At 44.2% G+C, this 72089-nt stretch overlaps 1 long non-coding RNA gene across 1 annotated transcript; it reads right to left on the reverse strand.

The window, feature by feature from the left end:
* Window positions 1-22805: 22805 nt before the first annotated feature.
* On the reverse strand, window positions 22806-48697 carry LOC140492411 (uncharacterized). The gene is made up of 3 exons (XR_011963568.1): window positions 48597-48697; window positions 46079-46178; window positions 22806-22898 (listed from the first exon to the last, which is right to left on the reverse strand). It is a non-coding gene; the product is annotated as an uncharacterized lncRNA (long non-coding RNA).
* Between the last annotated feature and the right edge of the window lie 23392 nt (window positions 48698-72089).

Here is a 72089-nt window from a genome sequence, read left to right on the forward strand (position 1 = left end):
ACCTTAGATGACGAGTCTACAAATATCTTTTCTGCAACCCTAACAATGTCCTTGATTAACAGTGCCACACCACCCGCCTCTTTTACTATCTTCACTGTTCTTACTGAAACATCTAAATCCTGAAACCTGCAGCATATATTCATGTCTCTGCTCTATCCCTGTCTCCGAAATAGCCACAGAATCTAAATCCCAGGTACCGACTCATGCTGCAAGTTCAACCACCTTATTCTGGATGCTGAAATAGACACACTTCAAAACAAACTTTTGCTTGTTGGTGCCGTCTTGTGACGCAGAAACCTCATTTCAGATCTCCCTACTTTCAACTTCCTCTATACTCGAACTACAGTTTGGGTTCCAAACCACTTGCTCAATTAATTTAAGGGAGAGGATGGAGTCAGAGGTGAGGGAGTGCAGTTTCACACCCATTCTGGATTGACATTGAACATGGTCTAATTAAATTATAATTGAAGTCACCCTTTTACAGGCTGGAGCAGACTTGGCAGCAGAACTGAGTGTGAACTAACTCTCATCTTTATTGAGACAAAGTGGAGAAGTTTACCTGTTATGAAACACTCTACACAGAAACCTTAGAGAGCTATTTACAGCTCAATGCAAGTTATACTGCTCATTGTTAATAACTACAAATTACAAAGTAAACCGTGAAGGATTCTGAGTAATCAAAGATGGAGGATCGGAAAAAAAACAATGGCTGTAACAGGCTGCTTCTTTTTTGAGGTATTTGAGGTGCAGAGGGTGATCTCCTCCAATTCCAGGAGTAGCAATGGCTGTTTTATAAGCTGTTGCATTGTCTTGGATCTTGAGGAAAAATACGTCAAACAACAGCACTTTTAAAAGGGAAACGAACAGACAACGGCAGCACATGGTGAGGTCAGTGTTGGAGAGAGAGAAAGAAAGAAATCCACACAGCTAACTGCCACAGCAGTGTATCTGCGCAGTTACTGCCTTTGCTGTTTGAATTCATGTATCACTGGACATCGGAGTGCATCTGCAAAAATTAACAAACACTGAAATTCACAACTGATCTTGGAGAAACCTATTTTGGAGAGGTCACAACACAGTGACAGAAAAGTGAATAGATTAAAGTGTGGCCTTCGGGCCTCACTGTTAGTTTGCAATAGTGAATAGAGTTGATTCTTTCTTGATTTTGTCAGCTATGTCTCCTGATTAAACTAAAAAAAAAATAAGCTATAAGTATCAAGATAGCCTGGAGCAGTGTTTTGTAGAGGAATAAGATGGTGCTACTTTCTGGGCCTTCGGATTGGAAGAAGTAAAAATGACCCTCAGTAGACTGACCTGCTCTTTCTGTCGGATGTGGGAGCTAAGAGAAAGTTTACATGTTAGTGAGGGTTATAGCTGCAATAAATGCTGTTGGTTGTGAATTCTATCAGATCGAATTGAATGGTTGGAGCGACGGTTCGAGGCAATGAGAAATTTACAAAACAAAAGCGATGTGATGGCTGGAAGTGAAAGGAAGGGAGAAAAGTCCCAGATAAAGTCACATAAATGGGTTAATTCTCGGAAAAGAAAGAGGTAGACAAATAGTGCCAGAGTCTACTTTGGCTATACCATTTCATACAGGTATGCTGTTTTGGAAAATGTAAGGAGTGATAGATTCTCAGGGGAACGTGGCACAAACAGCCAAGTTTCTGGTATTGCGTCTGGCTCTAATTCAATAATGGTACATCGGGTTCCAATAATCGATTGTTTTAGGGCTCTCTCTCGTCCGAAGTGCAGACAGAGGTTCTTGTGGCCAGCAGCAAAAAATCAGAATGGTGTGTTGTATCCCTGGTGCCAGGATCAATGATGCCTCAGAGAGGATGCAGAATGTTCTCACGGGGGAGAGGCGCCAGCGAGAAGTCATTGTACACATTGGAACCAACAGCAAAGCAGGGAAAATTTGGAGATTCTGAAGGGAGATTACAAAGTTAGGCAGGAATTTATAAAGTAGGTACGATAGAGCAGTAATATCTGGATTGCTCCATGTGTGACAAGCTACTGAGGGCAGGAAGAGGAGGAGAGAGCATATGAATGCATGGCTAATGAGCTGGTGTGTGGGAGAAGAATTCACATTTTTGGATCATTGGAATCTCTTTTGTGGTAGAATTGACCTGAACAAGAAGAACGGATTGCACCGAAACTGAAAGGGGACTAATATACTGACAGGGAAATTTGCTAGAGCTGCTCAGGAGGATTTAATTTAGTAAGATGGGTCGATGGGACCCAGGGAGTTAGTGAGAAAAGATCTGAGGCTGGTACAGTTGAGTTAAGAAGCGAGTCAAACAATCAGGGCAAGCGTGAAAAAGCAGAGAACAAGGTAGGACTGATGAATTAAATTGCATTTATTTCAATGCAAGAGGGCCTAACAGGGAAGGTAGATTAACTCAGGCCATCGTTAGAACTGGGATATCATATGTATGACAGAAACATGGCTCAGAGATAGCCAGGACTGGCAGCTTAAAGTTCCAGGTTACAAATTCAAAAGGAAGGATAGAAAAGAAGGCAAGAAAGGAGGGGTTGTGGCTTTTTGTGATAAGAAATAGCATTGCAGTTGTACTGAGGAAGGATAGTCCCGGAAATACATTTAGGGAAGTTATTTGGGTGGAACTGGGAAATAAGAAAAGGATGGTAACCTTGTGGGATTGTATTATGAACCCCTAATAGTCAGAGGGAAATTGAAAAAAAAACAAATTTGTTTTGATTGTTTGATTGTCACATGGATGTAAATACAGTGGAAATGTTTGTTTGTGATTAGTAAAGGCAGATTATAGTATTTAAGGATATGCAGATCACAGCGGGAGAAAATCAAAATTTGAGAGACTCGGGAATTCAGGTTACTCCGTACAGGACGTCCGCTCATCAACATCGGCATTGGCAGGATCAGCATTGCTTCCAGTTCGATAATCCATTTCTCAGAGCATTAACGGCCTATAAAAAGCTGCACTTGAACTTGCTGGTGTGTGGTTTCAAGCTTTGGGATCTTGCTCTGACCTTGATCTCACCAAAATCATACCTTCTCAGTCAAAAATGAGGCAGAGCAAAATTGCAGTGCTCATCCGGGAAGTGAACCCGAGACCTCTCGTACGTAAATCACCCACTTGAGGCGTTATCACAACCGAGACAAATGAGCCAGGACGGCGCCAGACGTGTGAACCAAAAATCCGGTGACTTTTCTTGCAAGCTAAGGCTATTTCCGCTGTTTCAGAGTGAAACCAGCACAGAGTTTTAATAACAGCTCCTTTTCATTCTGACTCGCTTCTCCCAGGAGGCTGTGCTAGCTGCTTTTCCCGGAACCGGGGGCTCTCCTTTGATGACTGGATGAACTCATCTTCCATTGTCAGGCAGTGGACAGTAGCATGAACGCGCTCTTCAGCTCCCTATCAAACATGGGTTTGTGGAGCGAGGGATGGTTCTGGTGGTTGGGGGGGGGGGGGGGGGGAGCTATGGAAATTCTGAAAAGGTGTTGAAAAGGGAGATCGGGCATGCACAGGAATTCATCTTCTTTTGTGAACCTTGTCCAAATAATGCCATCTGAATCAGATAGAAATGTGCAGAACTGCTTGGAAAGAGAGAATCTCTCCCAGTCAACGGGAACAGTGTCTGTGTCCTTATCGCAGTCACGGGAGGTCTCTGCTGTCTGAATCAGCATGGGATGTTACTGCAGTGAATCCTCTCACTCACACACACTCCACTTGATGTGTATACATTTTAGCACGTTTCCCCTCACTCAGAGAGTAGATTTGACAGCTCAGATCATCCCAGAGTGACAGGGAACAGAAGGAAGCGTTTCAGACCATCATCTTAACATATCCTGGAGAGAAAGTGGATGTGGGAGGGCGGACTGTCTCGACTGATTCCAGCATTTACAATCTTGGTCCGTGTGACATCAAAAGTAGGTACCAGGAACTGTTTATCTTGCTTCTTATAACAGGTGAGTAAATTTTGAAGAGCTTAGATATTTCTTCCTGGTGTTCAGGAAATGATGAAGAGCAGAGTACAGTTCCCTGATTATGGTCTGACTTCTGGGTAATGGGCTCAGGGCACTCCCATTCTGATAGTATGTTCATATGGTCTGAACACGGACAAAGAAATGACTCAGTGACAAGCTCTGCTGAATCGGATTCCGTGAAGAACAGAAGCCGATGGAATGAAAAGAGGCATGAGAGTGGGAATGTAACATTATCTGTGAGGAAATTGTTTTCCTGACTCGAGGAGAGTGCACAGTGCTGTTTCCAGTGGTCAATATCTGGATAGGTTGACTGGATCAGCGTTGGGTGTTATTGTCCTGTTGTACAATGGTGCAAAAGCACGGACCTTTTGTATAGAGGGGACAACTTCAAAATCCACAATGACACAAAACGCACAAACGAGGTAACAAACAAAGCAACCACACAAACTGGTGTAACGTCATGGGGTAAACCCTATCCCCCGCTCAAATGTATCGCTCTCTGTCAAATGTCTGAGTCTGAGATTCGAACAGTGAATGGTATATGTTATTAAAAACTGCTCTGATCTCACAACCTATGTACACATGGCTGAAAATAGTAATTGGTCGGTCACTGTGTTACTTCAGCACACGAAGAGAAGAAATAAATATAAGAACAACAGCCACTGAAGTGATTGGGATTTGACCCAATGCTGCTGTAGCCAATCCATTCAGCTGTAATTGAAATTGCTTCCACCTTTCCTGTGTCGGTAATATGATTGCATAGCTTTGTGGTGAGTTTTCATGCTTTGAATTGGACCCAGCATCCTTTCTCGGGTTGAAACTTACTGGGATAAAAAGACATGATGAAAGACACGTTTACTGGAATATAAAGACGTTAGGAATGATTTGGCCAGATTTCACTTGATACAAAATCGATAGAAGCGATGGAAATGAGTTTTACTGGGAGATAATACCACTAGAAAAGAAAAGAGGGGGGTTAACGGGAAGCTGGCATAGATATAGAATCATGCGGGAGAAATCGGGAAAGAATTAGTTGTGTCCGAAGGGAGGTTATCCAGCTGACGTGAAGTTTGTAAGAGTAAATTTGAGGGACATTCCCTGGTTTAGGTGAATGGAAACTAGAGTTAGAACTGCAAAGCCATTGGGAACGATAAAGAAGTTTGCAGCAATCATTTTTTATTCTGTGAGTTATTGAAATCGGAGATGAATTTTCAAAAATAAAAACATTTCAGGAGCTGATTCCAGAATATTTGAAAAGTGTGAGCAGACAAAGAGGAAGTGAAGTTAACAGCGACAGGGAGTCTGGGCTGCCTGGATGGCGAGGCAAAAGGGACATACTCTCGAATTAGTTAACATTAATCAGAAAGAAATTTCATAACACCTGCAACTGAAAATGTTAAGTATAAAAAGAGCTGCTGGCGTTGAAAGGTGCAGCTGCTCATTCCACCTGAAATATTATAGATTGTAAATGCACTGAGCTGTTTGTTTGAGCTCTACATTGAATGTAAGTCTGTTAGCTCAATCCGCTGCCTAACTGGTTTATGAGAAAAGTGAGACCAACAGCGTGGGATTATTTCTCTCACTGTCTCAGGTATCCATAAGGTGCATCATCTCCCCCGCTCAACTGATCTGTAATACTATGGTGCCTCTAGTGAGCAAGATTTGGCTCGGCGATGTAAAACTTCATTATCATTGCCATCTGTTGCCTTGAACATTTGGTGACAATCACCGAAAAGGGGGGTGAGTCCATTTAATACTCACTAACCTCTGCTTGAAAAATCCTGCGACAAAACTCGACTTCATTCCAGTTTGAACCCTCTGTTCCTCCCAACAGCAAAACTACTTGTTATGCCTTTACCAGGCTTACTGACAACAATCAAACTCCCCAAAGAGATAGATCTAATACTTTCGATTGGTTAAATGAGCTGTGCGAGTTTGCAGGAAATGGAATGATATGATACGTGATAAACAGACTTTCCCAGAATGGAAACCAGTGCAGGGTCAGCGATTTGAGAAAGGTCATTAAGCTAAACCTTCACCTCTAGATTAGATTACTTACAGTGTGGAAACAGGCCCTTCGGCCCAACAAGTCCACACAGACGCGCCGAAGCGCACCCATCCAGACCCATTCCCCTACATTTATCCCTGCACCTAACACTACGGGCAATTTAGCGTGGCCAATTCACCTAACCTGCACATTTTTGGACTGTGGGAGGAAACCGGAGCACTCGGAGGAAACCCACGCAGACAATGTGCAAACTCCACACAGTCATTCGCCTGGTTCGGAAATTGAACCCGGGTCGACTGGCTCTGTAAGGCAGCAGTGCTAACCACTGTGCCACCGTGCCGCACACAGCACAGTTTCTCTATCCACAGATGGATATTCACCTGGGAAATATTTGTGGCTTTTCAGTTAAAAATTGCCACGTTTCCCAAAGACAGAGCATCTCCCCAAATCAGAAACTGGAGTTTTCAAATAAATGCTACTTTACTCAACATTGTTTTCAACTGCATTGCAGTCTGATGCTCCAATATTCCCTGGTCAATGACAGTAACAGTATCTTCAGATAAACATTGAACTTACAACCTTGGCATTTTACGCACCTTTAAGTAACAGGCGCTGACAAATTGCGCTCCTTGATCCGCAGACAGCAAAGCTGTCATGTGGCCTACTCATACCTTGGCAACTTTAATTCAACTACGTTACTTTTGCTGTGATGATTAAAATCCCATGTGTGTGGAAACAGGCCCTTCGGCCCCCACAAGTCCACCCTGATTAATTTGGACTGTGGGAGGAAACCCACGCAGACAGGGGGAAGAATGTGCAATTCCACACTGCTAATAGAGGGTAGAATAGAACCGCAGACACAGCTGCCGTGAGGCATCACTGCTAACTACTGAGCCACCATGACATCCCTGAATCATGCGGTTCTGAAATTAAAGCTGACACAGACGAGGTGAAACTGACAAGAACCTGTGATTATTGAAACATCAGGTTCAGGAAAGGGACACAAAAAATGTGCAAAATTGAATTCATTGAAATATGGGTTTCTGTTGGTTGCTGCGTTGTTTACAGCTAATGTTACAATGCCGCTGTCGCAGGGCTTTTCCTTCGATCGGTTTCAATTCGGCACAGAATACAAACCAATCAAAGTTCACCAACTTCCATCTGAAAGTTTATACAGGTAACACGAATCATACTGCATTCATCAATAATCTTCACCATTCCGACATCCAAGAACATGTTGCATGGTTTCTATGAGTATTGAAGGTACAAGAATATTATGCATGATTAAATTCACTTACAGTTTAAGTAAAAAGAATGCACAGAAAGACTCAGCATGTCAGAATTTCATGTGACCAGAACTGCAGCCAACAGAGGGGAAATCTGTCCATGAATCCCAATATCCACACGTTTGCTTGCTCCATGTACCCAGTTGGAAACCTGCTTGAAGGAGCCTGCAGTCTGACAGAGCTCCTGAAGAATATGATCTAAAGCTGCAAGAGGAGCTGTATATTCTGGCTGTGAGAGTGGTGGTGTAAGAAGGGGGGTGGCGGGGGGGGGGGGGTACTATGCTATTCCGTGGTATAGATTCACATTGCCCTCATCATGTTATGGTTGAAAACCCTCTGTAAGAAACAACACAGAAATAGAGGGACAGGAGGAGGCTATTCCAAACACCCATCCTACCCGCCGTTTGATATCATCACGGCTGACCAAACACGTCAACGTCTTTCCCCAGCTCATCCACAACAACTGTCGCACAACGGGATAAAGACATTGAAGCAATCGAAAATCTCTGTGCAACTTTGGGAGCGAAATGTGTGTAGAGACAGTGGGTTTCCCCAGGAAATTTGCAGATTTTGCGGGTGAGCATCTGACTCTGGTCTGATCATGTTTCAAATGATATGATTCCGTCAAAACTCACAACCAAGAAGGTAAGGAACTTCCTTTGGTCAGTAGCTGGGACGAGAACTCCAGCCGATAGGAATTGACGATGAATCAGCAGAACACGCAATGATTCAGCTGAAAACTGAACTAAACTCCAATTCTGGTGCAGTTCAAACCCGCAAACTTTGAATAACAATGTTACCAAAGTTGTAGAAATCGAGTGCACTTTTCATTGCGCCACAGAGCTGCGCTCGACACAATTTTACTGGACCCAAAGTTGTGATTGTCGTGAAGATGCGGAGAGTTTTTCAAGGAGTAAGTCTTCTATGTGCAAACAAAAACCGTGACATTCAGAAAGCAAATTCTTCAATGCCTCCAAACCTCAGGGTGCGTGGCACTTTATACCTTTTCTTTAATTATGTATTGTTAACTTATCAGAATGCCCAACTGTGTTGGTTAGAATTGCCTCACTCCAGCTATACAGTAAACCAATGGTGTCAGTTCCCATTATCGTTCTACTTCTGCCACTATGTTTTTTCCTAATTCTATTTAATATTATTCTCCTGCCACCTGTGCGACAATAATCTTCCAACCCAGACTAACATGTCATTAGATATTCAGCTACCCCATCTATCACAATATTTTCCAATCCCAAGCTGACTCTATTAAATACTGATTAGATATTTAATGTCATATCCTGCGACAAGCTACTCAAGCAGACTGACTCGACTACCAATTAATTATTTAAAGTCATGTCCTAAGTATTTAATGTCACGACTTGTCCCAACCTGCCATGATGATATTTAGTAGGCGAGGCTGACTTTACTAATTGTTATTATCTCAGACTGCCATAATAACCTTTCAGCCCAGTCTGACTCTGCTAATTGGTGTAGGAGCATTCCACAATTCTTATTTTATCCTGCCACACTGGCCCCATGTTGCCACAGTGACCACTTGACGAGTGTAGCATTCTGCACACACCTTGTAACAGATGGCACGATGTTTCCATGCCTTTACCCTTCCCATGCTTTCATGCTCTGTATTTTCTGTACAGTGTTTGGATATTTCATCAGACATCTATTTATCTTCACCCACTTTCCATGTGTTCTCTAGCTTCTCAAGTATTCGGCTAAAAACTCCTGAAATATTCTGATGACTCATAGCTTGACCACACGTTCAAACAGTGAGTTCCAATTATACAATACTCTCAGAGTGAAAACGTTCTTCCTATATCTCCTCTGAACATCCTCTCCCTGGTTTTTAACTCTTCCCATAGAAGTTTGTTCCTATCACACATACCGATCCCCTTAATATGCACCGTAATCACTTCCTCACTCAGCCTTCTCTTCTCTCAGATAAAAAGCCTGAGCTGAGCTCATCTATCTTTGCCATGGCGAGAGTGTCGTGCTGGAAAAGTATAGCAGGTCAGTCACATCCGAGGAGCGAGAGAATCGAAATTTCTGTCAAAAGCCTTTCATCAGAAATGAATGAAGTGGGTGGGGGCTGAGAGATAAATGGGAGGGGGTTGGGACTGGGTGCAAGATAGCAGGGAAAGCGAATAGTGGATGGAGGCGAGGGAGGATGTGATAATTCCGAGGGGGAGAGATGAATGGGTCCGGAGGGTGGTGCCGGGTTGGATGCTTCCGACCGTGATAATGTGGGGGGGAATGAAGAAGCTGTGGAAATCCAGTTTTATCCCGTAAGGTTGCAGGGACCCAGGGCAGGATATAAGGCGTTCATCTTCCAGGCATCTAGTAAAATAATTCCACTCAATCAATATTCCTCAGAAAATATTTGAGAATGTTTCAGTCATGAAGCTGAAATATACGAAGTCATGATAGTTATTAATTTTCTCTTGTTCTGTAGATCTAGTTAAAACAACACATAGAATTTTATGTTCCAGTGCTATAAATATGAGAAAAGATCAGTTACTTCTTCAGTAAAATAAACAAATGCCACTTGCTATTATTTATCAATTTTTAATTACTGGTAAGTTTACGAATTGTGTGAGATTTGTTTTTAGCTTTCCAGTCACCTATTTATATTGAATGCGACATTGAAATGGCGTGAAAATGTCAGGGTGTGTTCATTTGAAATTTCAATGTGCATTTCTCTCACTTATCCCATTGATTGCCTGAAGGTTTAAGAACATTCCACTCAGAAATCCTCGTAAACATCAAAAACTGGCTGATTTTAAACCAGATCATTCACAACCAATTATCGATCTATGCGTAATTCATGTAAATATCTCAATTTTATCGAAACAATGTTCACACTAAACAATACACATAAAGCAACACAAAGACTTTCATCACCATCTGATTATTGTTCAGTAGAATAACATGAGTAAGTAATTTATTGCTCCTGAAACCAATGACAGCAGTAAGCATTTGTTTACTATTCCATGCAACAACTTCAATTCATATCTTCTATTTCAGTTCAGTAGTTAAAGATGATTTATGTTGCTGAAAACAATGCTTCTACTTTATCACGGATATTGACTGTAATCCAATCATGCAAACAACAAACGTTTTGTCATTCTAAATATCTTTAAAGTTAGTTGTTTTAAATTTGTGTGCAAGGGATATTTGAAATTACAACCATTTTTGTTGTATAATTCAGCAGACCTAAATTTTGCATTTGCGAAAGTATCAATTTTTGCAAAATGGAAGTAGTCTTCAGTTTATATAACACATTAAATGACTGTTTTTTTTTTCAAATCAAGTGCTCTGCGAAATGATTATTGGTTTCCTTTAATTGTAAGAGAAGAACCGCTTTGAACATGTTGATTCTTTTTGTCTTTTCTACTCCAATATTATTTATCACTGTACAATAATGACACAATTATTATAATACCTTTATGTACCAAATGTCATTGACTGCATCATTTGTTCACTTTCATGCTCACTTTCATTATCTATTAACTTTCTTCCAAATTTTGACAAATATGTCTGAACTCTGATCATAATATTAATCATCTAAATTAAAATAACATGTCTCTATGAGGAAACCATTTCTTGTGTTACCTGCATTTTTTAGGAAAGAAAAAAAAATGTTCTATAATTCCTGATTGGCGCACTTTTTCTTCAATTGATAAAGCTAGTTACTATATTTTATTCCACAATTTACCGATTACACTGCAATATGAAACTTTATTTTCAGGTCACGTTTCTCATAATGGATCCAAGGACTTCCCATCCAACATTAATTATGAATGTCTAATGTTTGCTTATTTGAATGATCTCTGCAATCACAGACTTGAAATTCACAGACCTGCAATTACCTTTCATTGCAATAATTCCTGTTTGTGTGTACATATTCCTCAGTCACATAGCAAAACGAGATTTCTTATTATTTCTAAATTCATTGATCGAATTTTATATTCAGTTGTTGCTCATACCTAATAATTATTCAATCCAGTATTTGACGTAAATGTGGAATTACAGCTCTTTACATGAATAACTAAATATATTGCAGTGTACAATCTCTCAATCATTGTTAACATTAATTCTTATTTTACCCACGGAAACATAGTTGAATTCATTTAAATATATTTCACTTTGATGCGTACATTTATTGTATTTTTAATCACAATAAGATTTAAGTATTTTTCCTGCAAAAAAAATGTACAATTCGTGCATTTTGTTAAGTCAAATGAAAAATAATTAACAGCTTGTGTTGTCTCATTAAACAATGACAATGCAGTATGAATTTTTCGAAATTGAGCATTTTTGCAAAGAAGGGATGTTGTCTTCAGCTGAATAATCGCATTGAATGACGAACTCAGAGAATCTGCTGTTTATTCTGTTCGAGTTCCCAAGAAACGAAACTAACTAATTCTGCTGGTTCTAAATTCCTGGAAATTAATTGAGAATGTTTGAGTCTTAAGGATGAAGAAGTCGATGTGATTGTACTGATTTTTTTCATTGGAAAGAGCTTAATTCAAACATTTCAGGCACATAAATCGCTATTCTGCGGTATTGCAAAGATGAAAAGCAAGTCAATTTCTTCATCAGTGAAATAAACAAATGCCACTTCCCATTATTCATTAGTTAGCTCATTCCCAAATTTGTTACTAACCAATGCAATTCACCTGAATATTTTAGATTAGATTAGATTACTTACAGTATGGAAACAGGCCCTTCGGCCCAACAAGTCCACACCGCCCCGCCGAAGCATAACCCACCCATACCCCTACATTTACCCCTTACCTAACACTACGGGCAATTTAGCATGGCCAATTCACCTGACCTGCACATCTTTGGACTGTGGGAGGAAACCGGAGCACCCGGAGGAAACCCACGCAGACACGGGGAGAATGTGCAAACTCCACACAGTCAGTCGCCTGAGGCGGGAAATGAACCCGGGTCTCTGGCGCTGTGAGGCAGCAGTGCTAACCACTCTGCCACCGTGCCGAATATTGTTGTCTCCTTTGATCATATTAATTTTCTAATTATTGTTCATTCGTGATAAGTTAGGGATTTTTACTTTTTGTTTTGCACGTCTCTCACTTATTTCACTTCTTGCATGGGGGATGGGCATTGAGAACAGAGGATCAATGGTTAGCACTTGCGTCTGGCCGTGTTATGCACTTGGGTTTCATTCCATCCTCGGCACATGTTTGTGTGGAATTTGCATGTTCTGGTTTTCTCCCACAATTCAAAAATGTGCAGGTTAGTTAAATTGGTCATGCTAAGCTCCACGTTCTGTTCAGGGATATGTAGGTTAGGTGCATTAGTCAGGAGTAAATGTGCAGTAATCTGAGAGCAGAATGGTGCTGAGTGGATTATGCTTTGGAAAGTCAGTGCAGACTCGTTGGTCAAATGGCCTGTTTCCACACAGTAGGGATTCGATATAATTAGAATTGTGTTTCACTAAACAAAACTGACATTTTTTAAAATGTTGCCTTTAAAACTTACCTTTAACTGTCAATTGTCAATCTTGTAAAATATCTCAAAATTACTGAAATCAATGTTCAAACAAAACACTGCACATAAAGCCACACAAAGATCTTCATGACCATCTAATTACTGTTCAATGGAATAATCACAGTAAATATCTTATTGTTCCTGAGATCAATCACCATTATCACGGTAAGGATCTCTTTATCATTCCCTCCAATAAATGCAATCGTGGTCCCTCTGGCATTTCAATTCTGTCGTTATACACCATATTGGTTGCTCAAAGGATGGTTATTCTTTATTTTGAATGGCCAAGGGTTCGATCGGCAAGAGATGTTGTTCTCAAACAGGTTTTCTCTATAAATATTGCAAAAAAGTGTTAATTTCGTTTTGTTCAACGACTGATGCTAACCTTTTCAGTTCTCGTTCATGAAACGTATTTGGAGAAAGTGAGGAAATCTGAAGCTGAAGATCAGAGCCAAGAGTGTGGCATTGGAAAAGGGCAGGCACATCCAAAGAGCAGGAGTATCGACCTTTCGGACATTAGGCCGTCATCAGAAAAGCTTCCTGATGAAGGGCTCATGCCCAAAACGTCGATTCTGCTTCTTCTCGAATGCTGCCTGACCTGCTGTGCTTTTCCGGCTCCATGCTCTTTTGACATTAGAAAAATTTGACTGAATATTCAGAGATAATACTAAAGGTTGCCTCTGTCAATTTAATTTACTGTGCTTTCTATTCACTAAAGTTTTCATGTTAATTGCTCCTCTTTTTCTTCTTAAATATGATACAAATTTCATAATACAGAACACATAAAAACTTACATGAATTATAAATTTAATTTCTCGACAAGAAAACCCATGGAAGGCGATATAGAATTCTTGAACAGCCTACACATTTGAATGAAAAAGCAAGTCCTTCCAAAAAATGTTTGCACGTCTGTATTTTTCTTTTCATTCAATAATCCTGCAAATAGTTTATAAGTGCCAGGTGATCTCTCTGAATGTGTCGCGAATCAATGTCAATGTAACCAGCTGAAACATTAACAACAGTTTGATAACTGGGTGTTAAAGATCTTATTTGGAGTGAACAAATGTTTGGAATTTACTTGAATTCCACCAGTAAACATTCTTGAACATCAATACAAGAAATGAGATATGTGAGAGATGTGCAAACCTTATTTTTAAATGAAAAAATTCCAATATTTTCAAAGCATTTCAACCATACGGTCAAAATGAACAGGTGAATGGAAAAATAAAAACAAGTTTTTGACAATTCATAAACTGAACAACAATTACAAATTCACTTTGATCAAAGGACAGAGTAATATTTAGATGAATCACAACATTTAGTTACAAAGTAGGTAATTAGCTGACTGACAAATAATAGGTGGTAGCATTTGTTAATTTACTGAAGTAGGTATCAACTTTATTTTCAATTTTTAGCACGAGAGAAAAATGTTGAATGTGTTTCAATTGTTTGGACTTGCCGCTTTGCAACATAAAAAAGATCAATCTCATTACTTAGACATCGTAATCTTTAATTCTGCAACATTTTCAAATATTCTCCAGGAACTTATAAGCGAACGAATTAGATACAGGTCTCCCCATTATCCGAAAGTAAAGCGATATTATGAAACGCTACATAAGCTGAAAAGGCGTTAGTCGAAGAAGCATTAATTTATATGGGAAACATCTCCACTTTTTTCGTAAAAGTGAAAATCCTCTTCAGATTTCTTTCAGTTAGAGAAAACAGGTGTAAGTCTTTTGCAAAAGCAAAGTGGCTAAAGCGAATTATCCAACACATATTTCTTGGTAACCTGACTCAAATAAGTATCAGATTTTGTGATTATTGATATAATACATAAAAGCAGATCTAATGTTGGATTGAAAAGCAACTCAGTCTGTGCTTAGGTACTCTCTAATCAACATTCAGAGCAGCTCTTGATATATTTCTGTTGAAGGTATGATTTGAAATCTTCGCTCTCATCTAGTAATCGAGACACTGCCACAGCTGCACAAGCTCCTTTCATAATGTTCCCACTCAGGACGGCAGGACTGCAATGTTGTGTTTCATGTGGTTTCTCAAATGAAAACTAATCAGCTGTTTATTGTTGTAATTTGAATGGGAATTAATTAGGTAGTTTCTGTGTGTAATGGACTGGAAATTAAACAATATTTTACAATAACGATATAATAAATGAATGATACTCTTAAATAAACAGGAATCTCATGACAATTCTTTGAAAGACAAATTGACAAAACTGCGCGATCATTGTACTTTGATTTTAAAAATGCATCAGCCATTCAATGTGAATATTCAGCTGAAGACAATTTCCCTTCCTTTCAACAATGTACAACTTCCACAAATTCAAAATGAACAGGCATTGATAAAGGAAGGAACAAGCAGATGGCAATTCTATTTTCTTAACATAAACGTGTGATGAATTTTAAGTCAGTTTCATATATGTTAAAAGGAAACTTATTGTAGTTCGAAATACAATAAACGTTAGCATGAAGTGAAATGTAATTAAATCAATTCAACTGTGTTTACTCAGTTAAAATCCAGTTCAATATTCAAAGTAATCGAGTGATTGTACTCTGCAATATCTTCACATTAATTCAGTGCTGAGATATAATTGCACATTTATACCCCTCATAGTGAAGCAAACTTGTGCAAGGAGTTAGAGGAGGCAGGGGAGGTTCTTAATGAGTACTTTGCTTCAGTATTCCCGAGTGAGTGGGACCTTGTCCTTTGTGAAGACAGCGTGAAACAGGCTGATCTGGTCGAACAGGTAGATGTTAACTCTGAGAATGTGCTGAAAATATTGAAAAATCACGGATTTAGATAAGTCTCCTGGGCCAGAAAGGATATAACTTAGGTAGTGATGGGAAGGGAGGCAAGGGTTTACTATGTGTTGGCAATGATCTTTGTAGCCTCACTGTCCACTGGAGTCATACCAAATGATTGGAGGGTGGCAAACGTTATTCCCTTATTCAAGAAAGGCTATTGAGATAACCCTGGGAATAATCGATGAGTCAGTCTTACATCAGATGTGGGCAAATATTTGGAAAGGATTCTGAGAGACGGGATTGATGATTATTTGGAAAAGTATAGATTGATTAGAGATGGTCAGCATGGCTTTGTGAGCGGCAGGTTATGCCTCACAAGCTTCATTGAATTATTTGAGGATATTTCAAACACATTGGTGAGGACAGAGTAGTGGATGCGCTGTATATGGATTTTAGCAAGGTGTTTGATAAGGTTCCCCATGGTAGGCTCATGTGGAAAGTAATGAGGCATGGGATACAGGAAAACATGCCTGGTTAAATAATACATTTGCTGGCCCATAGAAGACAGGGTGAGATTACATAGACAGTTTTCAGCTTGGAGCATGGTGACCAATGGTATTCTGAGGGGATTAGTTCTGGAACCTCTGCTCTTTGTGGTTTTTGCAAATGACTTGGATGAGGAAGTGGAAGGGTGGGTTAGGACGTTTGCCAATGACACGAGGGTTGGTGGAGTTGTAGATACTGTGGAGGGTTTTGTAGGTTGCTAGAGGACATTGACAGGATGCAGAGCTGGGCTGAGAAATAGCAGATGGAGTTCAACCTGGGAAAATGTGAAGTTATTCATTTTGGAATTTCAAATTTGAATGCATATTTTCAGATTAAATGCAGGATTCTTGAAAATGTGGATGAACAGAGGGATCGTGGGGTGCACGTCCATACATCCCTCATGCTGACATCCAAGGTGATAGGGTTATTAAGGTGGTGAAGGTGTGTTGGCTTTCATGAGCAGGGACATTGAGTTTAAGAGCCACGGGGTTATGCGGCAGCTCTATGGATCCCTGGTGAAACTACACTTACAATATTGTGTTTGGTTCTGATCACCTCATTATACCTATGATGCAGAAGCTTTAGAAAAGGTGCAGGTGAGATTTACCAATATGCTACCTTATGAAGAAAGGTTGAGGGCTTTGGTCATTGCAGTGAAAGAGGATGAGAGTTTACTTGATAGCTTTGTATAAGATGATGAGAGGCATTGAGTGGACAATGAAAGACATTTCCCAACAAAGTGGCATAATTTTAAGTTGAATGGGGGAAGTTGTGGTGCGATGTGAGAGATAGTTACTTTATAGATAGTAGTGGGTGTGTGGAATGCACTGCCAGTGGTGGTAGTAGATTCAGATCCATTAGGGACATCTAAGTGACTCTTGGATAGGCACATCAATGATAGTAAATGAAGGTCATGTTGGTTAGTTTAATCATAGAGTATGATAAAAGGTCGGAACAACATCGTGGCCAAAAGGCCCTGTACTATACTGTACTGTTCTATATTCTATGGATGGAAATGAACGAATAATGATAAATTTCATCGTGCTATTTGACTGTGCTATCTGCAAAAATGACCAGGAATTGTTGCAGGGAAAAGTAATTAGGTTTTTCTAACTTTATAAGGCTGGGATTACACAGATCATTCAAATGAGCTAAAGTCATATTTTTAACAATGCGTGTTGCATTAGAAATAATGGATTCTTTTGTAGGTGTGTTGATTGGAAATAAAATGGATTTTATATTACTGTTATAGGTACTCGGGAAGATTGGATTAAATTCAAATATAAACTTCACTGCAGTTGTTAGCAAGACTAAACCAAAGCACATAATAATTATTGTCATGCAAATTCCTTAATAATTACTGTGAGAATCCTGAAAAAGGATATACTGTACCATTTTTCAAACAGTCAATAAATTAAATTGTGAACCTCAGTATACTTGTTACCCAGACCAATTATTATGCAATTATTGTAATGGTAATGACTTAATAACTAATGCTAAAACCTAAACAGATAAATTGGTTCAATACTTTGTAAGCATGTTGCTCTGAAATTGATTGGATATTTATTAAGATCGGTAAACTGAGAGATCAAATATAAGAGCTCGCTTGATAGAATTGAAGGAAAAAATGAGACAGTGTTTATTGAACAGGATTGTTTTTGTTTAAAAATGTAGTTGATTCAAGAAATTATATTTTTTCCTCCATTGGTTTTCTTGTACAGACATTTTTTAAAAGAAATTGTCATGATTCAATGTTGAGACACTTGTGTCAGAGTCTGCAAAGGGGAGAGTGAGAGAGAAGGATTTTTTAAAAAAGCAGATATGAAAGGAACTGGCGAGCAGAGGAGCTCCAACTGCAGTGTCTCACCCTGCCAACATCTTATTGGGTGAGCTGGAACGCAGACTAGTCAAGCAACAAACTAATACAGTCATACGCACAGAATCATAGCTTACAATGTCCTAGACACCATCGTCACCATCCCTATAAGCCCTGTCCCACCGGCAGGACATGGATGTAACTGAAATGCTGGAACATGCAGGGTTATGGACTAAGATCTGCAGAATGTGATCAATGTGATTTATTTGACACTTCTCCAGAATATTAAACTCCAGTCAAATTCGAAAAGTTACTAGCGACATCAGACTTTAACTACAAACGTCAGATAAACAATTATCAGAAAGTTACAGCACAGATCGAGGCCACTTGGCCAATCCTGGGTACGTGTTGGCTGTAATAGAACTCCCCAGGCTTTACCGCTTTTTGTACTCACCATTGAGAGCAACAATTTTAGACTGTCACTCTATGCTTTTGTAATCTGTTTTAAACATATTTCTTTTTCAGCTGCACACCTTGTTTCCTTGTTTCTTTCCCAGCCCTAACTCTATTCCCCGTGGCCTTGCAGGAGGAACATTTCTGCTAATTAATTTCTCCTGCATTCCCCCATGTGACAGACTGTCTTTATGTCTTTGTTTCACCCCCACTTTACTCACAACCTGTTACATTTCTGATGGTTCCCAGACCTCTGTAACTTTCACTGCGTCCCCCGGGTCAATGGCGCGAATTTTGAATTCTCTTCCTCATGAGATAATCAGAAATCTTTCCGGTTGCAGTTTCCCCCTATTTTATTTTGAAAAGCAGAGCATTTGTGTCAGAGTCAAGTATTTGTGAGCCTTCATCCACTGTTCCGAGCATTTGGATGTAATTTATGACCCTCCCACAGATGTGTAACGTTACTGGATTGGCCATGCTAACATGCCAGTGTGCAATTTAGGTGGGTTGGGCTAGCCATGGTTAATGTGGGGTTATGGGGGTAGGGTGGGTGAGCAGGTCATTGCAGGCTGGATGGGCCGAATAGACTCTTTCTGCACCCACTGGATTCTGTGATTCTCACTAGTTGTGATTGTTGTCCAATTTTCCCCATGCCAGGTTCAATCAACTCAGACACATATGATTCTGTGGGTGCTCACTCACTCCTTCGCTTCAGTTTAAAATCAATTTCGCACTGTATGTGAGGGTGGGAATGGATTTGTAAATATAAATACTCCAACCGAAACCCGCACAGGTCAGGAACTGTTTCTGCTACTTTCATCACTCACAAAGAAGAGGAAAATAAAGGTTCAGTCACAAATCTTACAGGAACAGCGCAGTTATAATCATCAAGAAACGGTGAACAGCTCAAAATGCTTTTCTCAAGAAAAGAGGAGGCTCAGAGACAGCCTGGTGCAAGTAGAAAGTAATGTGTCTGTGTGTTCAGAGATTTGTGGTTGAAATCATTGGGGTGGAAGCATGTTTCATTGCCCCAGATCATCAAAGGTGCTATCTAAATGTGCATCTTTCTTTCTATCTGTCTGAGTTAACAATCAGATGAACAGGTCAATGTCTGACTGTCTTACCAAATCCCTGATTGAATCGTCTCCCCTCACAAACTCAGGTGCCTCACCACTCATTGGGTCATGGAGAAACTCTGCCGTTACAATGAGAACTGTCTTTGCTGTCACCGCTCCTTGTGCTTCCACCTAATCCCCACTTCCCTTCATTAAATGCCAGCAGCCTCTAGTCCACCCACATGGACATGTTAAAGAGCATGACAGGAGATTGGATTGAAACCGAGAGTTCAATAGCCCGAATGAAATAGGAAGAAGGAAATAAACGGTGATTGTGGATCCCAGGGGATACAGACACCAGGATTAGTCCTTGTGGGCATTCCCGCAGTAATACAAGACAGCATTCCAGATGAGAGTTAAACCCGGGTGGTAGGAGAGGGAGCCACTGAACATTAGCAGGTTTAGTTCAAACACAGGAGGTTTGTTCAGTCAGTAACAGTGTGTTCGACATGGAGGTGAAGTGAGCAGTGAGGGGAAATGTTACCACAAGCTGATGATAGGTAACTTTCATTGGAACAGGAGGAGGCCAACCAGCCCCTCGACTTTACTCTGCCATTCATGATGATCATAGCTGATGTGTGACCTAACGTACAATTTTCAAAACCCTCTAATTTCATCAATAAACTCCTCTGCAACAGACAAGATGAGTATTGGAAAACTAAACATCTGCAAATGCTGGGAAATCATAAAAAAAACAGAAATTGCTGTAAATATTCAGCAGATCTGGCAGCATCTGTGGAGAGTGAACCTTTCAGGACCAGTGACCGGTCAGGTGGCCAGCTGCAGCTGAACATTCTGCCTGTTCTGGAACACTCTCTGGAACAGGTTCTGGTGTGAGATTGTAAATAATAACCGAGAGAAACAAGAGGACAGGCTCAATCAGAATAAGGAATTCACTTAGCCCTCCCAGTGGGACACTCACCGACACAGTCACACTGCGGAGAGGCTGTTCACCTGCCCCACGTATGGGAAGGGATTTACTCAATCTTACAATCTGCTGAGGCACCAGAGATAGCACAGTGGATTTAGACCCTTCACCTGCTCCATGTGTGAGAAAGGATTCATTCAAAACTCTCACCTGCGGAGACATTACTGCATTCCCACCGGAGAGAAGCCATTTACCTGCTCAGTGTATGGGAAAGCGTTCACTCAGTCCTCTGACCTGCTTAAACACCAGCAAGCTCACTCTGGAGAAAGGTCATTCACTTGTTCCCATTGTGGGGGGAGATTCACTCAAATGCAACACCTGCAGAATCCCCAGTGAGCCCACACAGGGGGGAGAGGCCATTCAGATGTTCAGTGTGTGAGCGGGGATTGAGTGATTCATTCCGCCCACGAGACCCCAGCGTGTTCACACTGGTAGGAGCTGTTCACCCCTCTGTGTGACAAGGGATTTGCTGCGTCTTCAACACGATTGAGAGACCAGTGAGTGCTCACAGGGATGTGTTCATCCCCATGCTTCATGTAGACTGCAGGACTCTGATTCTGATGTTACTGTCCATCAGAGTCAGGAGTGGACCTTGTACATGATGACACTGCTGGAATATTGATGTTGTTGTTGTGAACCACATTAACTGGGCTGGAGGTGACTGAACTTACATTGCCACTTTCTGTACCTCAGGATTTCTCTCTGGGCAGTAATTTTCCACAAACGGCAATGTGACAATGAGCAGGGATCATCTGTTTTGATTTAAATTGTGATTGCAGCACGGCTGCTCCACAGCATCAGGTACAAGGTTGGAGTCCAGCCTTGTCCAACGGCCTGTGTGGAGTTCCCACATTCTCCCCATGATAGTGTGGGTCCCCTCCAGGTGCTCTGTTTTACTCCCACAGTCCAAAGATTTGCAGGTTAGTGGATCAGTCGTGCTAAATTGTCCACAGTATCCAGGATTGTGCAGACTAGGTGGATCAGCCATGGGAAATGCAGTGTTACAGTGTTAGAGTGCTCTGGGCGTGATGTTCTTCAGATGGTCGGTGGGGTTTGATGGGCCGATGCTTTCCTTCCACACTGTAGGGATTTTATTCTATGATTGAGGATAAAGGCTACACAGCAGGGTGTCCTTGGAGAAGGAGCATGTGGTGTGGATCAATGCTCTGGATGGCGTTTAGATAGGGGTGGGTACCGTCGGGGATATAGTGCTTTATCTCCACTACACCCCCCTCCGCACAACTCTACTTTGATTTAGTCCCTTCTCACTCTGTCCCTTGTAATGGTTTGCTTGGCCCATAATGGGCTTTGTTTACAAATACTCAATTGGTTACACAAATGGTTTACTGCTGGCGATTATATGTCTCGATTAGAGTGGCGCTAGAAAAGCACAGCAGGTCAGGCAGGATCCGAGGAGCTGGAAAATCATCGTTTTGGCAAAAGCCCTTTTCCAGCATCCCTCTAATCTAGGCTCCGGTTTCCAGCATCATCGGTCCTCACTTTTGCACTGCTGGTGATTATATGTTAACCAAAAGCAAAATGGCATAATGATGATTTTGATGGTGGGAAGGTTGCTGTGATCACATTTCTTGGTCTGAGAAATGGTGAAAAAGAACCCTTCCCACCTCACAGAACGAGAACTGAAAAACAGTTAAATCAAGCAAAAGGTTCAGACAGGGAGGAAATATTTCCCTGGAGTTTGAGTAGCCGGAAGGTTTACATTATTTTCTTTAATTTTATTTGCTGTGCAAAAACTTTTACAACATTTTAAAATCAAAATTTACAAACCTTGTGTTAAAGATAAATGTTAAATAAAATCCATTAAACCATCCCTCACTGAAAACTGATGTGGAGGTGCAATCTCCTGGAGAATCCCTGCCCACTTCTTCCTACCCTTGCTCCATGGCTAAAAACAGATCTGGGAGATAGCAGCAGCAGGAGACCAGTTGGCCTTTCAATCCTGCTCCACCATTCAATGGGAAACAGCTGACCATCCAGCTGAGTCTCCTGTTCCTGCTGTGTTCCAATCCCTTTTCATGACTTTACCTCGAAGAACTATATCTAAGCCCTCCTTTGGCTTCACTGCCTTTTGTTCCAGTGATCTTGCTGTGTTACTGTGTGGGTGTAGGCAGGGGTAATGTGATGGTGCTGCCTCCTGGAGGATGCACTCAGCGTCCCTCTTCATCCTGCAGTTACATCAATTGGGTTTCAGCAACTAGAGATAGAACCCTCTTCCAGGATATGGGCATCACTGGCTCAGCGTGCATTGATTGCCCATCTCTAGTTACCCTTGAGAAGATGGTATCAAGCTGCTGTCTTGTACAATTCACAGTCCATTTGGCGCAGAGAGACCGACAATGCTGTGAGGAGAGTGTTGCAGGACTTTGGCCGAGTGATTCTCTATCTTTGGTTCTTCAAATGCTGGTTAACTTAATCACAATCTGCATGTGATTTTGAGATTTCAGTCTGCAAATCTTCAACATCTAGCACCCTGTATAAAGGAATGTGTACAGGTTAGAAGTTCAGAACAGACTATTCTAGTTTCTCTGGAATATCTTTTTCCCTTTCTTCCCTCAAAGCTGTAACCCTCCAGCCCACTTACCCTCTCCCACCGTTCTGACTCTGCTACCCGCTAATGTACACCCTCCACATTCTCATGGAGTAACTGATAAACAGATCCATGCCACCACTTCCCGTCCCTGGTTAGACTCTGCACCCTTTCTGGGTTCACCTCTTTACCTTTCAGTTGCTGCAAGTCAATAATGTAACACAAGAATGAAGCATAAGGAAACAGAAAGGAAGGTGGCAGATCCTGGACAGAAGAGGAACCTTCAGTCTGGGAGAATGGGTCAGATCCTTCTTAGTTCCCCATTAGTTGATTCCTACCATTACAATGAATTGGGGATGGAGAGTGGTCCTACATGGGTGTAGTGACACTTTGACCCGCCTCCCCTAACAGACCAATACTATGAGCAGATACAGCCAATCACAGTGTGAAAAACTTTCTGCAAAGTGTATTTACCCAAAGTACATGCTCCACAACCCGCCCACATTCTGTACATGTACAGTGCCAGGTTTCCCACACACATGTGGTCCCTGCTTCAGGGATTGTGGGAGTTGTAGTCCCCATGAAGCCACTGGAGCCCTGTCTCTGGAAAATCAATGAAAAGTGTGGAGTGGAGGGTGTTGTGTATCGGATCCCCATTCAGACACACAGAACGTATGCACTGTCACTGGGTTTTACTGAGACACCTGCTTCCACAACCTGATTTTCTGATGTAAAGAATATAGATTCAGCCAACTGGGGCGTGGGGTGGTTCATAGGAGGAGCAGATTTTAAGCAGAGGTGGCTCAATGGTTAGCATTGCTGACTCACAGCATCAGGGACCTGGATTTGATTCAGCCTTAGGTGACTGTGTGGAGTTTACACGTTCTCCCCGTGTCTGTGTGGATTTCCTCTGGGTGCTCCAGTTTCATCCCACAGTCCAAAGATGTGCAGGTTAAGTGGATTGGTTATGCGAAATTCCCAGTGTCCATGCATGTGCAGGTTAAACCATTAACCATGAGAAATACAGGGAATGCATGAATCTGAATGGGATGCTCATCAAAGAGTTCGTGTGGACTCCATGGACGATGACCCTGTTTCTACACTGTAGGGATTCTATTCCATTCTCATGAAGAAGAATGTACCTGTCTCAATGTGCTGTGAATCTGTGGAATTCCCTATTCAAAATGCAGTGGATGCCAGGACAATGAGCAAATTTACTGAAGAGATACAGATGTTGAATTTGCAATGAGATGAAGGGTGAGAGAGAGCAGGCAGGAAAATCCAGCTGACACCGAGGTGAGCTCAATCATCACCGTATTAAATGGTGGAGCTGGTTCGAAGGGCTGCATTGCATCTCCTGTGCCCAGGGCTTATCTTCTTACGGTAATAACTGGAAAGCTGAATCCAAAACTCACCACATTCACCAAAGTAGATTTTCAGAAAATGCAGGATAGTCAGGTGGATTAGGATTTCAAACTTAGATAGTGAGGAAGCGTGTGGGAGATAATAATATTACAATTTTAAACTGAGGTGAGTTAAAAATCACACAACAACAGGTTATAGTCCAACAGGTTAAATTGGATCATGATGAAGGAGCAACGCTCTGAAAGCTAGTGTGTTTCCAATTAACCCTGAGGGACTATAACCTGGTGTTGTGAGATTTTTAACTTTGTACACCCAGTCCAACACCGGAATCTCCAAATCATGTGAACTAAGGGGAGACACTGATTTATGGTTTTAGATTGTGTCGTACATTCACACTGTCCAGAATACTCTGTTGTGAATATGTATCCTGTACTTTATTACAAAGCCAAGGTCTCTGACAATGAAAACCAAAACACCCAGGAAACATTGCCTCACCTCGTAATCTGATAAAAGACTTGTGTTAAGTCTGTTTGAATTTAGAATACAGTTGGGAAGAAGGAAGATTAAATCCAATCCCAAGATCCTGTGCTTAAACAAAGGAGACTACAATAGGATGAGGCAGGAGTTGGCTAATGTAGACTGGAAGCAAAGACTTTAAGGTGGGACAGTTGACAGACAGTGGAAGAATATCAATGAATTTTTCAAACTGCTCAGCAAACGTATATATCAGTGAAAAGGAAGGACTGTAGGAAAAGGAGTTATCTACCATGGGTGGCTAAGGAAATAAGGGAGTTTATCAAATTGAAATAGAAAACATACAAATTGGCAAAGACCAAGGAGAAACTAGGAGATTAGAAAAACTTTAAAGATCAACAGAAAGCGAGATGGGATTGCGGGAGAAAAGTGATGAGTAGCTATCCCCAGGGCCAGAATAACAGTTTACACTGCTAGAGGGGAACCTATTGTGTGGGGAACATATGGCCTCTGTAATTGTTGAAGCACTTAACTGTTACCATAGAGATAATCCTGATCAAGTTCAAAATCACAGCACACTCCAAAAGCTTGTACTTCCAAATAAACATGTTGGACTATAACTTGGTGATGTGCGGCTTTTAACTTTGCCCACCCCGCTCCAACACCAGCTCTTCCACATCCGAATCCTGACAGACAGCCCCACTGAAACTGAAGGGCCTGTCAGATACCTGACTGAACCACAGGGGTGTGGGGGGAGGGGTATGTGGTTTAACGACAAAGTGCTGAGCTGAACTCTACTTTTTAACTGTCATTGCCATAATATTGAGACAGCGTCCATTCAAAACCACAAACCACAAAGGTATAAGAATGGGAGCCATACATCGGACAGGCAGGGAGTTACCTGATACTGCCTGGAGGTGTTCTGCATGTACACTATCCAGGTAACTGCCAAGTCTCATCAATAAAAGACTCAAAGAAGACCTCTCAAAGGAACAACCATTATCACGAAAGTGTTAGAGCTGGGTAAGCTAATGGAGCTAAAGGTAGACAAGTCTCTTTGCCCTGATGGAATACATCCCAGGGTACTACCAGATGTGGTGGGAGAAATAGTAAATATATTTGGAGTCAGAGTCCTACAGCAGAGACAGGCCCTTTGGCCCAAACTGGTCCATGCCAGCCAATATGTCCATCCACGCGAACCCCATTTCCCTGCACACTTGGCCCATATGCTTCTGACCCTTTGCTATCCATGTATTTGTCCAAATTCCTTTTAGATGTCGTTAATGTACCCAACTCAACCAATTCCACTGGCAGCTCAGTCCATATACATACCACCCTCTGTGTAAAACAGTTGCCCCTCAGGTTCCCTTTCAGAATTTCTCCTCTAACCTTAAACTGATGCCCTCCACTCCTTGATTTCCTGGGAAAAAGACTGAGTGCATTCACCTTACCCAAGCCTGTCACGATTTTATACAAAGGCAGAAATAGATCTACCCTCTGTTTCCTCTGCTCTAAACAAAAACAAAACCTCGCTTGTCCAACCTCTCCCTCTAACTCAGAACCGAGCCCACTTCTTCTGCACCTTATCCAGTTTAATGACTGAAACCTACATTACATTCATCACATTTCCAGTGTCTCCCCACGGCGCTGGAACCGACGTGACAACGCCAATGGATTACAAGCCATGATCGATAATTAACCCATTTACAACAATCCCGTTTTCAAAGTATTTTCCATGGTGCAGGGATCCTTGTGTCTTTCTGGTTGCATGATTAATTAAAAACTTGTCCTCATACAAAACAAATCTGTAACTTAATTATTCCTGAGAAATGTGCCATGATTTTTCAGACTTTTAAAAACAAATGAAATCTCTCCCCAGAGTCACCACACTAACATGGACTTGGTAGTGTCTCAGTAATGTTTCCAGACACACTGACATTTGAAATATTCGCCCACGGACAGAATACACACCTTTCCTTCCACATGAAAAGGCCAATGATATTCAGATTGGCACGGATCAAGTAACCATCAAAACTGAACAGGAAGTTCAGTTTGAATTTCTCATCCACAAATCCGCCCTTTCAGTACTCTACAACAGAGAATACAAGTCGCTGAATTCAGCTTCCTAGCTCCTGCTGCAGACTAAGGACCAAAACAAAGGTGTGGCACGATGGCGCAGCTGCCCCACAGCACTAGGGTCCCAGGTTCGATTCCAACCTTGGGGGCTATGTGTGGAATTTGCATGTTCTCCCCGTCTCTGCGTGGGTTTCCTCCGGGTGCTCCGGTTTCCTCCCACAATCCAAAGATGCGTAGGTCAGGTGAATCAGTCATGCTAAATTGCCCATAGTGTTAGGTGCATTAGTCAGAGGGAAATGGGTCTGGGTGGGCTACACTTCCGAGGGTCGGTGTGGACTGGCTGGGCCGAAGGGCCTGCTTCCACACTGTAGGAAATCTAATCAAATCAAATCAATGAATCTGACTCGGAGCCTCCTGGGTGTTGGTGAATCCTCCCCCCACCTTCCAGGGTTTCCTTCCTGGTCAGACCCACATTATTTTTTTTTCCAATCTGGAACCTCTTATTTATTTCCCCTACACCGACCCTCTGATGAGAACCATCCTGCACACACTGGACAAATCATAACTGGTTGAACTAAAATGAACCAAATTAGAACTTTAATTGCAGGCCCACCTTTGTTCCTTTCCATAACATTCCTGAATCTTCACCCGAGTTCTGATAACTTTCTGCAAAATGCTCCCCCCACTGATACGCTGACCACTTGTCACGATACCAGGGCAGGGACCATTCCCCTTGGTCCTATTCTCAGAGGGAGGAAGGGAGGGAGCTGACAATGACAGATTAATCCCACACATCCACAGACTCTCTCCCTGGCATTGACCCATACTGCACATACGCCAACAATTGCCCAGCACTGCGTCCGAGCACCGGTTCCCCCCTCCTAAAGAGCATGCTCCAGATCACACAGGTGCCTGGGTGATTGACAGCAGCTGTGCCCAATAGAGTGGAGGGGGCGGGGCTGGAGAAGTGGGACAATGGGATTGTAAACAACGAATGAATGTGGAGGACACTGGGGGATGGACAGGTCAGTGAGAGACAGGATCAGTGCAGCAGCAGGTGGGGATCCAAGACAAACTGAGCAATGGGAGAGTCTGACAGGAGAGAAACTGTTTGGAGGCTCAGGCAGGGACAGCTGGGACACAGTATGGCCTGGAGGCTTGGGCATGTTTTCCAATGAGCCTCTTCAAAGCGGCTGTTACGAAACTCTGAACCCGATTCTCTTGGTCCAGAGGTAAGGACACTACCACCATTTCTTGGTGGGCTAGTGGAAAGAAGGGAAGATTTTCTCAATCTCACTCACATGGAAACTCCATGAGCTCCTCCCACTTACTCTCTACGGTAGGGATGGAGGAGACTTAGCAGATGGGACGGGGTTTAGGGATATAGGGACTGCCTTTCAAATGGAACTCATCTGTGTTATTAACAAGACTCAATACACAGCCAATAACACAAAGCTGGTGTACGTGAACTTTATCCAGAATATTAACACCCATAACTGGGTGACGCAGACCCCAATGTACAAAGTTAAGTCCTGGATATTAATAAATGCTTTGTGTGAGAGAAATCACGTCTCATGAACTTGTGTCAATTGTTTTGAAGTAACAACAAAGAGGATTGATGAGGACAAAGCGGTGGAAATGATCTACACGGACTTCAGTAAGGTTCCCCATGGGAGACTGGTTAGCAAGGTTAGATCTCATGGAATACAGAGAGAACTAGCCATTTGGATACAAAACTGGCTCAAAGGGAGAAGACAGAGGGTAGTGGTGGAAGTTTGCTTTTCAGATTGGAGACCTGTGACCAGTGGGGTGTCACAAAGGATCGGTGCTGGATCCACTAATTTTCATAATTTATATAAGTGATTTGGATGTGAATATAGGAAGTAATGTTAGTAAGATGACACCAAAATTGGAGGTGTAGTGGACAGTGAAGAGGATTACCTCAGATTACAATGGGATCTTGATCAGATGTTTGAATGTGCTGAGGACTGGCGGATGGAGTTTAATTTAGATAAATGTGAGGTGTTGCATTTTGGAAAAGCAAATATTAGCACGGTGTATACACTTAATGGTAGTGTCCTCGGGAGTGCTGCTGAACGAAGAGACCTTGGAATGCAGGTTCATAGCTCCTTGAAAGCAGAATCACAGGAAGATAGGATAGTGAAGGTGGTGTTTAGTATGCTTTCCTTTATTGGTCAGAGCACTGAGTATAGGAGTTGTGAAGTCGTATTGCGGCTGTACAGGACATTGCTTAGGCCACGCTTGGAATATTGCGTGCAATTCTGGTCTCCTTCCTATCAAAACAATATTGTGAAACTTGAAAGGGGTCAGCAAAGTATTACAAGCATGTTGCCAGGGTTGGAGGATTTGAGCTACAGGCTGAATACATTGTTTTCCCTGGAGCGTCAGAGGCTGATGGGTGACCTGAGAGAGGTTTATAAAATCTGTAAGGGCATGGATCGGGTAAATTCACAAGGTCTTTTCCCTGTGGTGGGGAGGAGGCATGATGGGGGGTGGGAGACAGAGAGGAGAGACCGAGAGGGGAGGGTGATGGTTATTTTGTAGATCTACAACACAACCATGTTCCTGTTTTCTCCCCATCCCCTTCAATCCCTCTGAAGGGCTCAGAACAAGTGTACAGTCCCTGGAAAGTAGAGTGTGAGGGTGATCAAGTGCTGAAGGTTGCATTTGGGACGCTGACCTTTATTGGTCAGTGCATATATCAATAAATGGACCTGGGTTCAATTCCACTGTCCTGGATTCATGTCTGTGGCCACAGACGCGCCTGTCTCTGACCCTGACTACTGGATGCCCTGTTACGATAGCTGTGCCATTCTCCTTCGTCCCGTTCTGTGCAGCGGAGCTTTCTGTGGTGCACTGAACCTGGCTGTTGCTGATTTCCCCTGAGAATCTACTCCACCTGCTCCCCCCTTATAGAATCCCAAGCGGTGCACAATATTTGTTTGAGAAGCGGAACGATCAGTGAGGAGTTCTGCACTTCCTTCCTGAGCCTTTTACTTGATCTGATGATCACCCATTCCCTTTCTGCCTGTGTAACCCTCACCTGCAGTGTGACTAACTCACTAACCGTGCTGTCCATAACATTCTCAGTATTGCTCCACAGTGAGTTCACTCTCAGCTCCAGGTCTGAAAAACAGTTTCCCAGTAGCTGCAGATGGGCACTCTTCTTGCACACATCGCCGTCACGGACACTGGAAGTGTCCCGTATTTCGCACATTGAGCAAGAGGAGCACATCACTGGTCTAAGGTCTCCTGTCACAATGTCTCTCTAGTTTCAGTTAGTTACTCCCATTAGGAGAATCTAAATGCGCTAGCAACCTTCCTTCTCTTCAGACATTTCCATTATAATCAAAAGCCCCGATCTTTACTTAAGCTGACATTTTATACTTTAAAAACTGTTAAAAAAAACTCAGCAGGTTTCACTTACAACTTGGCTGTTCCCATTGGGACCATGTGAATTTCTGAATGGCCTGAACTAAAACTGAAGCTGTGGTTCACCCTCTCCCTGTCTCCCCTCGCTCTGTTTACACCCAACTCCAAAACACTCTCATTGAGCCAGGCAGCACCCTCAGTGCAGCCCTGTCATTTTCATTGTCTGCTCACACCTACACTGCCCTCAGCCTCCTGCACTGTTCCAATGCATCTCAATGGGAGCTCAGGAACAGCACCTCATCTTTCAGCTCAGCCCTTTGTAACCCCAGAGTCAACATGGACTTCAGCAGTTTCTGGATGAACAGACAGTTGTCAGAACCTTGAACATTCCACCTGAAATGGTGCTGGAATTTCAGTCCATAAGGAATTTTAATGAGAAGTTTGCAGGGAATTGAAAATGAGGAGTTTACAGGTTAACATCATGAAGTGGGTGATTGGGTCTAAATCTGGCAGTTCCTATAAAAAGACGAGGTGTAATTTGGATAAGTCTACACTCTCTCTCACGCCAATAATACCTTCCACAGCTGCAGGGCCAAGAATTGAACACAAATCCAAAGGGTGATCCAACCACAGTTTGAACATATTTCTGCTTTTTGCTTGAAAAAAAAACCAGATAATTTCCCACAGACAGAACAGACACACCTTTCTCCTTCCACTGTTAAATGTCAATGGCATTCAGATCTTGATGACCCTGCTGACGATAGAAAATTGCTTCGGAGATCCCTGTCTCAATTATTCTCAATTAATATCCTATAAAATGAATTCACAAAACAAAACTCACAGTCAGTGCAGACTGAACAGTAAAGTCAAAAATTTCTCTTTGTATGTTTTTGATGTGTAAATGCTCCGCTTTCAATCACCCCTTCCCCACCCAGGAAGAGGATATGTCCATGTGCCTCGCTGTACCTTGCCCCAAATAAAGATGGTGGCCTAACCCAGGACCTATCACCGCCTGAGTGCCACAACTATTTTCCCATGTGCTGCAAAAGTGGGACCAAGAGTTTCTAATTCAGGTCCATCAACACGTACAGGGTGTAATTAAACCCTCCCAGTCTCAACTGGATCCAACTCCCTTTTCCCGTTTCCTCCTCCTGCACACACCAAGGGTCATTCTAGGTCCAGTGACCCTTCCGCAGAACGACAGCAGCTGGGAAAATTAGAATCCCTACAGTGTGGAAACAGGCCATTCGGCCCAACAAGTCCACACTCACCCTCTGAAGATTTTCTCAACCAAACCCATTCCCCGACCCTATTACTCTACATTTCCCCTGACTAACGCACCTAACCTATACATCCCTGAATACTACGGGAAATTTAGCTGGGCCAATTCACCTAACCTGCATATCTTTGGACTGCAGGAAATAGGGGTATAAAGAGTAGATAATATGTGAGAACAGTGCCCAAAATAAACTGTAACATTTGGAAAGACAAAGGAGTGAATAACAATCTGGCTGGGAGGGTGCATAGCTGTTAATGGAGGGCACAGGATCCTGTGTCTGGCACCATCTCAGTAGAGGTGGTGGAAACGGCAGCTGATGATCTACGTTCTGCGACAAAAAAGACCCTGAACTTCCAGCTGCCTGCTACTTTAACACACGAGTCTGTTCCCTGGCCAACATCTGTCTCATGCTTACTGCAGTGTTCCAGTGAAGCTTGATGCAAGCTGGCAGAACACTCCAGAACATACCAAAACGCCCCCGTATTTCAAGGACTGCAATTTCCCCTCCCATGTGGTCAACAATACTCTCCAGTGTATCTCCACCACTTCCCATACCTCTGCCATTGAACGACACCTCTCCAACTGCAACAAGGATACCACCCCCTAGTCCTCACCTTCCACCCAGATACAACGCATCAGCCTCCGCCATTTCCACCACCTACAATCAGATCCCACCAGATATATTTCCCTCTACATTCCTTTCATCATTCGACAGAGACGATTCCCTGAGAATTCCTTGTCAGATCCATCCACCCTCCACTCCCAGCACCTTCACTTGCCAATGCAAGAGGTGTAAAACCTGTGCCCACACCTCCCCCTCACCCATAATGGATCCTTCCACATCCAGCAGAGAATTTCCAGCACATCCAAACACCTCACCTATTATGGCCTTTGATTTTGATGTCGTCTCCTCTCCACTGGGGAGTCAGGACGCCAACTTGCGGAATGTTTCAGGGAACATTTCTGGGACACATGCACCAGCCAACCCCACCATCCTGTGGCCGACCACTTCAACTTCCCCACCCACTCCGCCAAGGACATGCAAGTCCTGGGCCGCCTCCACCAAAAAATCCAAGCCACCTGAAGGAAGAAAACCTCATCTTCCACATTGGGACCCTTTAACCACAGAATCAAGGTTCCCTCGTCTCCCCTCCCCTACCTTATCCCAGATCCAACCCTCCAACTCGACACCACCCCCTTGAGCTGTCCCACCTGTTCAACTTCCTTTACAATTATCCACTCCACCCTCTGTCCATTACCCTCCACCTACATCTTCCTATTGCCTTCCTAGCTCCCTTCCCACCAACCCCACACATCCCTCTTATTTATCTCTCAGCCGTGCTACTACCCCCCTCTCCCTACAATCCCGGCATTCCTGATGAAAGGCTTATGCCCAAAACGTCGATTCTATTGCTCCTGAGATGCTGCCTGGGCTTTTCCAGCGCCACACTTTAACGCAAGCTGGAAGAACAACACCTCATTTTCTACTTACTTGGGGACCCTGCACCCCTCTAGCCCCAGTATCAACTTCAATAATTTTAGGTGTTGAACTCTCCAAAGTCCTAGCGCCCTAGCCTCTTAACCCACAAACCAGTCCTTGTTATCATATTGCCTGCCATTATACACTACATATGGTTAGTCACTAACAGTCCCGATAAACAGTTATTCACCCTCCCCCCAGCCAGATCGTTATCCACTCCTTTGTCCAACTGCTCCCATCTCTTTCTTTGGACTCTATCACCACCTATCATTTACTCCTTAACCCCAAACTTCTGCATATAAACTGACATTTGTTTTCAGTAACATCAGTTCTGAGGAAGGGTCAGCGGATCCAAACATTAACTCTGATTTCTCTTCACAGATGCTGCCAGACCTGCTGAGTTTTTCCAGTACCCTTTGGTTGTTGTGTGAGATTTAAAGCATCCACAGTTCTTTTGGTTCTAATTTACCAGGAATTTCTAATTCAGGTCTAGCCGCCTAAAACTGTGTGTTTATAAACACTCCCAGTCCATACAAACTCAATTTCTCTCCCAGTCTCTGCTGTCTCTCTCACTCCCTTCACCCTCATTGAGTACACCCGCACCACAGTGACACTGCACATTCAGTGAAAGGGGGCAGTATCACAGAGTAGAGGGACTGGGGGCTATTCAGCCCATTGGGGCTGTCCACTCGCCCTCTGGAGATGGTGCCAGTCTGTCCCAACACACTTCCCATTTGCCTGTAGTCCTCCAAATCCTTCCTAAAAAGAAGCTAAATTGCAAATTTGTTTTGACAATAATTACTGAATCTTCATCCAGCTGTCATTCAAACTGATCCAGAAGCTTAGAACTTACGGAATATAATAATGTTCACATTTTTAACCTGCATTATTTGCCAATTACTTCAAAGTAGTTACTAAAAATTGTGACGTTAATAATTTCTCCCTCTGTCTCTTTAAATTAAATATCCTGGAAAGAAATCTGCTCCTGGTTGAAATCACTGCTTAACCTTCTGAGCTCCAAGGAGAATTATCTGACCTTCTGCTAACTTTCCACATAGAGAAACATATCTTAATTTTAATGTTTCAGTGTTATTGAGATGTACAGCACAGAAACCAACCATTCGGTCCAACTTGTCCATGCCGACCAGATATTCTAAATTAATCTCGACCCATTTGACAGCACTTGGCCCATAATCTTCTAAACCTTTCCGAATCGTTTACCCAAATCAGATGCCTTTTCAATGTTGCAATTGTACCAGCCACCACACTTTCTCTGGCAGCTCATTCCATACACATACCACATTCAGCTTGAAAATAATGCCCTCAGATCCCTTATAAATTGTTTTCCTCAGTCCTTAGGCCTGTGCACCATAGATGTGGGCTCACCTAACCTGGGAATAAGAGCCTGGTTGTTCACCCTATCCATGTCCCTCACAATTGTATCAACCACTGAGGTCATCTCTCAGCATCCGATGCTCCAGGGAAAACAGCCCCAGCCTATCCCTATATAGCTGAAACCCTCAACCCTAGTAACATCTTTGCACATCTTTTCTAAACACTTTCAATTTTCACAATATCATTCAGATAGCGGGGAAACCAGGACTGAAAGCAGAATTCCAGAAGTGGCTGAATCAATGTGCTGAACAGCCACAAAATGCCGTTACAACTCCTGTACTGAATACACTAACCAGGAAAAGGCAAGGATACTAAACGCCTTCTTCACTACCCTGCCTATGTATGATTCCACTTTCAACGAACTATGAACCTGCACTCAAAGATCTCTTTGTTCAGCAACGACTCCCAAGGACCTTCCCATTAAGTGCATAAGTCCTGCCCTGATTTGATTTTCCAAAATGGAGCACCTCACATTTTTCTGAATTAAACTCCATCTGCCACTCCTTAGCCCATTTGTTTGAAGTCCCATTGTAATCTGAGGTAACCTTCTTCCCTGTCCAATGCTCCTCCAATTTTGGTATCTATGTAAAGTCACTGACCATACCTCCTATATTCACATAGAAAACATTTACATAAATGAAGAAAAGCAGTGGACCCAGAAACGATCCTTACAGCATAATGCTCATAGAACATAGAACATTAAAACACAGTAAAGGCCCTTCGGCCCTCAATGTTGCACCGACCTGTCATACCGATCTGAAGCCCATTTAACGAACACTATTCCATATACGTCGATATGCTTGTCCAATAACGACTTAAATGAACTTAAAGTTGGTGAATCTACGACCGTTGCAGGCATAGCACTCCATACACTGATTACTCTCTGAGTAAATTAATTACCTCTGACATCTGTCCTATATCTTTCACCCCTCAATTTAAAGCTATGCCTCCTCGTGCTCGTCGTCAACATTCTTGGAAAAAGGCTCTCCCTGTCTACCCTATCTAACCATCTGATTATCTTGTATGTCTCTATTAAGTAACGTATCAACCTTCTTCTCTCTTAACGGAAACAGCCTCAAGTCCCTCAGCCTTTCCTCGTAAGACCTTCCCTCAATACCAGGCAACATCCTAGTAAATCCCCTCTGCACCCTTTCAAAGCTTCCAAATCCTCCTTATAATGTGGGGAACAGAACTGTACACAATACTTCAAGTGCAGCCTCAGCAGAGTCTTGTACAGCTGTAGCATAACCTCATGGTTCCAGAACTCGATCCCCCATTAATAAAAACTGAAACACTGTATGCCTTCTAAACAACCCCGTCAACCTGGTGGCAACTTTCAAGGATCTGTGTACCTGGACACTGAGATCTCTCTGCTCATCGACACTACCAAGAATCATACCATTAGCCCAGTACTTTGCATTCCAGTTACTCTGACTAAAGTGAATCACCTCACACTTGTCCGCATTAAACTCCATTTGCCACCTCTCAGCCCATTTCTGCAGCTTATTTAAGTCTCTCTGTAACATAAAACATCCTTTGTCACTATCCACAACTCCACCGACCTTCGGGTTGTCTGCAAATTTACTAACCCACCCTTCTACGCCCTCATCCAGGTCGTTTATGAAAATGACGAACAGCAGTGGACCCAACGCCGACCCTTGCGGTACACTACTGGTAACTGGACTCCAGGATGAACATTTCCCATCAACCACCACTATCTTCTTTCAGCAAGCCAATTACTGATCCAAACTGCTTTATCTCCCACAATCGCATCCTTCCGCATTTTGTACAATAGTCTACTGTGGGGAACCTTATCGAACGCCTTGCTGAAATCCACATACAACACATCAACCAGTTTACTCTCATCTACCTGTTTGGTTTCCTTCTCAAAGAACTCAATAAGGTTTGTGAGGCACGACCTACCCTTCACAAAATCGTGCTGACTATCCCTAATCAAATTATTCTTTTCTGGATCCTATCTCTGATAACCTTTTCCAACACTTTACCAACATATGAAGTAAGGCTCACTGGTCTATAATTACCAGGGCTGTCTCTACTCCCCTTCTTGAACAGGGGAACCACATGTGCTATCCTCCAGTCTTCTGGCACTATTCCTGTAGACAATGATGATTTAAAGATCAATGCCAAAGGCTCGGCAATCTCCTCCTTGGCTTCCCAGATGATACTAGGATAAGTTCACTGGGCCGGATGGGTTTTATCTATTTTCACACTCTGCAGGATTTCTGACACCTCTTCATTATAAGCCTCAATCCCACCTAGTCTAGTAGCCTGTATCTCAGTAATCTCAACAACATTGTCGTTTTCTAAAGGGAATACTGTTGAAAAATATTCATTTCGTGCTTCCCCTATCTCCTCTGACTCTACACACAACTTCCCACTACTATCCTTGATTGGCCCTAATCTTATTCGTCATTCTTTTATTCCGTAAATACCGATAGAAAGCCTTAGGGTTTACCCTGATCCTATCCGCCAACAATTTCTCATGTCTCCTCCTGGCACTTCTGAGCTCTTCCTTTAGGACTTTGCTGGCTATCTTGTAACCCTCAAGCGCCCAAACTGAGCCTTCACATCTTATCCTAACATAAGCCACCTTCTTCCTTTTGAAGAGAGATTCCATTTCCTTTGTAAACCACAACTCCCGCACTCTACAGCTTCCTCCCTGCCTGACAGGTATATACTTATCAAGGACAAACAGGAGCTTTTCCTTGATCTTTGAGGGTCCCTATTCTCTGCCTGGTTACTCGTTTATCCTTAGTGTATTTTTGGAATCTCTGGATTCTCTGGGAACCTATTTCCCAAAGCTCTCTCATGTCCCGTTTTTGCTCTCCTGGTGTCCCTCGAGGAGACTCCGACTGCCCCTATACTCCTCCAGGAATTCACACAAACCCAGCTAACTGCACCTGCTATATCCCTCCTTCATTTTCTTGATGAGACTCTCAATTTCTCACGACAGGCAGCATTCCCAACACTACCTATTAAGGCCTTAACAGGAACGTACTGTCTGTGTACTCTCGTTGTCGCAGGCCTATGGACGCAATGGCAGATGAGGACAAAGAAGCAATCATTATCAGTAAAAAGGTAATGCTGGGCAAGATAACAGCCTAAAGGTAGATGGGTCGCCTGGCCGTGATGGAATGCATCCCAGGGGACGTTAACAGATGGCTGAGGGTAAATAGAAAAAGCACTCGTGATAATTCACTAAAATTTGTTGGACTCTGGGACAGTTCTGACAGATTGGCAAGCTACAAATGTGATGCAAATATTTTAAAATGGACCTGTTAGCATAACTTCTTTGGTGGGGAAAATGTCCGATCTCTTAAGGAAGAAATAGTGAGCTATGTGGATAGAAATTATCTCATTGAGCAGAAACAGCATCGATTCATGAAAGGTAGACTTCACTAAGATGAGTGGTAGAGCAATGTGTGCCGAGGCCATTGTAAGTCTGCACAGGGATACAGATAGGCTAAGTGAGTGGGTAAGGATCTGGCAGATGAAGGACAAGGTTGGGAAATGTGAAGTCATCCATTTAGGTCATACTAACAGCAAACTGATGATGAAATGATGAAAACTTGCAGCACGCTGCTGTACAGAGGGAGCTGGGTGTCCTTGTACATGAATCACAGGAAATTGGTTTGCAGATACAGCAGGTAAATAAGACAGTGAAGGAAATATTGTCCTTCATTGCTAGAGGGATGGTTATGCTGCAGCTGTACAGGGTGCTGGGGAGGCCACACCTGGAGTATTGTGTACAAGTTTGATCTCCTTACTTCAGGAAGGATGTACTGACACTGGTGGGAGTGTAGAGGAGGGTCACTAGTTTCAGTCAGGATTTCAGAGGGTTGGCATATGCGGAGAGATTGAGGAAACTGGTAGTATGCTCATTGGAATTTCGAAGTATGGGAGGTTGGATAGGAAAAAAATAAAATTATGAACGGAGTAGATAAGATAGAAGCAGGGAGGTGATTTCCGCTGGGGGTGGGTCAAACTAGGGAGCAGAGCATCAAAATAAGGGGGCATCAGATTTAGGACTGAGTTCAGGATGGACTTCTTCAGATAAATCTGTGAATCTGTGGAATTTGCTGCTGAGTGCAGCAGTTAAGGTTATCGACTTGACTATCTTTAGGTCAAAAGATAGATTTGTGAACAGGAAAGGAATTAAGGGTTATGGTGAGAGATCAGGAGTGTGGACCTGAGGCCATGAAAAGATCAGCCCTGATCTTACTGAATGGCAGAGCAGGCTTGAGGGGCCATGTAGCCTACTCCTGCTCCTCTTTCTTATGTTCTTATGTTCCCACTTTCCAGCCTGGGAATAGCAAAGGAATATTGAAAATTTTCGCCATGTACTGTCAAAATTCGCCTTTGTCCAATTTAGAGCACTGTTTAGATCTGGTCTATTATTTTCTGTAACTATTTCAAAACTAGTAGAATTATCAGAGAATCCTGACAGCGTGGAAGTAGGCCATTCAGCTCATCACAACCACACTGACCCTCAGAGACTCCTACCTTACCACTGTAATGTTGCATTCCCCATGGCTAATCCACCTAGCGTGCACATCCCTGAACAATATGGGCAATTCAGCCTGGAAAATCCACACAACCTGTAATCTTTAGACAGTGGGAGGAAACCAGAGCAAACAGATGAAATCCACGCAGATAATAACAACAAGGTGATCATCCCTTTCTTATTTCCCAGTTCCACCAAAATAACTTCACTGGACGTACTCCTAGGAATATCCTCCCTTAAGCACAACTGTAATGCTACCTCTAAACAAAAAGGCCACTCCGCCTCCTCTCATGTCCCCCTTTCTATCCTTTCTCTTGCATCGATACCCTGGAACATTAAACTGCCAGTCCTACTCATCCCTGAGCAACATTTCTGTAATACTCATGATATCATAGTCCCATGTTCAAAACTATACCAAGCCCATCTGCCTTCCCTGTCAGGCCTCTTGCATTGAAGTAAATGCAGTGTAACTTGTCAGTTCTACCTGGTTCTGTGCCTTGCCCTTGACTGCCTTGACTGTCTGACTTCTGAACTGTACCAGCCTCAGACATACCTCTTTTCTCACTATCTCTTTGGGTTTACCCTCACTGGATTAATGCCATCTGAGTAACACTAGCAAATCTCCCTGCCTGGATATCAGACACCTTCCAATTCAGGTACAATCCATCCTTCTTATGCACATCAACTCTACTCCAGGGAGATTACAATGATCAAAAGATGTGAATCCTTCTGCCCTACACCAGCTCCTTAGCCAATCATTCATCTCCTCCATCCTGCTATTCCTACTCTCACTAGCATGTAGCACCGGAAGTAATGCAGATATTATGGTCGAGGACCTACTTTTTTATATTCCAGGCTAATTTGCTATATTCTCTCATCAAGACTTCATCTTTTCCCCTTCCTATGTCATTGGTACCAATGTACAATGACCTCTCACTGGTCATTCTTCCCTTTGAGAATATTCTGCTACTTGTTCGAAACATCCTTGACCCTGGCACCAGGGAGGTGCCACCCCATTCTGATGTCTCACTGTCAGCTGCAGAAACAGCAGTCTGTGCCCAACTACAGAGTCCCTTATCATCATTGAGCGTTTGGAATCTGATATACCTCTCATTATAGTCGAGCCAGTCTCAGTAGCAGTAACTTGGCTGTCAGTGCAAAATTCCCCTGAGAGTCTATGACCACCTACATTATCCATAATAGTATACTTGTTTCAGATGGGGATAGCCACAGGAGACTCCTGCTCTATCTCCCTCTCCTACCTTTCCGAGAGGTAACCCATCTACCTGACTGTATCGGCAGTTTTCCGGCCTGAAACTGCCACCTATCACACATCCTGACTCTTGGTAAATTCTTCATTACCATTAAGCACCGCTCCATCTGATCCATGTAATCCAAGAGGATTTGCATCACTTCCTGCAGGCTATCATCAGGATCATTCAAACTCCCCCTACTCTCCTCCAGGAAGTGCACATCACTGTACTAATGGCCATCTCTGCACCTTAATCTGTAGACCCAGAAAAAGGCAGAGTCTTACAGCTTTACAAAAGACTACTCTCGAATACATTCGTATCTGTATTTTATATTTAAAACATTCAACCAAAAGATCATAACAGAGGCATTTAGACTAGTAAACACTCACCCTACTGAATGTTGCGGATTTTAAAAAGTAAAACAGAGCAAGATTTACCTTTTAAGAGACTGAAACCCCACTGAGCTGATCCCCAGCTGTGAGTCACAGACATACAGCACGGAAACAGACCCTTCAGTCAAACTCGTCCATACCGACCAGATATCCAAACCTAATCTCGTCCCATTTGCCAGCACTTGGTCAATATCCCTCTAAACCCTTGCTATTCATATACTCATCCAGATGCCTAATAAATGTTGCAATTCTAGCAGCCTTCACAACTCCCTTTGGCAGCTCGTTCCACAAACGCACCACCGTCGCATGAAAAAGTTGCCCCTTAGGTCCCTTTTACATCTTTCCCCTCTCACGCTATATCTATACCCTCTAGTTCTAGACTCCCCCACTCCAGTGAAAATACCTTGTCTATCTATCCAATCGATGCTCATGATTTTATAAACCGCTGAGATCACTCCTCAGCCTCTGACACTCCAGGGAAAACAGCCCCAGCCTCGACAGCCTCTCCCTATATCTCAAATCCTCCAACCCTAGCAATATCCTTATAAATCTTTTGTGAACCTTTCAAGTTACACAACATCCTTCTGATAGGTGGAGAACAGAATTGCGCACAATATTGCAAGAGTGGCCAAACCAATGTCCTGAACAGGTGCAACATGACCTCCCACCTCTCTTACTCAATACTCTGACCAATAAAGGAAATCATACCAAACACCTTCACTATCCTATTTACCTGCGCCTCTACTTTCAAGGAGCTGTGAACCTGCACAATAAGGTCTCTTTGTTCAGCAACACTCCCCAGGACCTGACCATTTTGTGTATCAGTCCTGCTAAGCTTTGCTTTTCCAAAAATGCAGCACCTCGCACTTATCTGAATTGAACTCCATCTGCCACTCCGCAGCCCATTTGCCCATCTGATCAAAATCCCATTGAAATCTGAGGTAGCCTTCTTCACTGTCCACTACACCTCCAATTTAGGTGCCATCTACAAACTTACTAACTATACCTCCTGTGTTCACATCCAATTCATTTATATAAATGATGAGAAGTAGTGGACCCAGCACGATCGTTGTGGCACTCCACTAGTCACATGCCTCCAGTCTGAAAAATAATCATCCATCACCACCACCCTCTGTCTTCTGCCTTTGAGCCAGTTCTATATCCAAATGGCTACTTCCGTGACATCTAACCTTGCTAACCAGTCTCCCATGGGGAAGCTTGCCGAACGCCTCACTGAAGTCCAGATAGATCACATCGACTGTTCTGCCCTCATCAATCCTCTTTGTTACTTCTTACAAACCAGATCCAGTATGTGACACATGATTTCCCATGCAGAAAGTTATGCTGACTATCCCTAATCAGTCTGTGTTTTTCCAAATACACGCAAATCCTGTCGCTCAGGGCTCCCTCCAACACCTAGTCTAGCACAGCATCTGTAGTTCCCGGGTTTGTCCAAACTGCCTTCGTTAAATAGTAGCACCATATTAACCAACTCGCAGTCTTCTGGCACCTCAGCTGTGACTATCAATAATACAAAAATCTCAGCAAGAGGCCCAGAAATCACTTCCCTTGCTTCCTACAGAATTTTAGGGTACACCTGATCAAAGCCTGGGGATAGATCCACCTTTATGCGTTTCCAGACATCCAGTACTCTGTAGTATGGACATTTTTCAAGATGTCACCATTTATTTCCCCTCATTCTACATCTCCCGTGTCCTTCTCCACAGTAAATACTGATGCAAAATATTGCATCTTGATAAAACAAACGAGGGCAGGACTTACACTAATTAAAAGTAAGGCTTTGAGTAGTGATATGGAACAAAGAGACCGAGGGGTTCAGGTCTTCTTAGTCTGTGTCACATGTAGACAGGGTGGTTAAGAAGGTGGTTAGCACACTTATCTTCATTTCTCAGACCTCTGAGTACCAGAGTTGGGAATTTAGGTTGAGGCTGTACAGGATGCTGGGGAGGCCTCTTCTAGAATACTGTGTCCAGTTCTGGTTGTGCTGTGATAGGAAGGATATTATTAAATTGGAGCGGATTCGGAAGAGACTAACCGGGATGTTGCCATGAATGGAGGGATTGTGTCACAAGGAGAAGCTGGATAGGCTGGGATGCTTTTTCACTATAGCGTAGGAGTTTGAGGGATGACCTTAAAGGTTTATAAAACCATGAAGCGTGTACATAAGGGGGAGAGGGGGGATTCAAGACCTGGGTGCATCCAATTTGAAAATAGAGGAGAAAGGTTTAAAAAATAAATTGGGGATTTATTTTTATTTACATGTGTGAAGTGAACTCCCAGAAAAAGAGGCAGCTGTGAATACAATTACAATGTTTAAAAGACATTTAGACAAGTCCATAAATAGGAAATATTTGGATGAATGTGGACCAAGCGGAGGCAGGTGCGATTAGATTAGTTGGGAATTATGGTCGCACGGACTGGTTTAACCACAGGGTCTGTCTCTGTTCTGTATCACTTTATGACTCCAACTCTCGCTATCTCTGTGAATTCCTCCATGCTCACAACTCCCCAGATCACGGTCACCTCATCCAGACTAAACTCTTCTTTATCTCTAGAAATCCTCTCTCGCCTCAGAACCATCACTATCTCTGGTATCACAAACATCTCTGTAACATCCTCCAATCTCCTCCCATCTCATCACCCTCACGATCTCTAATCTTGACAACCTCCACAAATCTGTCCTTTTCCACAGTAAACACTGATGCCACTCGTTTAGTATCCCCCACAACAACCCCATCTTCTGCGTCTTCACATATAGGCTGCCTTGCTGATCTTTGAGGTGGCCTATTCTCTCTCGAGTGACCCATTTGCTCTTAATGTATTTCTAAAAACCCATTCCCTATTCGCCAAAGCGGTGTCCTGTCCCCTTTTTGCCTTACTGATTTTACTCTTAAGAATACTCCTCTTGCCTCTATACTCGAAGGATGATTGTGATTTTTGGATTGGAATAAATGCAAAATATTACATCTTGATAAAACAAACGAAGGCTGGACTTACACTGATTAAACGAAGGGCCTCGGATAGTGATATGGAACAAAGAGACCAAGGGGTTCAGGTCTTTGAACTATGTGTCACATGCAGACAGGGTGGTTCAGAAGGGGTTTAGCACATTTGCCTTCATTGCTCAGATCTTTGAATATAGGAGTTGGGACGTTATGTTGAGGTTGTACAGGATGTTGGGGAGGCCTCTTCTAGAATACTGTGCCCAGTTCTGGTTGTGCTGTTATAGGAAGGATATTATTAAATCGGAGCAGGTTCAGAAGAGATTTACCAGGATGGTGATGGGAACAGAGGGATTGAATTATAAGCAGAGTCTGGATAGGCTGGTTCCTTTTTCACTGGAGCACAGGAGGCTGAGGGGTGACCTTATCAGAGGTTTATAAAATCCTGAAGAGTTTTGGTAATGTGAACAGCAGGTGCCCTTTCTAGGAGGGGACGTGATTCAAGATTGGGGACATCCTTTTCTCACATTAAAAAGTAAGACTTTAAAAAGAAGTTCCGGATTTTATTTTTTGTTTTTGCACAGAGAGTGGTTCACATGTGGAATAAACTTGCAGAGGACGTGGTAGCTGTGAATGCAATTATAATTTCAGGGTGGCACAGTGGCTCAACGGTTCGCACTGCTACCTCTCAGCGCCAGGGACACAGGCTCAATTCCTGTATTGGGTGACTGTCCATGTGGAGTTTGCATATTCTTCCCCATGTCAGCGTGGGTTCCTCCAGGTGCTGCCGTTTCCTCCCACAATCCACAGATGTACAGGGTAGGTGAACTGGCCGTGCTCAATTGCCCATCGTGTTCAGGAATGATTGGGTTGAGTGAATTAGTCGGGGTAAATGTAGAGCAAAACGGTAGGGGAATGGGATTCTAATAGGAAAAAAACATTTGGACCCTTATATCAATAGGGAATGCTAGGATGGACTTGGACCACGTGGAGGCAGGTGCGATTAGTTCAGTTCGAATTTATGATCGACACGGACTAGTTGGACCACAGGGTCTGTGTCGATGCTGTATAACTTTATGACTCGTTTCCTCTGTAAATTCCCCTATGATTGGAACTCTCCCTATCAGTGCCACCTCATCAGGCCTTACAAATCCTCATCTCTATAATTCCTCTCCAGCCTCAAAATCCAAAAACCTCTATCACAAATATCTCTATCTCTGTAACATCCTCCATCCTCACAATCCTTTCCAACTTGCATCTCCTCCACCTTCATTATCCTCCCCATGTCTAATCCCCTCCAGTCTCTCAAAGCTCTGCTTTATGTGCCTTTCTTTATTTCCAGCTTTCAGGATGCCCAATGTTTATTTATCACTTGATGATTGCCCTTTACAATTCCTGCGCAGAGCTTCTGAATTTCCTCTTAAACCTCTGCGTCTCACTTTCCTCCCAAGAAAATCGACCAATCACGTGTCATCTATTCTAGTATCACCTTTTCTGACCTGATGTCCAATGGAGCCTTTCATATTCCTATAATAAACATCTCAGCGGTCTACAGAACAGAAAAACGCTCTGGTGGTCCATCGAATCTGTGAGAAAGAAAACTACCACCATACTACTATCTTCATCTATTTTCCAGTACTTGTGGAAAAGTGTCATCTATCATGGCATAGCAAGTGCACACTAAATACATCTCAAATGTTTTGGGGATTTGTGTCTCCCACCCTCACAGACAGTGAGGTTTAGTGCAACTGTTGCTCGATGGTGACATCACCCACAGGAACACAGAGCAGCTGGGTCTGTGCAAACCCGAGGTCGCCCACACATTGGGAAGGATGGCACGGTCCCCGAGAGGGTGCACAGGAGAGTTACCAGGATGGTTCAAGGAATGGGGGATTTTAGTTGCAGGGACATGGGTGTTGTTAATACAGATCAAGAATATCCATGTACAATAGATGGACTCTTGTTCTCAACCTCTCTCCCCTTGCCTGGGCTGTGGTAACCTTCAGGTTAAAGCACCACCAGACATCTCTCCCTCATAAGAGAGCAGCCATATGGTCTGGTAGGACAATACTGACTTTACCTTTCACACAGTGATGCCACTGTGCATCGGGGGTGGAGAGAGGGAATGCTGAAGGTGGTGGATGGGACACCACGGAGGCACAGTGCTTTGTCCTGGAGGATGTTCACTTTCTTTAATACTGTTGAGGGCTGCACTAATGAAGGCAAGTGGAGAATGTTCCAACACAATTTTGATGTGTGCCTTATAGAGAGCAAACAGACATTGGGGAATCAGGGGTTTTGGAAAACTGAGATTGTTCTCCTCGTAGCAAAGGAAATTGAGGGGAGCTGAGAGACAAGTGCTTACAAAACATATACATCAGGATGTTAAACCTAGCACTCATCAACTCATCATAAAAGGATTACTGGACACATATTGAAGATTTCGGGGAGATCGATTGACAGGATGGTTTGATTCAAAGGAGAATTTTTATGCAGAAAATGGAATTGAGCTGGAACAAAATACTCACACACAGTGCAAATATCCAGGTCCTGATGAATGGAGTAATTCAATCAGAGTTTGGCGTTACAATTACTGAGATTCCCATCTGAATATCCACCTGTAGTATCCTCTAATACAAGTTTATAAAATCTGTCACTGTCAGGTCAGGTCAGAAACTCACACCATCCCCTCCTCCTGGTCCAGGATGACTGTACACATTACCCCTTGTGGAGACCAGCAGTCAGTTCAGGGGGAAATCTATGTGGGTTTCTATGAGTTTCCAACTTGGGACTTCATGTGACTGAACAGGGCAGATCTTTGACACATGGGACAGAATGCTGCAAGAGTCAGTGAGATGTGGAGAGCAGGATTTGCTTCCTTTTCTTTCCTTCCGTGCTGCCGCTGCGCCTCATAAATAAGACATGGGATGTGAAAGGCTCATGCACATTGATGGGCAAGTTGTCTCCATTCTGACCAATGGGCAGCAAGATCCTCCCAGTCATTCCAAAGAGTCTCTCTGAAAAGACAGCATCTCAGCATGCTTCCCACTGTCCGGTGCTCCCTGGAAAGGTTTAGCAGAATGAGGGGGGAATCTCTGAGAAAATGCAGAACAGTAAACTTCCAAAAGGATGATAAACTGTTTACAGAGAGGGATTTGTTGGAGAAGTGGACACCAAGTTGGCAAATGGAGCATAACTTGGGATAATGTGAAGTTGTTCATTTTGGAGGAGGTAATAAAAGAACAGAGGACTATTTAAATGGTGGAAACTGTAGAAAGCTGCAACACAAAAGGGACTGGGGGTAACTGTGCAGGAAACACAGAAAGCCAGCACACAGTTACAACAGGTCATCAGGAAGGGAGATGAAACGTTGTTCCTTGTTTGAAGGGATTTGCAGTATAAGAGTTGGGAGTATATACCTGAGGGCAACTTTATAAAGTGCGAGTGAGACCACATATGGAGTAATGAGACACGTTTTGGTCCCTTTATTTAAGGAAAGACATCACTTCATCGGAGGCATTTAGAGAAGATTGACTGGGATGATCCCTGGTTTGCAGGGACTATCATTCAAGAAAAGGCTGAAGAAGTTGGGACTCGACTCACTGGATTTGGGGGAGAATGAGAGGGGATCTTATTGAAACATATAGGCTTATTAAGGGGTATGACAGGGTAAATACTGAGAGGATGTGTCCCATCATGAGGGAGCCAGACTCTGGGTCAGTTGCAGAATCAAGGGTTCTGTTTTAGATTTGTCAACTTTAATGCAACACAGACATGGGTAAGGGGTTTCAGTAGCAATGGAACTGGGGTGAGGTGGAGAAAAGCAACATTTTAGAGATTGGATTTCCTGGTGTTTGCAATTGTGTAGATGTCTGATCAGAAGATCACCTTGGGGTCAGAATATGAGAGCAATATTGTGAAGTTCTGCCTCAGGCATTTCCCATTAAGAGGGAGGGGCTCAGCAGTAAGGGAAAGTAATTTGTAATAGCAACTGAAGACAATGGGTTTAACCATTGCAGTGTTTCATTGGAGGAAATTGCAGCCAATCGAGTGGTAAGCAGTTTGATGAATGAGTAACAGAGGAGCAATGGAGAGGGATGATAGGGAGAGAGAGCTGGGCATTGTCAGTGTACATGTGAAACCAATACGATGTCACCTCCTGGCAGTATGTAGGTGAGATACAGGAGGGGACAAAGATAGATCCTGGATGGACACCACATATGAGGAATTCAGAAAGGAAAGGGACAGTGGAGATGGAGCAGGATTTTCCAACAACCGTGAGGTCAAATATTAGTTCTTAGCAGAATTGGAGAGAAGGACATAACCAGAAAAGACAGACAGAACAACGAACAATATTTGTGAATTGGTAAGGGGGAGTGATGAGGAGGAGCCAGAATCCAAAACTGCTATTTCTACATCAGTGACATCACCCAACTCCACCCTAGTCTCAGCTCATTTACTGAAATACTCATCCAGCCTTGTATTATCTCCAGACTTCGTTATCCAAAAACACTCCTGGCCAGCCTCCCTCATTCAACTTATACATAAGCTCAAGAATATCTAAAACCCTACTGCCCAAGTGCTCACTTGTACCAAAACTTGTTGATTCATCAAAAGGCTCCTATTTACAAGCAACAATTTAAAATTCTCTCCCTTGATGTAATTCCTGGCTGTGAACATCCCTATCTCCCCGCACCACACAACCTGTGAGACCCCGACAACTCATTTTCTTTCAGACTCCCAAAGATGCATTTATTCATTGCTTTACCGGTCTGGCTGTTTCGACAGTAGCCAAGGCAACACGATCTGGAATTCACTGCCTGACCCTCTCAGACATGCTTTCCTCCTTTAAGGTATTCCTGAAAACCTGCTTATTTGGCAATTCTTTTGATCACCTGACCTAATATCCCCATCTGTGGCCTTATGTCAGAAATTCTCAATTTCTGTGAAATTATGAAAATGATAAAAATACAAAATGTTGTTGATTTGCACACACATTGTCAACTCTTCACTGTCGCTGAGTGAATAATCTGTAACATCTCTTACCCAAGAACATTGTGGGAGCACCTTCACCACATGAACTGCAGCTGTACAAGGAAGTCAAACATCACCCTCTCCACAGGCAATGGGACTCTGGCATTAATCACTGGTGTCTGTGGAGAGAGAAACACATATTTGATATTTTAGGGAGTGCTAAATGCATTACAGGAAGTGAGAATGTTGCAGAATTTGATGGTCAGAAATGGAAGGAAAATGCACTCTTTTGTTGAAAAAAAGAATTATTCACTGTCAAAGATACTGTGGAAAATTTAGTCCGTTGAGAGAGCAGCACATTGTCAGGGGTTGGGCAGCAGAGGAAAATTAACTTACAAAAGGTCTGTGAAAGTAACAGTAAAACACTAAACAAGCCAAACAGCCTGTGCCCAAAGACTTTAACTCCCCTTCCCACTCCACCAAAGATATACAGGCCCTGGGACACCTCCACCGCCAAATCCCAGGCATCTGATGCCTGGATGAAGAACGCCTCATCATCTGTGTTCAGATCCTCCAACCACATGGGATCAATGTGGATTTCACCAGTTTCCTCATTCCCACTCCCCCCACCTTGTCCCAGATCCAGCCTTCCAACTCAGCACTACCCTTTTGACCTGTCCTACGTTTCCATCTTCCTTCCCACCAATCGGCTGCTGCCTGACCTGCTGTGCTTTTCTAGCATCACACTCTTTGACATTGAAAACATCCTGACTCTGACACTGTGTAAATCCTGCCCTATCACTCCCTGCCAAGTAAGGCTGTGCATGCGTCGCCATACAGCTTGCCCCTCTCAAAGTTGGCAGCCACACACGTGTCCCATGGATCACTGCCCCCAATAAAGATGGCGGCGATCACTCACGCCTTTCACCATTTGAAGCATTTTCCCGTTTGCCACAAACACGGGCCTGGGATTTTCAAATTTGTGTTTTCCGATGTGCACTAAGTTCTGTAAAACGTCTCAGCCCGTTCCATTAAAATTTCCTTCCCTTCCTGGTCAATATGTCTTTCCTTAACCATGCCCTGCACCTTCACACATTTCCAATGGCTTGGTCACAACATCACAGTGCTGCCAGTGAAGTTTATCATGTGGTATCAGTTTATTCCTGATGAAGGGCTTTTGCCCGAATCGTCGATTTCGCTGATCCTTGGATGCTGCCTGAACTGCTGTGCTCTTCCAGCACCACTAATCCAGAAGCTTATTACGTGGTTGAGTGTAGCCACGCCCCTCATTCACTCAGACCAACCGGCACTACCTTGTCTTCTAGCCCCGTCCCCATCCTCTTATTGGTCCTGCACTGAGATCAATCACCAGAGGCCCTTTGTGGGCTGAAGCATGCTCAGTGCTTCCTGCTTTTGCTGCTGTTCATCAGGTATAAGAGAGAGTGTTCATTCCTGTTTCTCCTAATGTCAGACATTAACAACAACGACCTGCATTGTATGGAGCCTTTCATACTGACAAATCTCCTAAAGTGCTTCATGAATGCTGGAAACATTGATTAAAGAGAACAACTTTAAGATACATCTTTGAGGAGTACAGACGGGGTTGGGAAGGATATTGAAGAGGTTTTTAGATCAGACAAACCGTCTAAAGAGCAACCCACACAGACCCATTCCCCTACATCTAACACTACGGGCAATTTAGCGTGGCCAATTCACCTAACCTGTACATTTTTGGACTGTGGAAGGAAACCGGAGCAGCCGGAGGAAACCGACGCAGACACTGGGAGAATGTGCAAAATCCACACAGACAGTTGCCTGAGGTGGGAATAGAACCCAGGTCTCTGGCACTGTGTGGCAGCAGTGTTAACCACTGTGCCACCGTGCCGCCCATCTGCAGCTCTGATGTCTGTGGGGAACAGCTTACAACGGAGACAGTCAGTGGCTCACCATAGTTTAACAACCCCATGTCCTCGCCCCCCTACCCCACACACCAGGCCTTGTTCTCACAGCCTGTCATTACACACGACCTATGGTTAGCCACTAACAGTCTCCATTAACAGCTAGTCGCCCTCCCCAGCCAGATCATGATCCACTCCTTTATCCAACCCTTCTTCTCGCTCTATCCCCACCTATCCTTTACTCCTTACATCCTCCCCTAAACCCTACCTGCTGCATATAAACCAACATTTTTTCTCTCAGTATCAGTTCTGAGGAAGGGACACTGGATCTGAAACTTTAACTGATTTCTCTTCACAGATGCTGCCAGACCTGCTGAACTTTTCCAGAACCTCCTGGTTGTTGTTTCTGATTTACATCTTCCGCAGTTCTTTTGGTTTTTATTTACCGGGAGTTTGTAATTCAGGTCCAACAGCCTCTGTCCCAGACTCTGCTGTCTCTCCCAACCCCAAACAGTGACACTGCACCTGCACAGCTCATGGACATGTGTCATCTTGCTGGCCACACCCCTCATTCACTCCCATTGGCTGCAGGACCACACAGCCTCTCCTCCCATTGGTCTGGAGCTGCTGTCAATCAGCCGGGCCCCATTGTGATGAGAGCGGAGGGCTAATCCCTCTCTCTGCCCTGGGATGAGCTTCATCATTCACAGTGAATGGGGCAGTATCACAGAGCACAGGGCCTGTGGGCGATTCAGCCCATTGGGGCTGTACTCTCTCCCTTTGGAGATGCTGCAAATCTGTCCCAATTCCCCTCCTATTTGCCCACACCCCCCCAAATCTTTCCTGAAAAATTAAAATTCCAAGTCTGTTTCAGAATACCTGCTAAATCTGTGTCGTTCAGACTGTTCTAGAGGCTCAGAACTTACTGAGTACAATAATGTTCACATTTTCACTTTATATTATTTGCCAATTACTTGAAAGTAGTTACTAAACGTTGTGACAGTGTTAACAATTCCTCTCTCTCTGCAAATTCAAGACCTTGGAACCAAATCTGCACCAGGTCAAAATCACTGCTTCACCTTCTCAGCTCCAAGGACAACTATCTGTGCTTCAGCTTGCTCTCCACAAGAGGAACGGATCTTAGGTTATTAACGTAATAGACTTAGGTTATTAACTTAGGTTATTAACGTAATAGACATATCCAGCACAGAAACAGATCTTCGGTCCAATTCATCCTAAACTAGTGGAGTCCCATTTGCCAGCTCTTGGTCTGTATCCATCAAAACCCTTACTGTTCACCTACCCAATCGGATGTCTTTTAAATGTTGTGAATTTATCAGCCTCCACTACTTCATCTGGCAGCTCATTCCATACATACACCACACTCAGCTTGAAAACGTTGCCCTTGGATTCCTTTTAAATCGTTGCCCTCTCAACCATGTGCTCTAGTTTTGGACCCATCTAACCTCAAGAAAAAGAACCCCGGCTGCTCACCTTATCCATGCCCCTCGTGATTTTGTAAATCTCCATGAAGTCACCTCTCAATCTTTGACTCTCCATGGAATTTAACCCCAGCCTATTCAGCCTCTCCCTGTAGCCCAAATCCTTCAATCCTGGCAACATTTTTGTAACTCTTGCCCGAACCTTTTCACGTTTCACAACATCCTTCCCAGAACAGGGAAAATCAAACTGAAAACAGAATTCGAGAAATGGCTTAATCAATGTCTTTTAAATGCTGTAATTGTACTAGCCTCCACCCCTTCCCTTGGCAGCTCACTCCAAACATGCACTGCCCTCAAACTGTCCAACTCTGGCAAAGTCCTTGCAAACATTTTCTAAAATGTTTCAAGTTTCACAACATCATTCCTGGAACAGGGAGATTGGAACTGAAAACAAAATTCCAGAAGAGCCTTAATCAATGTCCTGTACAGCCACAACATGACGGAGAGCATAACAAACGCTGCATTCACTCCCTTGCCTACCTGTGACTCTACTTTCAAGGAACTATGAACATGCACTCCAAGGTCTCTTTGTTCAGCAACGCTCCCCAGGACCTTACCAGTAAGTGTATAAGTCCTGCCCTGATTTGCCTTTCCAAAATCCAACAGCTAACATTTATCGAAATTGAACTCTATCTGCCATTCCTTGCTCCACTGCCCATCTGATCAATATCCTGTTGTATTCTGAACTAACCTTCTTCGCTGTCCACAACACCTCCAATTTTTGGTGTCTTGTGTAAAGCTACTAATCATACCTCATATATTCACATCCAAGTCATTTATTTAAGGACCCAATAATCGATCCTTGTAGCACACTGCTGCTCACAATCCCCCAGTCCACAAAGCAAACCTCCATCATCACCCTCTGTCTCCTACCATCAAGCCAGTTTTGTATCCAAATGGCTTGTTCTCCCTTCATTCCATGTTATGTAACCCTGCTAACCAGTCTGCTTTGTGGAACCTTGTTGAATGTCCATATAAACAAAGTTCACAGCCTGGTTTAATCAATTTTCTTTGTCACTTCAAAACATTCAGTCAAGTTAGTGAGACACGATTGTGCATGTACAAAGCCACATTGACAATAGTCAATGATTATTCCTTACTTTTCCAAATAGATGGATATCCTGTCCCTCAGAATCCCTTCCAACAACTTGCCTGCCACTGACTTCAGGCTCACTATTCTCTTGGTCCATGGCCTCTCCTTACCACCATTTAAAAATAATGGCATCTCACCTGTCGCTATCAATGATACAAATACCTCAGAAGAGGCCCAACAATCACTTCCCTAGATTTCCAGAAAGTTCTGGGATACATCTGATCAGGTCCCAGGGCTTGATCTACCTTGAAGCGATTCAAGACATCCAGTAACACCTCCACTGTAACATGGATACTTTCCAAGTTCTCTCTGTTTATTTCTCCAACCTCTCGAGCTTCCATATCTTTCTCCAGTAAAAAGGACGTGAAATATTCGCATATCTTTCCCACCACACGGTGGTTCCATAGACAGCCTCGTTAATCTTTAAGGGTTCCTATTCTCTGGTCCAGTTCATCTTTTGTCTGTGATATATTTGTTTAATCTCTTTGGATTCTACTTAAACCATTTCCTGAAGTTATTTCATGTCAAACAGCATCAGCAGCAAGCAACAGAGCTAAACGATCCCACAACCAATGGAACAGATCGGAGCTCTGCAGTTCTGCCACACCCGGTTGTGAACGGTGATGGACAATTAAACAACTCACTGGAGGAAGCATCACAGATATCCCCACCCTTACTGATGGAGGGGCCTCACAGTCACCAGATAAGATGACAGCATTTGCAGCAATCTGCAGCCAGAAGTGCAAAGTGGGATGATCCATCTCAGCCTTCTCCAGTGGTTTCTAACATCACAGATGTGAGTTTTAAGCCAGTTCGATTCAGTTTGAATAACATCAAGAAATGGTTAAGTCGTGCAAAAGCTACGGGCCCTACCAATATTCTGGCAATAATACTGATGGTTTGAGGTCCAGAATTTGCCACCCACCAAGCCAAGTACCGCTCCAGCACTGGCATCTACTGACAATGTGGAACATTGCCCAGGGATGTTCAACACAAAAACACAGGGCAATCCAACCCAGCCAATTTCCATCTATCAGTCCACACTCAGTCAGCAGTAAAGTGATGGAAGATGTCATCGACAGCGCTACCAAGCAGCAGCTGCTCAGCAACAGTCAGCTGAGCGACACTCATTTTTGGCTCCACCAGGACCACTCAGCTCCCGATTGTATTACCGCTCTGATTCACAATCTGGCAACAAGCTGAATCCCAGAGGTGAGGTGAGGGTGACAGACTAGTCCCACTCCAAGATCACTATTTCTAACTGATTCTACCCTTGTCTCAGCTCATATACTCACATCAACCTTGTGTTATCTCCAGACTTCAGTATCCAAACACACTCCTGGCCAGATTCCCACATTCAATCTCCCTGTAATCTTAAGAAAAGCTAAATCTCTGCTGCCCAAGTGCTCCCTCGTACCAAAACCTGTTGATTCATCAAAAGGCTCCTATTCATAATAAACAACATAGAGCTACAGAGATGTACAGCATGGAAACAGACCCTTCAATCCAACCCATCCATGCTGACCAGTTATTCCAACCCAATTCAGTCCCACCTGCCAGCATCCGGCCCACATCCCTCAATTCAAAATTCTCACCCTTGATTTAATTCCTGGTTGTGATCATCCCTAGCTCGCCACATCACACATCCTTGAAGGCCTCGTCAACCCATTCTGTTCGAGACTCCCAATGATCTGTTAATTCATTACTTCACATGTATGGCTGCTTTTAGAGTTGCCAAAGCATCATTTTCTGAAATTCGCAGCCAAAACCTCACAGGTCTGCTTTCCCCCTTTAAGACATTCCTCAAAGCCTGCTTATTTGGCAATGTTTTTGGTCACCTGACCTAATATCATCAGTCTCTGACCTTATGTCTAAAGTTCCCAATAATATTTTTGTGAAATTACAAGCATGATGATAAAACTACAAACTGTTGTTGATTTGGACATTACCTTCAAATCATCACTATTGCGTAATGAATACTCTGTAATGTCTCTTAACCAACCACATTGTGGGAGTACCTTCACCACACAAACTGCAGCTGTACAAGAAAGTCAAACATCACCCTCTCCACAGGCAACAGGGCTTTGGCATTAATCACTGGTTTCTGTGGAAGGAGAAACACAGTTGATGTTTCAGGGAGTGCAAAACAGATTACTGGGAATGAAAATGGTGCAGAATTTGATAGTCAGAAATGGAAGGAAAATACACTTGCTTATTGGAAAAAATAATTCTTGACTATCAAAGAATTTCCAGAAAAAAAAATTAATAAGCAGCACATGGTCAGGGGCTGGGCGGCAGAGAAAAATTAACTTACAAAAATGTCTGTAAATGTTATCGTAAAATACTAAACAGACCAAAAATATACCCATTGTTCGATACTGAGCAAGCTAGATATTGAAAAAGTGCTCATAAAGGAGCCCAGAGATGAAGCACAGCTGTATAAGCTATTATGATCCCACAGTCATCGAGACGTATAGCACCGACACAGACCCTTCGGTTTAACTCATCCATGCCAACCAGGTATCCGAACCTAATCTATTCCATTTTGCCAGCACTTGGCCCATATCCCTGTAAACGCTTCCCAATCATACCATGTGTCTATTTAGATGCCTTCAACAAATTTTAATTGTACTAGCCTCCACCACTTCCTCAGGCAGCTCATTCCACCCACTGCATGAAAGAGTTGCCCTTTAGCCCCCTTTGAATTTTTGCCCCATTCACCCTAAAGCAATGTCCTCTACTTTTGGACACCACTACTCCAGAGAAAACACCTTGATCATTTACCCTGTTCATGCTCCTCATGATTGTATAAACCTCCATAACATCACCACTCAGCCTATGGCACTCCAGGGAAAACAGCCCCAGCCTTTTATGACTCATCCTGTAGCTCAAATCCTCCAACCCTAACAACATCCTTGTAAGTTTTTTTTGAAACCTTTCAAGTTTCAAAGCACCCTTCTGATAGGAGGCAGGCCAGAATTGCACACAATATTCCAAAAGTGGCCGAATGAATGTCCTGTACAGCAACATGACCTCCCACATCCTATACTCAATGCTCTAGCCAATAAAGGAAAATACACTGAACACCTTCTTCATCATCCTATCTACCTGCAACTTGACTTGCAAGGACTATGAACCTGCAGTCCAAGGTCTCTTTGTTCTGCAAGCGTCTCCAGGGCCTTGCCATTCAGTGTATATGTCTTGGGCTGAAAAACGTGTTGCTGGAAAAGCACAGCATGTCAGGCAGCATCCAAAGATCAGGATAATCGACATTTCGGGCATGAGTCCTTCTTCAGGAATCCTGAATCATGCCCGAAATGTCGACTCTCCTGATCTCTGGATACTACTTGACCTGCTGTGATTTTCCAGCAACACATTTTTCAGCTCTGATCTCCAGCATCTGCAGTCTTCACTTTCCCCTAGTGTATACGTCTTGCCCTGACTTGCTTTTCCAAAATGCAGCACCTCACATTTATCTAAATTAATCCGTATCTGATCAATAATCTGTAACCTGAGGTAACCTTCTTCACTATGCACAATACCTCCAATTTTGAATGACCTGCAAACTCAGATACGATAGCAAGTCATTTAAATGAATGACGAAACAAATCCAGAAATAAACATGCATTTCTCTGAGTTTGAATGTGCTCTGTGTAAATCCTGCCCAATGACTCTGTACCAGAGAAAGGCTGCACATGCGCCTGGCTGCACCTTGCCCCCTACAAAGATGGCGGCTGCGCACGTTTCCAGTGAATCAATGTCCCGAATAAAGATGGCGGCGCTCACTCAGGCCTGCGGCCACACTGAGGCAATTTCCCGTTTACGACAAACACGGGACTGGGACGTTCAAATTTGTGTTTTCCGACGTGCACAACATGTTTGTAAAACCTCTCCCCTCATAGCAACACAGTTTTTCTCCCGTTTCCCTCTGTTTATTTGTTTCTTTCCTTACCGTATCCTTTCACTCCATAACTTCCTGAGAATTCATTACAGCGACTCTCCGCTGCGCGCGAGGGTGATCACGTGGTTTAGTCTAGTTCTGCCCCTCGTTCACTTTGATTGGTTGGAGGATCAACCTCCCGCCAGGTCCTCCAGCTCCGCCCACCGTCCTTTCATTGGTCCGGTGCTGACATCAATCACCCGGGGGACCTCTGTTGGCTAGAGCATGCGCAGTTCGTCCTGCTTTTGCTGATATGTTGGGTGATGTGATGGGAGAGTTCACTGAGGGGAAGGATCCCTTTGTGTGAGCTCTGCAGTAGATTTCCTTTATTCATGGAGGAATTCCCTTCCTACTCATGACTGTATAGCTGTGATTGATGAATCAATGCCATCTGAACCAGTACATAAACATCCCATTTTCACAACATCTGAGATCTTCAGCACATTGTATCACACTCTTCTTTGGAGATAAAAAAAAGCATGAAATGGAGCCTCAAGGAATCAGAGCAGGAGTAGGGCATTCACTCCCTTCAGCTTGTTCCCCCATTCTATCAGATCATGGCTTGGCCAACCCAGACCTCAACACCTCTTTTATGCTTGATCCGCATAGCCCTCAACTGCTCAATACTTCAAAAATCTATTTGCCCTCTTTTAGAATAATTTGAGATAGAATCACAAATTCCCTACTGTGTGGAAACAGGCCCTTCAGCCCAACAAGCCACACTAACGCTCTGAAGAGTTACCCAACCAGATCCATTCCCCTATCACGTTTAACTTTCACAATTGTTTGGGCTCGAAAATTCTAGCCATTCACTGAGAGAAAAAAATTCTTCACATTTTTAAAAAAATGAATGTTCCCTTATGTAATGTTTGGTTTGAGACTTCATTGGTGGTAGAAGATCGAGTCAACATCTACCCTGTCAAGCTCCTCAGACTCTTGTTTCCATAAGATCACCCCTTATATTATGTGGGTGGCACAGTGGTTAGCACTGATGACTCACAGTGCCAAAGACCTGGGTTTAATTCCTGCCTCAGGTGACTCTCTGTGTGGAGTTTGCACGTTATCTGCGTGGGTTTCCTCCGGGTGCTCCGGTATCCTCCCACAATCCAAAAAAAAAGTGCAGGTTAGCCGAATTGGCAATGCTAAATTGCCTGTAGTGTTAGGTGAAGGGGTAAATGTAGGGGAATGGGTCTGGGTGGGTTGTGCTTCGTCAGATCAGTGTGGACTTGTTGGGCCAAAGCGCCTATTTCCACACTGTATGTAATCTGTTTGTCGAGATTCTATTGAATAATGACCTAACCTGTTTAGCTATTCTTGATAGGTCAACCTTTTCATCCTTGAAGCAGCTAGCTGAATCTTTTTTTGAATGGTCTCCAATACTGGTTTATCCCTTATTAAATATGGGAGCTAACATTGTATACAGTACTCCAAATGAGGTCTCAGCAACAGCCAGTGTGGTTAACCAATCCTCACTCCATGCAAATACGTTACTCCTGACACAGTGAGCTCCTGTATTATGCAATTAAACTTTCTGTAGCACCTGATCATTTGCATTTTTAAAATCCAAATACAGAACATCATTGGATTGCCCTTTATCAGCCCTGCTTGTTATCTCCTCAATGAACTGTCGCAAATTTGTCACAGTGTCTCTTTCACAAAACCCAGTCTACAATGTTAAATGATAAGCTTTTCTAAATGTCCTGCTATTTATTACTTTAATATTCGACTCTGCCATATTACAAAAACAGATATTAAACTAACTAGTGTATAGTTTCCTGATTTCTGTCTCCCTTCCCTTCTTGTACAGGTGCATCAATCCACTAGATTTTTTTCCTGTATCCCCTGATTCTAGAATATTCCAATCGATGCCTTGAATATCTCTGCAGTCAGTTGCCTTAAAAGTTTTTGATCCAGCCCATTAGGTACTGTCTGCCTTCAGTCCTATTAGTTGGTCAATAATTTGTCCCTTGTGACAAAGACTGTTATAACATTTTTCTCCCCATGATTAACTTGCTTATTTGCTACCTTTAGGATGATAACGGTATCCTCCTTCATGAAGATCAATGTAAAATATAGGTTTAAATTATCTGCTGTTTCCTTGTACCCATTACCAATTCCACAGTCAGAAACTCCAAGGGTTCGATGCTGACTTTAGATTCTCCATTTTTATATACCTGTACAACTTTTGCCATTCATTTTTGTTTCTTGTCAATTTAATTACGTGATCAGTTTTCTCCCTTTTTAGTCATCCGCGGCTATGTCATTCTTTTCCTTGTGGGTACTGCTCTTGACTGCCTTTGTTACCCACGGGCGGTTCACCTTTCTCTTTGCGTTCTCCTGATTGCTTCAAATTAACTTTTGCTAAGAATTATGTAAAACAAAACTCATCATATTACAGTGACTGAGCAAGTGATTTTTTTAAACATTGGATGCCTTAATGTTCTCACTGGGTTTTGCTGTTTCAAAGAAGAGCTGAGATCATCTGCAAAGGAGGTGGCAGCTGATTCACTGTTAATTTCCAAAATTAATTTGAATACTTGCAAAAAGAATTTATTTGCATTACTGTGAGAGGAGGGATCTAGCCAAATAGCTATTTTAAAAAGGTGGCCCAGTTGTGATGGGTTGAATAGGGGCCTCTGATTACAAAAGGACAATGTGATCCAAGTTGTCTTCTAATCTGTGCTGTACTAATTCTTTCTGATCGAGATGACTGGGTTGGCATGGGCGCAGGTTGTAGCAGGATCTCTGACTGCCACAAACCGATCTGGGGGAACAGCTCCTGTGTCGGTGACAGTGCTGTTGGACTAATAGAGGCAACATCATTCAGACTTCATGAAGCAACTGCGAACCAGGGCTGCAAACCCATAATCCGAAGAACTGCAGGTTAGGTGAATTGGTCATGCTAAATTGTCATAGTGTCCAGCGATGCACAGTTTCGGTGCATTAATCAGGGGTATACATTGAGGAATAGGTTTGGTTGGGATACTCTTTGGAGGGTTGGTGTGGATTTTTTGGGCTGTAGGGCCTGCTTCAACAACGTAGGGATTCCATGCTCTGAGTAATTTTGGGGATCTAACAGAATCATGGTATTCAGAGGGTTCTCTGTTAGTTAAAATAGTATTGTACACTCAGCTTACATTACCTTCTGAAGCAGTTTGAGGTCGACTGCTCTGTGCAATTTCACAGAACAGATGCTCTGGAACCAATCATGGAACAGCTATTTTAGACCTGATAATATGATTGATTAATGAGCTCAAAGTAAAAGACCTTTTTGGTAAGATGCAATGCAGCATGATAGAATCTAGATTTAGGGTGAGGAATTTGGTTCTTCAAATAGTATCTAAACTTAAAGGCAGTCACAAGGGAATAAGGAGTAGTTCGCTAAACTGGAATGGGACTCTAGTTAGAATGTTAAAGCAGAAGAATATATTCAGTTATTTTATTATTCTCAACAATATATATTAACTTGTAACAGAAATGCATGATGAGCAGCGGTCCATAGCTGAGGGAATTATGAGTGACATCAAATTGAAAGAAAAGATGTGCAAAACTGCAAAGATGATGGTAGACCAGAAGGTTTAAAAATTTCAACTATCGAAGGATGAGCAAAACAACAGATGGAAGATATTTTGTCCCTTGTCAGAGAGACTGTTGTAACATCTTTGCTCCCATTAATATCTTGCTTATTTCCAAGCATTAGGATGGTAACCGTATCTTCCGGATTAGTAAGATAATTGGGCAAATGAACCCACCAGTTACTCAGCCTAAAACACAGTGCTCTTGTGATGCTGTGGTAGTGTCTCCAACTTTGAGCCAGAAGGCCTGGAACTGTCCCACCTGTTCCAGAGGTGTCATAATGCATTGAAATAGGTTGATTGCGAAAGCAATACTGAGACAAACTTCAGTAATTGAATGGACAATGTTGATGGTCTCTGGAAATTCCAAACTTGACTGTTTTGTATCCTCACCTGAGGCCTGATCTCAATTAATCTGCCTCATTTAAATGGAATTGCCTTTTTCTTGTGTTGAATATAATTGAAGTTTGTCCTGTCTGCATGCCCCCTTGTGCAAAACATGTTGCAATCTGTCAAAGAACAAGACTCAGATCAGCTGATAGCCTGTTCAAGGGCTTAAACCAGTGGCCTTTTCCACTGTGACAGTAGGCGCTACAGAATTGATCCCATTTCCCATTAAACTGAGACAGGAGGTGGTGAGCTTGCTGGAATATCTTTCACTGAAACATTTTTGAATTAAAATAAATTACTTTGGTTGCGGTGCGATTGAATTTAGACACTTAGTGGGGTGTATCGACTGTCATTCTTTGTTTGTTTCATCGCAGAAGGAATGAGAGCAGCCCAACGCCAGCCGAAACTGCGGAGAAACTGCCAGATATTAAAATGTGTAACTCTGCTTCATTAGCCAGTCTGACTGAGTCATCCTGACTCAAACATCACAACTGGAGGTGGGCTTTTTGTGTTCACTGTGGATGCTTTTACAGAGTTCAAAATTAATGCATAACATATTTCTTGAGAACTGAAAACAACAAATACTGAAGCTCACAGGAGGGAGCCGATGGCTGAGTGGTATTACTGCGAGACTGTTTATCCAAAGATCCAGGTTGCATTCTGGAGAACCAGAATCGAGTTCTGCCACAGGAAGTGGTGGCAATTGAATTCAGTGAATATCTGGAATTAAGAATCTCATGACCATGAATCCTTTGTCGGGTTACGGAAAACCCATCTGGTTCACTAACGTGTTTGAAGTAAGAAGCTACCATCCTTACCTAGTTTGTCCTCCATGTGACTCCAGACACACAGCAATGAGCTTGACTTTTAACTGCTCATTGGGCAATTAGGGATGAACCACGAATGCTGCTGAGCCAATGACAGTCTCATCCCATGAACTTCTTTTTTAAAAAAAAATCAATGGAGAGAGCAAGCTAACATTTTGAGTCCAGATGACTCTTCATCAGATCTCTGATCGAGTCATCGAGACACATCGTTAGCTTGCTTGGTCTCCAGGGATGCTTTCTGCCCTGCTGTCAGCTCCAGCATTTGCTGTTTTCAGTACAGGTTCCACCATCTGTAGTAATTTCCTTCTATACTTCTTCATTATGTTGTTTATTAAATGTCCACTAAATTGCAGCTACTACTCAACACCTTACCTACAGAGTACTGTGGCCCTGGTGTCTAAAGCCTCCATTAACTTGTTCAATTACACCATAGTTTAGGACAATTGCAAAATGCCACTGTGACTGAAAAGAATAGAATCATAGTCATCAACATGGAAATGAACCCTTTGGTCCAACTCATCCATGTCAACCAAATTTCCCAAACTATGCCAGTGCGGTTTGCCTGCATTTGGCTCATATTCCTCAACCTTTCCTATTCATGTGCATCTCCAAATGTCTTTTAAATGTTGTAACTGTACTTGCATTTACCACTTCCTCTGGCCGTTCTTCCCATGTCCCAACCAATCTCTTTGTGAAAACATTGGCAACTGATAGTTTCACTGTTGACTACAGTGTGTGAATCACTGGGGATGATTATTCGTTCAGGACCACCCCTGTCTGAGCACGGCTTGAATGTAGCTTGGGCCTCCTTGTGGGTTACCACATGCTGCTCAAGGCTTTGTATTTGCGCAGCGCAGCTGTCTATGGGTGGGGTGTTGTGGAAGGAAGGAGGAGGCATGAAGGAATTAATGAATTTATGGAATGTGGGTGTCACTGGCTGTGCGAACATTTATTGCCTCATTCTAATGCCCTTGAGAAGGTGGTTGTGAGCTCCCTTTTTGAATCACTGCAGTCCGTGAGGGTTGTAGGCCTATTGGTAGTGCTATTGGGAGGGAATTCCAGAATTTTGGCTCAATGACACTTCAGGACTGCTGAAAGATTTTCAACTCCAGATGGTAGTGGCTTGGAAGGGAACCTACAGGAGGTGATGTTCCCATGAATCTGCTTCCCTTTTCCTTTTATTTGGTATTGTTCATAGGTTTGGAAGATGCTATTGAAGTGTTATGAATTGATGTAATGTATCTTGTAGATAGTACATAGTGCTGCTCTGGGCATCAGTGGAGGAGGGAGTGGATGTGGTGCCAATCAAACAGTCTGCTTTTTCCTGACACTGTCAAGCTTCTTGAGTGTTCTTATAGCTGCACCCAAACCTAGCCAAGTAGTGAATATCCTATTGCACTCCTGAGTTGATTCTTGTAGATGGTGGACAGGCTTCAGAGATTTGGAGGGGGGTTTCCTTCCCGTAGTTATATGGAAAGGCCACTTCAATTTCTAGTCAATAGTAAACCCCCAGAATGTTGATGGTGGGGGATTCGGTGATGGTGGGTTTGAAGAAAGAGGCTGCAAGGTTTTTGGTGAAGGAGCTTCAGGCTGAAAGGTAGGGAGGGGGGAATAAGGTAGTGGCTAGAAATGGATAGGTGGGGAAAGATGCTGCAAAGGAGACATCACGGTCTTTTCTCTGTGCTGGGCCCAAATGGTCTGCTGACACTACTGTAGAGATATTGTGCCTCACCTCACCAAATCAAACAGCCTCTCACCATAGTCTTTCCAATACCAGGCCCATTAAACACTTGTATTTGTCCATTCCTCTTACTTCCTCCTTTTGAAATAAGAACATTAGAGCATCATAATTAGGAGCAGGAGTATGAATCCAGCCCCTTGTACCTGCTCTGCCATTTGATACAGACATGGTTAATCTCATCTTGGCCTGAACACCACTTTCCTGCCAGCTCTCCTTAACTCTTCAAGCCATTACTAATTAAAAACCAGTGTGTCTCATATTTAAATTTACTTCATGTCCCAGAATCCACATTGTTCCGAGGTCGTGAATTCCCAAGATTCTCCATTCTTTGAGACAAGTATTTCCTCCAACTTTCCTTTTATTGTAAACTTATGACAACTCATTGTAGATTAAATCATCTTCTCTGCATCTACTTGGTCAATCCCTTGACCATTTTATAGACCCTCAATGATACCACCTCTCATTCTTGGGCTCCAATGAATATGAATGCAAATAGTGGTTGGAGTTCAGCTTGTGATATTTTAATAACTGTGGCAGAGGATGTTTGTTCAAAACTGAGCTGGACAGTTAGTGCTTTTCAAATAAGAAATAGTTGATGAGATTAAGTACATTAATATATTGGAGTTTTGTTTTTAGGAAGACTTACTGTTGGGAAGATTCGGTTAAGGGAATATTGCAGTCAAAGCTGTGGAAGATTAATCTCCAACCATGTGTGAGGTAGTACACTATGGTCAAAAGACTAAAGAGACCACTTTCTCTTTGGAAATATGTCCTTAAATAGGGCAGAGGGATCTGGAGATCGGAATGAGTCACTGGCAGCAAATGGCCCCGGTTTGTGAGGTTAGATGGAGAAGTAGGTCATGGGTTTATTTCGGGGGCGACAGAATGGGAATGTGTCCGATCTGTGTAGGACCATGGACAGGTCACCCTTGGGGCACTGCACACAGTTCGGATCGGGGACAGGTCACCCTTGGGGCACTGCACACAGTTCGGATCGGGGACAGGTCACCCTTGGGGCACTGCACACAGTTCGGATCGGGGACAGGTCACCCTTGGGGCACTGCACACAGTTCGGATCGGGGACAGGTCACCCTTGGGGCACTGCACACAGTTCGGATCGGGGACAGGTCACCCTTGGGGCACTGCACACAGTTCGGATCGGGGACAGGTCACCCTTGGGGCACTGCACACAGTTCGGATCGGGGACAGGTCACCCTTGGGGCACTGCACACAGTTCGGATCGGGGACAGGTCACCCTTGGGGCACTGCACACAGTTCGGATCGGGGACAGGTCACCCTTGGGGCACTGCACACAGTTCGGATCGGGGACAGGTCACCCTTGGGGCACTGCACACAGTTCGGATCGGGGACAGGTCACCCTTGGGGCACTGCACACAGTTCGGATCGGGGACAGGTCACCCTTGGGGCACTGCACACAGTTCGGATCGGGGACAGGTCACCCTTCGGGCACTGCACACAGTTCGGATCGGGGAAGGGAAAGAATAGTTACTGGGATTATATCCAAACGGAGTGTGAATTCATCAAGTAAGATTGGGCAGTGTTGTCTCATTGAAAAAGAGTGACATGGTCCAGTTACGTTTGATCGAATAGACATGGAAAAGATGTTTCTGCTTGCGAATGACAGAATCCACTGGATCTGGGGATATAATTGTAATCACTATTAAATCTAATGGGGAATTTGCAGAGGGCGGCAAACTCTTTACCAAAAAGGGGTTTGAATGTAGAACTTACTTCATCAGGAATAATTGAAGCAAATAACAGATGAATTCAAGGAGGAGCTTGGAATACATGAAATTGAAGAAAACTATGTTGATGGGTTTAGGTTGTGAAGGAGGCCTGTGTAAATCACAAATACTGAGAACCTGTTTTTGGGTCCTGAAACGATACATCTTTGTTGTTCTGTGACATTTCCATAGGAGCAGCAGCGGCAGCAGTAAAAAAGACAGCTCACCCTTACCATTCTTGGAGAAAAGCAAAACCTTTGGCCACACAAAAGGGAAATAGCTCTATTGAGGAGGTGGTTCAAACAGTGGCCAACGACTCGATCCGCAGAGACAGTGTGCCTTCATTACCTGGTGAGAAAGGTGAATTCTTTAACCAGAAATGATGTTTTGTCCTTCCACTGATCTCATGACTTAAGCAGGGAAATGTGTCTCTTCAGTTCGATGATTTGAATCAATCAAATCTTTTGCTACGTTAGCACTCCTTCCCTACCCAGAGGACATGTGGGTCAAATAGGCACATGTCCTGCACTGATTTATTTCAAGATTCCTTTATTCAGTTATGTGCTTAAGCTATTCAATCCAACTTCCTTGTGTTTCCCTTGGATCTGTGGTTGTGCATAAGGAAACTTAAGCAATGTCTGATTCAATATCAAAGTTGTGTTGAATCAATAATTGTAACCCAACTCTGCTCTTTGAGCCGATAATTAATCCAAAGATTCTAGCTCAGCCCCTAACTTCAAGTTCAAGTTCTAAACCTTTCAGTGAGCAATGGAAAATAACAAAGAACAATGTCAATCATTTATTGTCTCTCCAGACTCTGCTTCTGTTGCCACTGCGTACTCCCTTACATTCGACAAGTCAATGATATAGAGGACACAGCTTTTAATTAAGGGGTGTTAGGTATAGGAAAGATGTTAGGGGTAGATTTTTTACTCAGCGGGATGTGAGTTCATGGAATGCCTTGCCAGTAGCAGTGGTGGACACTCCCTCTTTATGGTCATTTAAGCGGGCATTGGACAAGCATATGGAGGTTATTGGGCTAGTGTAGGTTAAGTAGGCTTCGGTCGGTGCAACATTGAGGGCCGAAGGGCCTGTACTGTGCTGTATTTTTCTATGTTCTATGATGAAACATGAGCTTGAAGAGAAATCCGTCCATTCCCTTCTGCCATCAGAGAGCCATGACCGCATTAATAAGGGGAAGAAACGCAGCCAGCAGCATGATTCAGATGAGGACATAGTGCGGGACCAATCGGCTTCTCCAATGGATTAGCGTGAGTGGTGGTACCCATTACTGGGATCTCAGTGCTTGGAATAGTTGCTCCTCTCCATGTTCGAGGTACCTTGCCATGAGATTCAGATGGGGAGGACAAGGACCATATGGTGTAACGAGTGTGAGCCAACAGTTAGGCGGGGCCTGTGTTTTTGAAAAAAAAGCGAGTACCACTCGGTAACAATGTGCCCAGAGTTTATCAATCATGAAGGAGAATACATATTTAGCATTGTTAATGTTTGTGATCGAGTTCCCATGTCGTGAAGACAAAGATTAATATTTAATGGGATTCATTGCTCCCCCAATCAGATAAACACAAGGCAAATTTGACTGCGAAGAATGTCCCTAAATTTACACCTTTCTACTCTCCATTAAAGGTAATAAGATGCAAAAGATATCCTTCAGAGGAATTTGATTTGATCAAGATACATTTGTGTAGATAATAAGAGATATTCACATTGGAAGGATTTGGTTAGTGATATCCTGCACGGATCGATGTTGGAGCCCTAATTATTCATTATTCATAATGAAAGGAAAGCCACATTCAAAATTTGGGGCCACTCTGCAGATTACTGTGATTCCAAGTGTAGGTAAATGGAAGCACAGCATTAGAAAGTAATATTGATAGATTCAGTAAATGAAAAAAAAAGACAGATGAGTTTGTGTCGGCAAGTCAGAGGTTGGATCAAAATAGGATATTTCTTGATTGTGAAAATAGAGAGAGAGTGATTGATCCAGCTGTATAGTTTATGAAAATGTCACAGACCGGTTCAGAAAAGTGATCAAGGGGCCGGTAGAATGTTGACATTGATCTCGACAGAAGACGAGATACCAAAGGATTAGAAGTGGGTGGCACGGTGGCACAGTGGTTAGAAGTGGGTGGCACGGTGGCACAGTGGTTAGCACTGCTGCCTCACAGCGCCAGAGACCCGGGTTCAATTCCCGCCTCAGGCGACTGACTGTGTGGAGTTTGCACGTTCTCCCCGTGTCTGCGTGGGTTTCCTCCGTGTGCTCCGGTTTCCTCCCACAGTCCAAAGATGTGCAGGTCAGGTGAATTGGCCATTGCTAAAACATGCCCGTAGTGTTAGGTAAGGGGTAGATGTAGGGGTAGATGTACGGGTAGATGTACGGGTTGATGTAGGGGTAGAGGTAGGGGTAGGGGTGGGTTACGCTTCGGCCGAAGGCCGAAGGGCCTGTTTCCACACTGTAAGTAATCTATCTAATCTCAAAAAAGTCATGCTTCAGCAAATCCGAACCTAGTTAGACGAAGCTGTCTGGGCTGGGCACCATGGCTTAAGGAGAGTATCACTCTGAGTGGAAGTGCAGTGTAGAATTACTGATGTGATACTTGGATTCCAAGGCTTAATTTAAGAAGAAAGATTAAACAGATAAACTGTTAGAGTCAGAACAGTGAGGTGTGATATCGGGGAACATTTTTATACACAGAAATGGATAAAGTTTGATAAAGTTCCACAAACAGCGATTGATTGGAAATCATTTGCAAATTTTGAATCTGAGATTGGTAGATTTGAATGAAAATGCTGAAGGATTATGGGACAAAGACAGGGATTTGTCATGATGAGGAAGTTTACCATGATTTGGGTGAATGGTGGAATAGGCTCACGGAGCTAAATAGCCTCCTCGTGCTCTGATGTTGATGTAACCATGACACCCTTATTTTCTGCAAGTGCAACTCCTGTTGTGTTTTTGATTATTACCAGAACCTGGCAGCAAGTTAGTGACTGGAGTCCTGACCAGAAAATCATCAGCATGAGGGACTTCGCCGGTCTTAATGTGTTTCACAGCTGATGAAATGACATAGCCAGCACTCTCCTTCCCTCTCTCCTCCCTCTGCCACTCCCTCCTCCCCTCCCACCCCACTCCCCCACCCTCTCGCGCGCCCTCAGCAAACGCCTTTTAACCCCCACCCCTCTCCCCAATCCTCTCCCACCCCACTCGCCCCCCCACCCCCCTCTCGCACCCCCACGCTCCCTCCCTCACCCCCCCTCTCACTACCCCTGGCCACCCTTTCGCCCCATTCACCCCCTCTTACCCCCTCTCACTCCGCGCCCCCGGCCACCCCCAGGCCACCGTTCTCTCCCTCCCTCTCTCACACCCCTCTGTCTCTCATCCCTCTGTCTCTCACTCGCCCCCTCTTTCTCTTGCCTTCTCGCTCTCCCCATCTCTCTCTCTCACTCCTTCTCTCTCTCGCTCTCCTTTCCCCCCCCACACCCCCTTTCTCTCTCACCCCATCACTGTCACCCTCTCTCTCTTACACCCACTTTCGCCCCTGTTTCTCTCTATATCTCTCTCTTTGTTACCCCTTCACCATCGCTCACCTCTCTCGCTCTCTCTTTCTCCTTCTCTCTATCACCTCTCCGTCTCGCTCCTTTCACTCTCTCTCTCGCTCTCTCTGTCGTCCCTCTCTAACCCCTCCCTTGCTCTTTCTCGATCACTCTCTCCCCCACAATCTCTCCCACACCCTCTCTCCCTCTCTCTTTCCCTCGCTCTCTCACTCTCTCTCGCATTTGCCCCCACTTTCCCTCTTTCTTACAACTCTCTCCCCCTTTCTCTCAATCTCTCTCGCTCGTTCTCTCTCCCTCTCTCTATATCACGCCCCCCCATCTCTCTCTCTCTCTCTCTCTCCCCCTCTCCGTCTCGCTCCTTTCTCTCTCTCCCCACTCTATCCCTCTCTCTCCCGCCCCTCTCTCTCTTGCCCCTCTCATTCTTTGGCACCTCTCTCTCTCTCTCGCTCTCTCTCGCCACGTCTCTCCCTCATTCGCTCTTGCCTCATTGCTTTCGCATCCTCTCTTCCTCTCTCAACCCTCTGGCTCTGCCTCTCTGGGCCTTCCCTCTGTCTCTCGCCTCCTCTCTCTTTCTTATGTCCGTCTCTCATTGTTCTACCTCTCGCTCGTCCCGTCTCTCCATCTCGCTATCCCTTCTCTCTCGCTCCTGCTCTCTCTATCGCGGCTTCTCTCTCACACTCACTCTTCCCCCCTCTTTCTTTGTAGCCCTCTCTCTCTCTATCCTGCCCCTTTCTCTCTCTCTCTACCAATCCTCTCTCTCTCTCGCGTGCACTCTCGCTGTCTCTCACTCTCTCTCTTGCCCCCTCTCTCTGTCTCTCTGGCACCTCTCTCTCAGTCTTGCCGCCTCGTTCTCTCGCTGTCTCTCTCGCGCTCGCTCTCTCTTTTGCTCGCCTCCTTTGTTCATCTCTCTGTTTTTCTTGCTCTCGTTCTGGCTCTCTCTCGCTGGCACCCTCATTCGCCCTCCTCTCACTCGCCCTCCTCTCTCTCAACCCCCCCTCCCTTTTGCCACCCCTCCCGCTCTCTCTCTCTCGCCTCTCCCACTCTGTCTCGCCTCCTCCCTCTCTCTCTCGCCCCCTTTCTCTTTCTCTCTCGCCCACACCCTCTCTCTCTCGCCCACTCCCTCTTTCTCGCCCGCCTCCGTCTCTCTCTCTTGCCCCCCCTCCCTCTCACTCTCTCGCTCTCACTCTCTCACGGCCTCTCCCACTCTCTCTTGCCCCCCTCCCTCTCTCTCTCTCACCACCCTCCCTCCCTCTCTCCCTCGCCCGCCTTCCTCTCTCTCTCGGACCCTCCCTGTCTCTCGCCCACCCTCCCTGTCTCTGGCCCACCCTCCCTATCTCTCTCGTTCCCCCTCTCTCTCTCTCGCTCGCCTCCCTCTCTCTCTCGCCCGCCTCCCTCCCTCTCTCTCTCGCCTACCTCCCTCTCTCTCTCGCCACCTCCATCTCTCCCCATTCTCTCTCTCGCCCCTCCCCTCTCTCTCTCGCCCCCCCCTCTCTCTTGCCCTCCTCTCTCTCACTCTCGCCCTCTCCCTCTCTCTCTCGCCCCACTCCTCTCTCTCTCTCGCCCCATCCCACGCTCTCTCTCACCCTCTCCCTCTCTCTCACCCCCCAAGTCTCTCTCACCCCCGTCCCTCTCTCACTCTCGCCTCCTCTCTCTCTCTCTCGCACCCCTCCCTCTCTCTCCCTCGCCCCCCTCCCTCTCTCTCTCGGACCCTCCCTGTCTCTTGTCCACTCTTCCTGTCTCTCGCCCACCCTCCCTATCTCTCTCACTCCCCCTCTCTCTCTCTCGCCCAACTCCCTCTCGCGCTCTCGCAACACATCCCTCTCCCTCTCGCCCCTCACTCTCTCTCTCTCGCTCCCCTCCCTCTCTCTCTCGCCCACCTCCCTCCCTCTCTCTCTCGCCTACCTCCCTCTCTCTCTCGCCAGCTCCCTCTCTGCCCCCTCTCTCGCTTACCCCTCAGTCTCTCACTCGCCCCCCTCCCGCTCTCTCACCCCCCACCTCTCTCTCACCCCGTCCCTCTCTCACTCTCGCCCCTTCCCTCTCTCTCTTCCCCCCCCCCCCGCTCTCTGTCTCCCTCACCCCCCTCGCTCTCTCTCTCGGACCCTCCTTGTCTCTCGCCCGCCCTCCCTGTCTCTCGCCCACCCTCCCTATCTCCCTTGCTCCCCCTCTGTCTCTCTAGCCCCACTCCCTCTCGCTCTCTCGCAACACATCCCTCTCCCTCTCGCCACTCACTCTCTCTCTCTCGATCCCCTCCCTCTCTCTCTCGGCTACCTCCCTCTCTCTCTCGCCACCTCCCTCTCTACCCCCTCTCTCTCGCACCCGTCTCTCTCTCGCCCCTCCCTTCTCTCTCTCCCTCTCTCACTCTCGCCCCCTCCCTCTCTCTCTCGCCCTACCTCCCACTCTCTCTCGCCCCCCTCCCTCCCTCTCTCACCCTTTCCCTCTCTCTCTCGCCCCCTCACTCCCTCTCTCTCGCCCCCTCCCTCTCCCTCTCGCTCCCCCTCCCTCTTGCTCTCTCGCCCCTCCCTCTCTCTCGCCCACACCCTCCCTCTCTCGCCCACACCCTCTCTCTCACCCACACCCACTCTTTCTCGCCACATTCCTTTCTCTCTCTCTTGCCGCCCTCCACTCTCAATCTCGCCCCCTCCCCTCTTTCTCTCGCCCCCGACCCAATCTCTCTACCCCCTCCATCTCTCTCGCCCCCTCACTCTCTGTCTCTCGCCCCCCTCCCTCTCTCTCTCGCCCCCTCCTTCTCTCTCTCTTACCCCGTCACTCTCTCTCTCGCCCCCTCCCCCTCTCTCTCACCACCTCCCCTCTCTCTCGCCCCCTCTCTCTCGCTCCCCTCACTCTCTGTTTCTCGCCCCTCCCTTTCTCTCTCTCGCCCCCTCACTCTCCCTCTCGCCCCCTCTCTCTCACTCTCACCCCCTCCCTCTCACTGTCACCCCACACCCTCCCTCACTTCCCCTCCACTCCCCTCTCTCATGCTCCCTCCCCCTCTCCCTCTTGCTCCGCTGTCTCTGTCGTGCCCCTCTCTCGCCCCCCTCTCTGTCTCGCTCCCTTCCCACTCTCTCTCCCCCCGCCTCTCTATGATCCCCTCACTCTCCCTCTCGCCCCCTCCCTCTATCTCCCACCCGCTCCCTCTCTCTCTCGCCCCCTCTCTCTCTTGCACACCCTCCCTCTATCTGTCGGCGCTCCCTTTCTCTCACTCGCCACCCCCTCGCATCCCCTCCCTCTCTCTCTCTCGCACCCCGTCCCCCTCTCTCTCTCGCCCCTCGCCCTCTCTC

This window comes from Chiloscyllium punctatum, chromosome 21 (genome assembly GCF_047496795.1).
Source record: "Chiloscyllium punctatum isolate Juve2018m chromosome 21, sChiPun1.3, whole genome shotgun sequence".
Classification (NCBI taxonomy): Eukaryota; Metazoa; Chordata; class Chondrichthyes; order Orectolobiformes; family Hemiscylliidae; genus Chiloscyllium; species Chiloscyllium punctatum.